The following is a 72,089-nucleotide window of genomic DNA, read 5'->3' on the forward strand; positions in this document are numbered from 1 at the left end:
CATATATAGGACTATAGACTTAAAAGAAAGACTCATTTTTACGTATATATTGTTTCACTGAATAACATATAAGATTATAGACCTAAGAAAAACTCACTTTTACATATACGTATTAAGTTGCTGACTAACATGTTCATTTTGTATACTTCGGAATTTTTCTGTCGTATCATGTGCTTCTTGTACGTTGTTATCATTATTATTCTTTTTTTTGGGGGGGGGGGGCAGGTGGTTAAGTCACTCTATCATTGAGAAATATTTCCCTACTAGAACAGGATGGTTATGAGAAGTGGGCGACTAACTTCCTGGCATCAATAAAACGCCATGACGCTAATACTACCGTCATTGCTGTCTAGATTAATTCTTGATAACAGCTCCTATTTTTACGGAAGCTTTTACTGACTTGTATGTTGGTATCGTCGTCTCTATACTTTCTTGCTTGTATTGTAATGCTGTATGCCATGTACTTGTTATGTTATAACATGCATGCGTGGAGATGCGCCATTCGATGTGTGACAGGGGGAGGGGTGGTGACAACGACTCAATAGATAAGAAGATAAGTACCTGTCTATTCTACAATCCTTCCCATATGATTTATGTCATCATCATGACCCTTGCATAATTATGTGTTAGGATGTCTAACAGTGTTTGAGCTTAGGTGTGTATGTAATGTGTGTATAAGTCGAGGGTTTTATTTAACCAAAATACGTTCATCAAAGCGCATTATGCGTGTGCTCATGCATTACAACAGCTTCTCTGCGGGGGACTAGTTGGGTGAGACGAGCGAACTCCGGGCATCCCGCCGTTCAAAAATATAAAAGCACGTTGCTACTGACCCTTTAACAAGGACCAGTGTAGCGTGAAGCACTGATTTTGTATACACCTCACATTAATAGCGCGTGTTCCCTTCTGCCTGAACGTCAAATCAAAGGCCCTCTCCCACGGTATACGACGTCTTGTAAAGACTCCGGGAAGTTGTAGAAGTCGGATGCATGCAGTGGTGAAAGCTTGTAGAATATCCAGTGACTTAATGTTCATCCTACTTACGGCAGAGGAGTCTACCAGCATGTAGTTCCCATTTTAAAGTGCTCTTCTGTATCGAATGTCGCCTGACGAGTGATGAGCGCCAAAACAGAGCAAAACGGGTATGTTAAGCTGGTAGGGAGTTTAATTTGTATCGACGCGGTGTTTGTACGTTTGGTCGACCATCTTCGAATCACGTAAAATTAACAGGCAGACTTTACGCCATTTTCTTTTTTTGTGACATGCCGCACAGGACTTGGTGATAGTGACAATTACGAGGGTTGTTTCGTCTAAGGTTCACGATGTTAGTCCCTGTTTCTTGTTTCTCTTGACAGCTAAATAGTTGTCAAAGCTGCTGCCGCCAAACTAAGTAACTTGTTCTACATTTTTTTTTTCCCGTTAAGGCGCCACGCAGATCGGTCAGCTGCATCGGATGGTCCGATGAGAGACGGCAATCAAATTCAGTCTTCTTCTTCGTCTTCTTTCTTCTTCTCCTCCCTTCGTTTATATTGGAGATTGACGAGTGTGGGTCACTATAAGATCTTCAATGAGGATTGGACACCTTCCTAAGATAATTGATATATCAAAAGAGCAGAGTTAGATTAAGGTTCAATGGGTCAATGTGGAGTTTAAAGATAAAACGAAGGGAGCATTTACTCAACCCTGGGCTAGAAGCTCAGAGATCCGCAATGACTGCTTGTTGCAGAAGATGCATGTCTAGGAAAACTCGATGATAAGAAAGGGCAGGGATGGAAGGAAATTATAAGATATCATAACATTTAAAAAAAAAAGAAGAAAATATTGGCAGTATATAGTGAGCTTAAACTCATAAAGATGTCTGGGTTGTATTTTAAGTTTGTATAATATACGAAATAATGTAAATGTGTGTATATATATATATATATATATATATATATATATATATATATATACACGTCGATACTCAGCAAAATCCAATTCTGGATATGGTGCTGAGGTGTGTGTGTTTATGTGTGTGTGTGTATTCGAAACTGGGAAAAAAAAAACAACACAGATCGGAAGCTCCTTTAGTGAAATTTGGTGAGAGTGTAAAGAAAGCCAAAATAGTAGGAAAACGAGAGTATGGTAATCTGAAAAGCGTAATTGGGTACATTTTTATGACGTCACCCTATGCGTTATTCCAAGTTACAAAAGACCTGTTCTTGCTTTAAAAGCACATTTACACTGAAATATACCCTGGCTATACAATTTCTGTTAAGAGAAAACCAATAAATTGTAGATACTGTTCACGGAATATAAGTTGTCAACTGAGCCTATTTGAAATTATACATGTCGTACTGTACATGTTGTATATAGTATAGATACTTTCAAACTTAGTGTCTCTCTCATAGTTAGTACGATTCAGGCGAGATAGCCTCTGTTCCTTCTTTTCAAATTACATAATTATCCCTTGAATCTTAATTTAACAATCATCAATACCTCTTAAATTCACCCCAATATTATTCGCGTATAAGAGTAATGCATGCAGGCAATGCAATAAAAGTTACATTCACAAACTCTTGAAATAATGCGCGCTTTTTTCTTTCTTTCTTTTTTTTTTCTTTCTTTTTTTTTCTTTCTTTCTTTTGGATAATTGTCATGGTAACGCACATACGCCCCTCAGATGATGCATGCTGTTAAAAGGTGACAATTTGACGGAACCTTGGAATAATCCGCATTATTTTTTATTTGTGTTTACAAACTCTCAGGCTGGTCTCGATGCAGATATCATGCGCATAAAAGCAGCGTCGATGAAACACTGTAAAATGCAAATAGTTCTGGTCCTGCTCCCATTTATATGCATGTGCACAAGTATCCCATTATGCGGATATGAAAGGCGTATAATGAAGGTCAACTTTTACACGGGTTGGATTTTTCCTGTAACATTTGGATAGCTTACATTGCCAATCACTATGATGTTAAATTTACATTACAGTATTTTCTGATTTCTATCGAATTAATCTCTGTGGGAAGTTACCTTTGCTTGGCTATGTGTGCTTATCTTGACAGCCGGTACAATCTACTTCAAAATGATATTGATTGTTATGTAGATTCGATCGGTGTAGTACCGTTGAGATGTAGTATAATTAGTATGTATCGTAGATTGATTGTAATCGTCGAAGTGTCCACACCTTTCTCTAAAACATTTACGCTGTCTGAGATAGCCTATAAAACATTCGTGCCCCAAATCATATTTCAGTTGACACTAGTCTTGTAGGCCTACATTTTTTTTTAAATTTTGTTTTGACAAACCAAGTTGATGTCAATAGATGCTGTTAGTCTGATAATGGCATCATTCCCACACAAATTTATGCGGATCCCACTGCGCTTCATGCCGCTCATAGAATGAAAAGGTGCGGTGGCGAGTATGTTCATTCTGTTACGCCCGACTAAAATAAGACGACTTTGTGGTTAGCCAAGACGATAGATTTTAGAGTGCTTTGGCGTTGATGTTGTTGGTTTTTTTTTGTTTTTTTTTTAGTCAAGGACATTCGCGGGATGTGTGTGTGTGTGTGTGTGTGTGTGTGTGTGTGTTTGTGTGTGACCAAGTTATGCAGTTTTATTACTTCGTATACAGTTGTATACTAATAACAGTTCGAACTACCGTCCATAGGTATCAAAGGGCATTGAATTTGCAAAATAAAGGTGTGTGCAGACCTATTGAGGACCTATCCTTGCGTGACAGTCTCCACAGATAGCTAGAGCTCTTTGTGGGCAAGCAGCTTTATCCACGATCCCCTTATGTTACGTCGAAGAAATAAGTGCGCGAGAGTCGTGCAGCCTTTATAAGGCAAAAGCAATGAGTATCTCCTTGGAAGAAAGACTGGTTTATGTATGCCTCAATGCACGCTTTGTACCTGTGATTACCTGTGTTGTTGCCCAGCGACTTCCCTAGCGATTCCCCAATCTACAATCATCTTCTTTCTCTTTTCCTGTTGTTTTCACGGCCTTCGCCACGAAGTGTTAGCAGAGACCATTATTTCGTTTTAGGTGCTGTCCGTCCGTCCGTCTGTGATCGATTTTGTGGTCTGCGTAACTTAATCACCGGTTTAGGTGTCAAAGTGAAACTTGACATTAAATCATGTTTGTATGAGTGGTTGAAGATGTGCCTATATCAACCAGTGATAATGGGCGCATGTGCGCAAGATCAAAGGTCAAAGGTCAATGTCAAATTCTTAAAATGTCCCTATATCCCCTGTATCTCTGTAATGTCTGAATGTATTTCCATGAAACTTATAGTGCATGCATGTATTACTAGATAAAAATCCTCTGGGAAAAGCTTTGGCCCATGGGGTCAAAGGTCATATGCAGAGACTCCAACCCAAAGCACCTTCTGATCTGGAGATTCTCCCGCCTGAAACCCCTAGCAAACGGGAGACTCCAACTTGATGTGTGCGAAGCGCGAAGTTCCTAGGGTTCTAGATGCTTTCTGATGCTATCTAAGGTTTATTTTTTCAACTATCGACGATAGAAATAAGTAAGAAATCCTTTCCAACGGGAGACAAAGAGCCAGGGCGGGAGAAATTGAATCTCAAGCGGGAGAACGGGAGATTTTGCAAAAATGGGTTTTCGGCGGGAGATCTCCCGTCGAAAACGGGAGAGTTGGAGTCTCTGCATATGAAAATGCTAAAATTTCATTTTCCCCTCCATATCTACTTTATGAAATGACTTAAGGTATCTTCATGAAACTTATAGTAGGTCCTACATCGTACTGCATGTATACTGCCAGACGATGGTTCTCTTTGGAAGATTTGGGTCATGGGGTCAAAAGTCAAGGATCAAATGTCAGGCTAAAATGCTGAAATTACACTATTCAATACTGGAATTACACTACATAATTTTCTCCATACCTTGGAAGTAACTCTATGCATATACGCTTAATTAAACGGGAATATAAATGTATTACGTCACAATGATTCTGTGAGGAAAGATTTTGGCTTTAAGTGAAAATGCTAACATTTTACTATTTTTCACGTATTTTCAAAATAGATCAAATCATTACCGGGAACAACGGTTTATGTAGATATTACCAGTTAGTGATTTCCAGTATTGGAAGAAAGTTGAGGGTAATGTTACACAATGGCCTGAATTCACAAAGATGGTTTCGCTCGAAAGCATGGTTTCAAACCTCAGATTTGAAACCATGGTTTGAACCTGCGATTCACAAAGGTGGTTTCGGCAGAAACCATGGTTTCTCCGCAGTCTTCTACGTCACGATTTTGAGTCAACTGTTTGGGCGGTCTCTGAAACAGTGGACTCAAATGAAACCGTGTTTTTTTTAGTCCACCGTTTATGAATCACAGACTCGAAACTACGGTTTCTAAAAACCATGGTTTCTAGAAACCGTATAAGTTTCATTTGAAACCACCTTTGTGAATTCGGGCCATAGAGGTTGCTTAAAAAAAAGAGAGATAGTACAGGTGCTAGTAGGTGTTGTTGTTGTCAAGGGGCAAGGGTCGAAAGTCGAGTGAAAGTGCTAAAATTCCCAAATACAGTACTTAATTGCTCTTTGAAACAATATTTGTCATCCAAATGACTTTATTTGGTTCAAGGAATGTATAACCACTCTGCACATTTTCGAAAGGTGCCACCAAACGTTCAGACATGTCATTTCAATTTCTTGCCAATCACATGTGAAACTGTCGTCTCACATTCCCAAGATATGGACCTATGGGGCGAATAATTCGAGATGGCGGAGGCATACCCGTCGCCATAGCGACATACCAAGTTTTGTTTTGTTTTTTATCACATTCTCAACTTTGGGGTTTCTACAAACCAGATCGTACTATAACGAATCCGCCGTAAGACTTCATAATCACGAATATTCACGTTCGTTAAAATGATGCGACACGCCTCATCCAGCCCTACAACCTACATCCTGCAAATAATAATAGCAATAAGGATAATGATAAAATAATGATAATGATGATAGTGATAATGATTGTATTATTATTACTATATATTGTCTCTATCATCACAAGATGTCTCTTGGAGATCAATATCACGTGAAGTTCCATACTGGAACCTTAGACTGCCAGTACTTTTCTGAGGATTCGGGCCGTCCCCAGCAGTGCTGCCTTTTAGAGCGTTTACAGTCGGTCGGGCACACCCACCTCGTCCAGGTACATTATAACGTCGTAGCTGTTTTGGTGTGGTTCCAAGTGCTCCGACTTCAACAGGGACTAGATACCTTCGTTCTCATATTCCACATCAGGCGGCGAAGTTCTCTGGCCGGGTCCTGGTACTTTTCTATCTTTTCCCTCTCCTTCTCGGCTACTCTTCTGTCTCCCGATACAGTAACATCGATGATTGTGCACGCTTTTCGAGCATTTATTTTTCTACAACGATGATATCCGTATTCGTAATTCGTAATTCGTAATCATTACGTGTCCGAAATAAAACCGTCGTCTGGCATGTTATTAAACTAATTTCAGGTTGTAATTTCTGATGCTATCTTAATCTGTTTTTATGCATGCGCAGCTTTAAAAAAAAATAAGAATAAAAAAAAAAATAACCTTGATATCACTTTTTCTTTTCCAGAATTAGCAGAGACTAACGGAGTCGTCACCACTGTTTGGAGGAGTGTTCGTCATCGGCAATGGCTGTCATCCAGAATATTACCATGGCAACCTTACTAACACCTCATCCTAATCAAGAGTCGGGTGGTCTTGACCGATATGAGGTAAGCCATTTCCCAAAACATGATAATGATTGTATACTCGTCAAAATCATGAGCGGAATCTTACATAATACAGTGAGGGGATATGATACTCGCACCTCATTAATATTTTGCCCAGCACTGAAGGTACAGTCATGACTATTTTTTGTTATCTATAGTTGTTGGTTTTACTCTGAGTTGATTCTTCGATTCACGTATACATTGGTGTGTTTAAACAGTGCATGAAGAAATCCAATTACTTTGTGCGATCTCTTCATCTTCATTCCCCTTCCTTTTTTTTCTGTAGATATCGACGTTATTTCCTCTCCGCTCGCTCCCCATCCTCTCTCTCCTCTCTCCCTCCCTCTCTCTTTCTCTCTCCCTCTCTCTCTCTCTCTTCACTTCAGCAATCTCACCTCTTACCATCGGTCCTGAAAGGTTCTAAGGGGAAAAGTACACGAATAAATTCGCCGCTTAAAGCGTTAGATATGTTTTAGCCATTACACTTGTGCTAGTATCCCCCCTCAGAAAAAGAAGAGAGAGAGACACAAACACAGATAGATAGATAGTTATAGATAGATAGATGAATAGAGAGGGGGAGGGAGAGAAAGTAAAATCCAGATTATATCGATGTCATGAGATGTATAGTAAACTGCATCGTCAAGGGCATCTTGTTAATGCCTTTTTTTTTTTGCTTCATTCCCTTGGTTTCAGTACGTTTAAACAGCAGCAAAACACAGCAGTTGGCTGCGCATCTCCATACTTGATTGAATGAATGATTCATTGATTGATTGATTGATTCATTCATTCATTCATTCATTCATTCATTCATTCATATTATTCTTATTTCCAACAAAGAATATCAGTATAAAGAAAAGTAAAAAAAAAAAATGTATATTTTACATACATCGGAATGATATATCATATAAACACAATAAATTGAGAAGGCTGTGGATCTATGCTATGCACTATAAGATTATAATGTTGGAAACGTTAAAAATAGAGGGGAAGCTAAAAAAAAAAAACAGAGCTTGTAATATGCATTCCCCTCAAAACCATTATCAATAAGGTACAAAAATATGTAACCAAATAAAAATTGTAGTTATACAGGGAAACGTGACGGTATAGCAATGTTCCCCGGGGACCCATGCATGCATGATGTAAAAACAGATCGATTCGAAGCCACAGTCTAAATACGTAAATGATATCGTTCCAACGACTCGTAAAGCAACAGATTAGTTAATCATATGAACTGATATTCGTCGGACTTCTATGTCTTGATTATGTGACTGTGATGTCACTTGAATATTTGGCTTAGTTCTTTATATTACTCTGTGTGTGTGTGTGTGAGGGAGGGGGGGGGGTGTCATGGTTTCAAAAGAGCATTTCCGCAATGGAAACGCACAAGATGACATTGTCATGGACGACGGGGCTCCACGGTGCAGCTGCTGATACACTGTGAATGGACTATTTTTCGTATGTCTCTTTCAAAGGTTTTCATCGATACGAACTAAATATCATTCCTCCTTTTTTTCAGAATGATTTCTCACAACAGACATTTAGTTCAGCTGAAAAGAGTCCAAAATAATATTATGATTACGTTAGAACACTGACAACACTATCCTCATCTAGAGAAAGATGAAAAGGGAATGGTGAAATGATAAAACAGGGCTTGATGAGCGTGGCGCCTAAACAGCTCTCTTTATTACTCTCTCGTTCTCCCTCTCTCAACTGTATTTTCTTCCATCATGCAGAAAATGCAAAGCAACAAGTTCTAAATGTGCTGGACGAGGGTTGTAAAACGTGTCTGCGTATTGTACATGGAGACATTTTTATTGACGTACTGACGACAATGATATGTAGCAACAAAAAAAAAAAAAAAAAAAAAAAAAAAAAAAAAAAGGCAGCCAGAGTATACGCATAAGTATGCATGTCCCTCTGTCTGCATAGCTCAACTCTAACCGCAAGAGCTAATTGAACAATAGTGTGTTATCCCTCGGTTGCATCTTCGTTCTGTTTTTTTTTTTTTTTTTATAAAAATGATTGTAGTGCATGAAATTCGTACTTCATCACTTGATCATTATGCCTCACAGAGACATAGAATAGAAGAAATTTAGGCTGGAGTCAAATATCATTATAAGAGGCCTACAACTGTTTTTATGGGAACTGAACAAGCACTTGCTCCCCAACTCAGGGCCCTGCATGGTACCAGCGTCCATTTAACGAGGTTGTTTTTCCATGCTGGGCTGTGGTTGGAAAACCAGAAGAACTTCACGGCAAAAGCAGATCTCTCTTTAAAAGTTATTTATATATTGTACATACCCACGTCAACTCTTCCAGTATTACAATACTGCCAACACTAGCGAACATAAAACACGTTTGATCATGAACCCTTTTGTACCAGAAATAGTGAACAGTATGTATAACGCTATGGAGTTTTTTTTTTTTTTTGTTTTTTTTTTTTGTTTTTTTTTTTTATTTTGGGGTTTTTTTGGGTTTTTTTTTTTTTTTTTTTAGTCAATCGGGACTCAAAGCACACAAAGGGGGTACGTAGCTCGTTTCCACCGCCCGGTAGAAAGGGTGACAGACCAACGTAGAGGCACTCACGTGTATAATGTATCACCATTTTACTATAGTCAACGCTCCTTCAGGCAATACAAATTTTGAGTGTGTAAGACCATCGATATCTCTCCATCAAATCAATATAATGTACAGCAGCATGCATGGTTGCACATCAAGTACGTTGAGGTATAATTCAGTAAATGAAATTTCGGCGCTGTTTGAAATATCATCCTCTGATGACTTCCAGGGATGTTGACTGATCATAGAGAAACTTGTCATTGGCATAGGTATTATGGGCTCACCATTATTTTCATGTCAGGTTCCATGCTCGGGGCTCCATGTCGCAACGGAGCACGTTGGTTGGTGCGATGTACACACCTGGAACCATTGATAAGCACAGTGATTCCTTTTGATTTGAATACACCTGTTGGAGGATATCGATTTTTTGTTTAATTTTAGCCACACACACCAACTTTTGTCTGATCATGGACCCTACCACAGGGTCCATGGTCTGATGCTGACTGATGAGGCCAATGGAAATTAGAAACGGAACAGGCTCGCGGCCCCATCACATTAACTCATGAGTATAGAATATCCTGGAGATGATCTATACGCGTACAATTATTATTCTATGCAATCTGTGCATAAAAGTGTAATGAACACAAATTCTACGAATAACGAAGAATGTCTATCATTTTCATTTTTGTCTATTTCTCTTTTGTTTGCTGTGGGTTGGAAGATACGAGGGATATATCCTCAACCATTCATTCCTCACTTTTTGACATTATTATAGTCACACTCCTGCAGGAGAAGAGGCATGGGATACGTGACGTCACACTGTCACGTGGTTCCATTCAAACAAACATTATACGTCAGTCATCGGTACTCCTGATTCCAGCACGGATAACATTTTTGTGCGCGTCTTTAACAGGGGTTTTTGATAGGTCAGATAGTTTGTGTCCTGTTCTTTTGCCTTTAGTCACAGAACATAATATAGGCATTACAGCATTTGACGTGGGCCTATTGTACTATAAATAATTTGATATTGTGAAGAGTGGTCGATTTAGACTGTAAGCATGATTAGTAGTGGTTTGCAGTTCATAAGAAGTGACCATACGTTTCTAGCCAGCGGTCTGTCAATGAAAGAAAAAACAAACAAACAAACAAAGAGGAAATCCTATCTACAATATTTACCTCAAATTTCAGGGTTGGGGTGTGTCCTCAAATTAAATCAATTACCCATTGTTCATCTCTTCCTACTATTCTCAAAGCAACAAGAAAACTTGATTCCGTGAATCAGTTACAGAAAAAAAAGGTTATCTGGCAAAGAACATCCTATTCATTCCATTTACCATAGGATTGGCATTCTCCCTCCCAAACTCAAGAACAGAAAGAGAAATAAGAAAATAGGAAAAGTTAGAAACATTGTCTCGTTAGGACTCAAAAAGAAAAAAAAGTTTCAACAAGAGTCGAAGCATACAGTGAGCGAACAGTTCGCAATCCAGAGATTTCCAACATAAGGGCCGCTGTGTAACGATTATTGAATGTATTTTGAACCAATAAAGTCCTAACAATAATGCTTGACAGATCCGTATTTAACTCGCATGGACCTGCCTTGCTGAGCTAAAATTTAACCGGAGAATGCCTAATTATTATCATTGGTGTATTGCGTCAACTTGATTAGCCTATATAGCATTTGTGATGACGAAATGTTTGCAAATATTAATTTGTTTTTCCACCGTCATATTACATGTGAATGATGTGTTTGCTCATTTTAAGTTTATCTTTAAAATTTCCTAAAGTTTGTGACAGCATTGTTCTTTTGGCAAAAATAAAGATGTAAGTGAAGTAACACAAAATGAGAAGTAATAATGAAACCATATTCTATTGTATTTAGATCTTTCGATGTGATGTAGGGCCTATGTCTCTTGTTCAAACTTATTTAGAGAATGAAAATCTGTATTTTGCTTCCTGTTTTACTCATGAAGCTCCCCGGGAAAAGGGAATATACACACATAATCTCACAATATCATGTACAAGTTTTCTCTGATGATTATAACTCTGTATGATTTTGCTTGCAGGACATCGTACAACCAGGTGAAGAGACGAGACTGCGAATCGTTGCTGCAGGCATCAACTACATCGCCATCGCCATCTCGATGTTCGGCATGGGATGTGTCATCTCCATCAAGGACTTCTCCCGAAAGGAGATGCACCTTCCCCAGAGTGTCATGATCGGCCTCCTCCTCCAGTACGTCATCCAACCCCTGGTCGGCTACCTGCTCGCAGCCGGGCTCGGCATGCAGATCTACGACGCTCTGGCCATGATCATCCTATCTACCTCTCCTGTCTCGCCCTTCTGCGCCGTGCTGGTCTACTACGGGGACGGGTTCGTGATAGTGGGGTGAGTTATGGGCCTGTTAAAGGGGAAATCCAGTCCAAATATAAGTTAGTCTGATAAGAAAGAGTAAAATATTATGAGATCAACAGTATGAATTTGATCGAAATCGAATGAAAAATAAGGAAGTTATGGCATTTTGAAGTTTCGTTAGTTTAGGGGGAAACAGTGCTTGAACAGTCAATGTGAATATGCAGATGCCAAAGTGAGCATGTCATTCCTTCACAACTTATCATACAGTTGCCTACATAAAATGTTGAAATTTCCAGTTTTTCATTCAAAGGCTCAAATCTTCGTATATCTAACTGATCACTATTCTGAAGTTATTCAACCGGGAATAATGTCATGTTTCAGACTTCAATGGCAAAAACATTGAATTTTTACTATTTTTTTTTTTCACGATCAATGAAAAATTGCGAGGGTGTGACGTGGTTAGCTCACTTATTTGCAAATTCATATCCACTGTACAAGAACTGTTTTGCAGAAATTAGCAAAACTTCAAAATGTCATAATTTCTTTATTTTTCATTTTCAATTTCAGTCAAATTTTTACCGTTGAAGTCGTAAGATTTTACTCTTTTTTTTTATCAGACTAACTTATATTTGGACTGGATTTCATCGATTGGTGGTGTTCTAGGGGGTGGGTGCGAGGGGTGTCGATAGTTACGCAAAGCCTAGAACTAATGATAGTTAGCTGTGGGCTAGGATAGCAGCACGATATTTACCCAATTTCTTCAGCGAATTAGCATCGGCATTAAAGCAGCATAGGTCAGATCTAACTGCTGCCCAATGTGGCAGTCAAGAAAACCGTGACCTGTACATTTCTGTGGATTTTTTTTTCTCTCTCTCTCTTCATAGCTGTAGCAACTATATAGGATACTTTTCAGAGGTGAAAGGGAGCGATAGGGGAGGAGAGCAATGGATTTCCAGGGCTTGTTGTTCACGCACAATAATTCTCATGCGTATATAACGGATTATTTGCCCTTGCGTTTTGTCAACTTTCCAAACTTCCGTTGAAAGGGGTGACTCAAACTTGGTATTGCGCTCGCATAAAGAAATAGGTATTATGCTCTAACAAAGACCTATTCATCAATGCCCATTCACACGAAAAACCTTCCCGATCCCCTTCGATTCACACGCTCATCCATAAATGGACAGCCATGCGAAGCTTATCAGACTGTCCTTCCCATGCACTAAACACAAATTTCGTGTTTTTCATCTTCTTCTTCTTCCTCATGCATGGATAGCATGGGTTTTGGAAAAACATCTTCGACACAATAGACGAGAAATAAATGAAAAGATAGTGAAGGTGAAATTTACTGAAACCTTTATAAACTGAAAGTCGGTCAAATCACAGCAGCGACTCAGCGTCCAAATTAGCCAGATTGAGTTTGGTATGACTGAACACTTTATGAGGAAAGTAAACCCGTTGTACGTTATAAATCATAATTTACGCATCAAGCGTATTGCGCGATGACTTTAAACGTAATTTTGACGACGATTGTGCATAATTTTATTTTAGCCTTTACCGAGGCACAAAAGTCACCAAATAACTACCATTTTCCTTCAATTTTTCTGAAAGAGTCAAGTTTATCACATGAAGTGTAACCGCACGACCTTCCCATTGAGGTAAATCATAAGAAAATCTAACCTTCTCGAGAGACGAAACCTCAAAATTGATACACTTAACTCGTAGAAGGGATGAGTATAGCACTATACGAATTAGTCGCGTTTCTGGTGATTGAAGAATATCCATTTCATTATCTGGGGATGGTAGCATTTGAATTTGCCATGGATTAGTAAACACTGACTTGGCAGGACTCAAACAGAAAAAAAAAGTTTCAACTTGCACTTCAAAAGAATACAATGAGCTAGCGAGTTTTTTTGTTTGTTTGTTTGTTTTACGCAATCCATAGAGTTCAGAAATTTAGGACCTGTGTATATGAATATGGTGTAGATAAAAAGATTAAAGCTTAGATTAACCTATATAACATTCGTGATTATGAAATATTAGCATATATCACTTTTTCTCAGTATATTACATGGATGATGTGGTTGCACATGTAATATTATCCAAAACTTTCCAAAATTTGAGACAGCAATAGCAATTTAAAAAATAGACGCAAGGGAGGTAACATGAAATGAAAAACTATTCTATATTGTAACTTAAACTTTCGATGTGACTGTTTTAGCCATCACAACAGCCCCGGAAAAAAAAAAAAGAATACACACACAACTTCATGATATAATCATTTGGCCGTTAAGACATCACAAAACCAATTGAAGAGACCAATTGAAGAGAGGGTTGAATAGAATTATACAAATTAGCCATGTTTCTGAGATCATAGTGAACCATTCTTATCAAAGTAGAATATATGACATTTTATTTGCCGCAGCGCCTTTAAGTTTTCTTGTGCCTGCATTAATATGAAATCCGCATCGGTTAAATAAAAAAAAAAAAGAAATTAATACAAGAAACATCTTATTTGAAGAGAAAACAGCGCTACAGAATAATATGGCTGACATATTTCATTAAGCGTGTATTGTGGCCATCTGCGATTACTGTAGATTGCCATTGTTTATATATCATTTGCAAATCATATTTGTATTATCATTATCGTCATTATCACAACAGGATCGCAATCAACGTTTATTGCCTATCAAGAGAAATTTACCTCAAGTGGATACACCTGAATTCGGTGAACGCAGAAATATTGTGAAGTATACACATAAGTGGAGTTTTGAAATAATCAGACCGTCTGTCCAAAAGTTATGATTTTTTAAAAGTTTTTTTTTTTTTTTTCGTCGTCGCTGGATAAGAAGACTATAATTCGTGACGTCACAGCATAAGTAGAACAACGATATATAAAGCATATAAAAAGATATTTCAACATAAAACAACATAATGTAAACACACTTGACGTACCTTTTACAGTAGGCAGGGGGACAAATATTACCCTTAGCATTAATGTCAGTAACAAGACGAGGTAAATTGTGTACTTTTCGTATAAAGTGAACTGTGCCTCATCAAGTCAAACAGAATGCTGCGTTTTGTGTCTCAAAACGAGAGCAATATTTTAGAATTGTTTCGTTTCTGCTGTCATTTTATGGCACTTCTTTTACAATGAGACACAGACCGCAGCAATAGTCTTATAAGACTTTCTTCCAGTAAATCTGAAAGAGGATTTTTGTGTTTTGTGTTGATGATTGTAGCACCCTTGTGTTTCCGTCAGTATTGTGATAATCTCTCATACATAATTATCATTGAAATAAATTCAAATAAAGAATTTATTCAAGTTTGACACCGAAACAGATTTCAGGACAAAAATCAATAATGACACAAAGCGAAAATGTTGATTTGCAATTGATTTCATTTGATTTGTTCATTCTCTATGATGTCACTTTATGACTCCTTATTTTCAGCAATATCATCAAACATTATATACGTAATTGTATATGGTACTACAAACCTTGAGTATTTCCTTCAATTCAATTAACTTTTATTACATGTCATTGAAAGGTTAAAGTAGGCAGTTTCTGCCAAAATGATCATTTCCGTATAAAATATTTCGTCTTCAGGTGTAATTGCAAAATCCTTTTACATATCAAACTCTGGGAATTTGAGCACATAGTTACCTACGTCCGCACCGACAAAACGAAGTCTATGATTCATATTTTTTAAAATAAACAACAACAACAACAACAACAACAAAGCGTTTGTGAAACATTAATTAAAGTGTAATTTTTTTCTGATTCCATTGTTCAATGCAGCCTTTGCCTGGCCATGTTCTCCACCGCCCTTGCGATCGGGCTCATGCCCATGTACTTCTCGCTGTACTCGAGTACGTGGTCGGAGGATTACTACATCATCGCCACACCCCATGAAATCTTAGTCTACGAGATGCTGATCTTCGTCCCCACTGCCTTTGGGGTCCTCTTCAAACGGTACGCGGGTTTGAAGAGGGCAAGGATCGTAGCAAAGGTGAGTCGCAGTCTTAAAGGGGAAATCCAGTCCAAGTTAGTCTGATAAGAAAGAGTAAAATATTACGAGTTCAGCGGTATAGATTTGATCGAAATCGGATGAAAAATAAGGAAGTCATAACATGACATTTTGACATTTCGATATTTTTTGGGGAAACAGTTCTTGAACAGTCAAAATGAATATGCAAATGGAAAAGTGAGCATGTCATTCCCCCACAACTTACCATATAGTTTGTACACAAAATTTTTAAATTTCCTGTTTTTTAAACGCATGTTATTATGCCCGAGGCTCAAATCCTCATATATCTAACTGATAACTATTCTGAAGTTATTCAACCAGGAATAACGTCATGTTTCTGACTTCAACAGAAACATCGAATTTTCATCATTTTTTTTTTTTTATTATTATTATTATTTTTTTTGGGAGGGGGGTACACGATCTCTGGAAAATTGTGAGGGTATGACATGGTTAGCTCACTCATTTGCATATTCATACCCACTGTATACTGTTTTGGGGGAATCATCAAAACTTCAAAATTTCGTAACTTCCGTATTTTTCATCCGATATCAGTCAAATTTTTACCCTTGAACTCGTAAAATTTTGCTATTTTTTTTTATCAGACTAACTTATATTTGGACTGGATTTCCTCTTTAAAGGGGATGGCTAGTAACTGATCAGTGGGAATCAGTGGGAATGCTGGGGGATGATTGTTCCAATCCTTGTGGGATTCACTTAAGAGTACATTATATATCTATTGTTAATTGTGTGAAAATTATTTGCTTCAGAATGGTCTCATATTCAAGTAATGTGCAGTTTAATGTACCGTCACTGTACAGACATGCTAACCTGGAAACATTGAACTGCACATTATTTAAATATGAGACCATTCTGAAGCAAATAATCTTCACACAACAATAAATATATAATGTACTCTTAAATGAATCCACAAGGATTGGAACAATCATCACCCAGCATTCCCACTGATTCCCACACTATACGACTTTCGGTCGCACGACTGACAGAATTTGGATCCGAAATAAATCAGAATAGTTTCAGAGAAAACACATTTGTTTATTTCAGATCCAAAGTCACTTAGTCGTGCGGCCGTAAAGTGTGCGGTGCCCATTTATTAGTCACAAAATTACGAGGACTTGATATTGCTTGATGAAGGCATAATCATGCTGAATAGAGTCTTGAGTATAGTCGTTTCATCATTGGCTATCATACTTTCGTTGATCCATTCCCGTTGACTTAATCCCTCATAATTATTGTGCTTACCCTTTCAATTCTATAAGTATGTTAGTGCTGAAGGAAAACTGTGTCACCGTTGAAGGGGACAGTGAATTTTACATGAATGCTTTTATTGTTCATATGGATCAGTATTACTTGATGTCATAATAAAAACTTCAATACTGTCAACGTTTTTCTTTGGAAGATCTGCAGCAGTTCATTCATCATCAGCGTCGTCCTCGTAGCCATCTTCAACGTCGTTGACCACCCGGACCACTATACCGGCGACTGGAGGCTGTGGTTAGGAGGCAGCCTCCTCCCGCTCATCGGCTTCCTTTGCGGATTCTTTCTTGCCTTCGTGTTGCAGCTGCCTTACGAGGCCTGCAGCGCCGTATCCCTGGCCGTCGGCACTCCCAACTGGACGATCGCCACTAGCCTCGCATGGCGCTTTTTCCTCAACGACGCGACCGCTTTGCACGAGGTACTCAAACTCGTCTCCATATTCGCCATCGCCATGCCCCTGGAGGGGTGCATCTGGTCCGTCATGTACCGCGCCATCGAGGAGTTCTTCCAGCGCATATATCCGAAGTGTTGCCACGGGGCAGAGGAAGATGAGGACGAAGTGAAGGTCGCAGGAGAAAGCAAACTGGGTGAACTGAAACTCGATGACGATCTAGACATCTCATAAATCAGGGACAGATGGTATCGTCCAACCGTTATTCAGCAATCGATATTTGGTGACCTGATATTTCGACTGAAGCAGCGGACTTATCAACCTCTCTGAACGGTGCTCGTGAATATGAATTATTATACTCTCAACTTCAGGTGTTGTTAATATGACTAGCATTTACAGCAGATGTGGTTCAAATCACACGACACAAGTCGGCAATAAATGATTAAGGGTGAAAAAAGAGACTGAGAAACCGATATAAAAAGAGCGATGTTCTTGCGCTTGCAGTAAATTGTGAAAGAATATTACTCCTGAGATTCTGTTTTTGTCAAAGACAATTGTTGCAGAGCTGCACAACAATCCTGCTGAGAATGAAGGGAAAAAGTGTGTGTAAGGGGATGCTACCCCCACCAAAAATAGCAATTAAAATGGTTTCGTGCAAAAAAAAGTTTTCCTTTCGTTGTCTTTCTCCTCTTTTATTGTTAGTCCAGTTTATTCGTTCATTTATTCGTTTTGAAGTGCTTTTTGTGTCTTTTTCGGAAAGGGAACGAAATTCCCTTCTTTAATCTATCATCTGCCACATTTACGACGAAATAAATGTTTTGTTTTCATTATACTTGGTACTGTTGGGCTATCACCTTGGCTGTATTTTGCTGTCCTTCAATAACAGATCACCGGTATATAGAAAATAATGATGGACATTTTTTTCCGTGTTCATGTGTTTGTAAAATAATTGTTTACGTGTTATTTGATCATGAGTGAGAAATAAGATTATTCTCCATGTATTTCGTGTGAAAACGTTGATATGTTTGATATGTTGAGAGGGAATATGATAATATACTACGAAGTTCTACTTCTTCATTATCAAGACAAAGACCCTTTATAACGGTTCTCTCAGGTGGACAATATTTTAAGCAAAATCGACATTTACAAAAACAACACGCTGCAATTTGGATATACATGTATCTTGCAATGTATAATTGTTGTAAATCGTGGTTTGCCTCAAGTGTCGACTGAGATAAGGAATATTTAAAACAAAATATGAAAGGTTTGCTTCTCCATGCGAATTTAAAAAAAAAATGAGGGGTAGATTTTTGGCTCAATTGCAGTGTATACGTCGCATTGATGTTTACCATCGATTTGTGATGTGGTGTGTGCATCACATGGCATTTACAATCTATCACTGTCGGGAATAATTCAGAGCTGTTAGTTTGACCTATAAGTGGGTTTATACATGTACCTGGTTGCACCAGTTAAGATGCATCCTCCTGTCTGAACTGACCATTTATTGTGATGTACGCACTCAGATTGTACGTTTGCATTAAGATGCAGTTTCATAGAAGATCCCAGGGCAATGTAATGACTTTATCCATACGTTAAAGACATGTAGGCTAACAGGTCATGGTTCCTTTCCAAGGAAAGGAGTATTGTCAACTATCTATACAATTAATGTGTACTTTTGGAATGGGTAATTTTGAATTCCGATAGAGGCTATACGCGCCGTCAAACAATGGTTACAGTCAGTAAACTCGTGGGATTTTATAGGGCATTGTGTATATGCGTATGGGAACAGGTAATACGTATAACAGAGGTGTTTAATATCATGGTTATCAGCTCTCATAAATTATAGGCACCCATTGTATACGTATAGGCCTACTCATGTGAGTGTCTATAATAGTGCGTGCGTGTCTGAATTTGTGTAGCGTCTGTACTGGTCCGTCATTTTTGTCTTGCGCTGCTCGCATTCTTAATTCTTACGTTATTTGATTGCTAGTGTGAAACTTAAAGATGACTGTACTATATAATATGCAATACCATGTAGATTATCTGTGCGGATTTGCAAGGGTTCGGTATTTTTTTGATGCAATGTCTTCCAGCTGTATAATCGTTGTTTGTTTTTCTAAAGTTTTCCATATTGAAATAGTGTAACTTGAGGCAGATGCAGTCCTGCTTATAATAATACAATTGCAACAAAAATGAGATCTAGTTCTTCCCCACATTTTCAATACCTTCAACTCCTGTGCCTCAATTATGTCAATTCACCCTTCTCTTCTTGAAAATAAAGGTATTGTATATATCATTTTTTATTATCATATGCCTTACTCTGTGGACTTGGGTCATCATTTGGAGAATAAATGTATTGTGGATATCGATATCTACGCTTGTTTGTCAGTTGTGTTCGTGAGGTATGATACTCAAACGTTAATTTCTTGTGGACGGTAGTATAGTAGAGTCACGTTCTAACAGAGAGGGTGCGATACACTTGTTTGTTTACATGTTCTTACATCCGAAAGTCGCCGTAGCATGAAAACTGTTTTTAATTAATGCTGCTGTGACAATATTCAGTGTTCATTGTGTCGCCTTGAGTCGATAGTGTTATCATTACACTGGAAATAATTCCCCTGGAAAATATTGATTCCTTCACGTTGATTCCCTTGCTTTATGTCACCTAGAGTCACACGGAATACTGTAAATTGAATCTCGACACAGGTTGTCGAACTCTCTCACTCTCTCTCTATTCTCTCTATAGTCTCTCAGTGTCTGTCCGTCTGTCTGTCTATCTGTCTGTCTGTCTGTCTGTCTGTGTGTGTCTGTCTCCCTCTCTGCCTGTCTGTCTGTCTGTCTGTCTGTCTCTTCTCTCAACATCAGTCAAATAAGTCAAACAGTCGATCAATCACTCCGTCAATCAATCTAGATGTCTCTCTCTATACATCTGTTCATCTTTCATGAGGACACGCAATTCAAGGGAATCGGACTGACTGTGTTGCGGAGATTGCATCCATTCAAAATTAGCGATGTTAGTACACTGGAGATACCCCAACCATCGTGCAATATCCCAAATTGCAAGAATGGTGCATGCATCTATAGTGATAGTTACACACATAATAATGCACCTATGCCGTATAGATGTTTCGACAAATTAGGTACCTTGCAGATAAAAGCTTTTGGAATAAAACTCCTGACGTGTGAGCAGGAAGAAGTTGAGGGATATAAAGGAATTGTATACAGTTTTTGTTGAGATGGTGGATTCAGATTTTTTTTTTTTTTTTGTGAGAAGTGAGAAACCTGTTATAAAATATTGAAGACCATACAATTAAAAAAAGGAATTCAAAGTTTATCTGATGAAAATCAGTTTTGAAATGGCTGACATAGCCTTTAAAAAAAAATAAATAAACAAAGTGGTTCAATAAAAGGCGGGACCTGCCTTTTATTAGGACCTCTTTATTTTTGGATAAACCATTTCAAAACCAATTTTTATCAGATAAACTTTGAATTCCTCTTTGAATTGTATGCTCTTTAATATTTCATTAGAGGTTTATATTTATCTCACAAGAAAAAGTAACCTGAAGCTGCTCAATCTCAACCAAAACTATGCCATATGTTATATTTATTTGAGGGAGAAAGGTTTGCGGTGACACCATGTGTATGTAGTCCTTAACCGGATCGTTGTTTGGTAGAAGAGCCTAGAAAGAGGAGAATTGAAGAGGGAAGCGACATATGGGGTTGTAAGGAGGGCAAAAAGTGAAGAGTGGGGGACAGTAATGGGCTAGAAGTTGAAGTTGCACTAGTGGAGACGGTAGAGAAAGGAACAGAGAGAATGGTAAGGAAGAATAGAGCAGAGACTCCAACTCTCCCGTTTTCGACGGGAGATCTCCCGCCGAAAACCCATTTTTGCAAAATATCCCGTTCTCCCGCTTGAGATTTAATTTCTCCCGCCCTGGCTCTGTGTCTCCCGTTGGAAAGGATTTCTTACTTATTGCTATCGTATGTTGAAAAAATAAGCCTTAGATAGCACCAGAGAGCATCTAGAACCCTAGGAACTTCGCGCTTCGCACGCATCAACTTAGAGTCTCCCGTTTGCTAGGGGTTTCGGGCGGGAGAATCTCCAGATCAGAAGGTGCTTGGGGTTGGAGTCTCTGATAGAGTGAGAATCAAGTAAGATGTTCGGACATCGTTAGAAGGAGAAAGATGAAATAGAAGGGAAGAGGAAGAGGGAGGAGTTGAATGTTGGAAAATCATGGAGATAGGAGAGAGAAGTGAAGATTCATGAAACCAAGAGAAGAACGAAGTCGGCGAACAATGTGGACTATGGAATGCGGAATCAATGGAGAAAGGACGAATAATCCTGCGAAGGAAAGGTAAGTCGAGGAGAGATGAGACTATAATAATGTTGAGAAAAGTGAGAGGGAGAGAGAGAGAGAGAGGGGGGGGGGAAGAGAAAACAAAGAAAAGAAGAAGAAAAAGACAACTGAAATTCAAGAAGCAAAGGAGAGGGAGCTTGGGTGGATCCTAGAAATAAAATGCTGCAGAGGAGAGAAAAAAAAAAATGGAGAGGAAAATTGATGACAGTTAAATCCTGAAAAGGTTCCTGTGGGAGAAATGCAAAACGAGGGATTAAAATAAGGTTAAAGTGTAGTCCTGAGGGGAGAAGGCAAGAGAAATAACCTGTGAAGAAAACAGTAAATGAATACAAGTGGTCCTGAAAAGGACCGTTGGGTTGTATGGAAGGAAGAAATAAAATAAAAAATTAATATATTATATTTATCTATCATAGATTTCTTTAATTCATTTTACATATGTGCATTTAGTAATATATGTATATATATATATATATATATATATATATATATATATATATATATATATACATATATATATGTATATATATAACATAAAGAACACTTGAAATTTCAGAAGGCAGGGGGAATTATATGATATGTAACATAAGATTATGTCGATGACGAGTCGAGGAAAATAATGTACACTTTTTTCAAAAAATAAAATTTTGTGAAATTCTTTTATATTTTCCTTATATCGTTCTACTCATGTGACACCATACACTGTAGAAGTCTTCTCAACTAGAAGTGACTGCGTAGATTTTTTTAAAATTCATAACTTTCGATGGATTATCTGATTTTTCCCAAGCTTTCATTGATTTGTTCTAAATATTGTTTTATTCACTCAATCTACATGTATATGTAGATTGTTTTTGAACTTTTTGAATGTTTTTGAACTTTTTGATTGTTTTTGAATGTTTTTGAACTTTTTGTGCGGATTTTTTGTTGTTTTCAATTCAATTTTTACATCGGGCTTCTAATACAAGAGGGACCCACACTCTACAAGCTCTGTCTTTTTAGTGGGTCCCTCCGTTTTTTCACACAATGCATATATTGAAAACCATTTCACTTTCGTTATCTTAGCACCTATTGCAATGTATCGCTACTGTTAGTTTTTTTTTCCTATTATTGTTGCCTTCTCTGTACAATTGTATGCATTGTTTTTGTCACTTAAGAAAGTGAGATTTATATTTGTATATTGTGGAAAAAACGAATAAATATGAACTTGAACTTGAAGTTGATATGAAGGTGGACTTGTCCTTTAATTTTGTTGAGTATATCACATACACTCGGATATCATTTTAGTAATGTCTTTTTACATTACTCTAACAAGAAACTGTTACGTATATTTTTCTGCAAAATGATAATGAACAAAAATAATATACCACAGTATTTCAAACCGAACATACACGTAGTATATAGGAATAATATATGACATGATGACATAATAGTTATGAAATATATGGCTGAAAAGGCATCATAAGGGAAGTTTTTTTTTTCTGTTTTATTTCCTCCGTGATCTTCGACTAGAAAAAGAAATATTTTCCGTCCTCTTTCTCATATCCTTATTATCTAATGTTCTTCAATTCGGTGAGAAGCTTACTAAGAGAAATATTTGATTTCCCTTATGGTTTCGAGACTTTAGAGGGCGTAGTATCTATGCTCCCAGCACTGTACTATCCATTCCACCTCCCTCCTAATACATTGTACTGTAGTTGTATTTATTGGTGTGCTTAGAATGGGCCAAGAAGGAAGTGTAGATTTTTCTTATTTCTAATCTGAAAAAGGGAGAGAGAGAGAGAGAGAGATTTCTATTTGTACAAACTTCCCTCAAGCTACCACTGAACAGAAATGTCCCCTTTGAACCAAAAACCGCATTACATGTATACAGACATTACATGTATTCAGTGCATTACATGTATATGTCACTTCAAGATATTTATGATCAAACCTGCTAAAATAAATAAATAAATAAATAAAAAATATGGGATATTTCATATTACAACTTGAAGAATATTCCTTGTTACACATCAAATGAGGCATCATTGGAAAGGTTTTATTTTGCTTCAATCATGGACTTACCTCGAAATGTTAAAAAATGGCACTTACCTCATTTAGTGGTCACTCTTATTATACAATGTGTGTACTGTGTAGCAGATGTAACCTTGTGTGCACGTCTACTTCAGAAAGTGATTTAGTAGAGTAGTTGACAGCAATCTAACATTGCATCCTGGTTGATGAATATGAATGTGATTACTACTGTAAACGTGGACATTTTTGTGGTGTTGAAATTTTCGCACATTTCGCGCAAACAGAAACTAGCGCGAAAATAAAAAGCACACTAATATTATTTTTTGTATACCGTATGTTCCAGTAGTTGATGTCTTGATTCCGTGGAATTAAAAACATGCAAAACTTATCTTATCCAGCCAAGTGCAAAAAACTAGTTGCGCGAAAATATCCACTTTTACAGTAACCTGTGCACTGGAGCATTTTGATACATTATGTGCCATTTTAGATTTTCATCACATACATGTACTAGTGTACAGACACACATACAAATGTACATCCCATTTTTATTGAATAGCCAGCCTTGCACCCAGAAAATTTGTCATGCATTCAGTAAATTTCCCATGCCTCAGTAATAACCAAGACACATTATTAAAAAAGTTTTTTTTTTTTTTTTTTTTTTTGCAGAAGTTTGCACATTCTACAAAACAGATGATATGTGTTATTTTGTATGTTGGTAGGAAAAATGTGTATGTATGTTGGTGAATGTGATAACTATGCAAGCTAGTCTAATACCAACAAGGTACAGCAAGTGGGTTTAATGTCAGACATGTAATTAACTTATGCACACAAATCCTCCAGACACATACCCGTGTATTATTCGTATAATGTAAATTAGTACATGGTATTATGTTTGCAGGCCCACCAATTCCACTGACTTTGTGGCATATACCAAGTTTGACTGTCACCTATATCTATCATGCCAGCGGTAGGATTTTGATCATGTTTCTGATATTAGATTCTCTTGCAATTGAAGGAGAGAAGTTTTGCAAGTGTAGAGGGTTTGATGAACAGCATGCATTGTCAATACGTGTATTAATTTCAATTCTTAAGGACAATGGCTGTGACCGTATGACTGATGCCGATAAGTAATGGCATTCATAATCTTGTACACACCCCCCCCCCCCCCCACACACACACACACACCACACCACACACAGATAGTATGAGCAGCTATTTGTATGCCCAGCTGACACTCAGTACCTCAACTCTTGCGTTGGAAAAATAGGTACTAGTTATACGGTACTGTACATGTATAGTACAATGTAGTAGTACATGTAGTAGTACTGACTAAACACGAACAGACATGCATGCATGCGCTCACATGAGTGCGTACAGACACACACAAACACACACAGACACACACACAGTCACACATCAAAGTGGGCCACATTACCAGATTTGCAGACAAAAGTTGCTGGCAAATCAGGAAAAGTGTTGCATGAAACATAAAAAAACACTTCATAACAGACATGCAATTTAAGTACCAAAGCAATATGAAAGTGGCCACAAAATGAGACCAATCAAAAGTTACAAGAACAGGTTCACTCGCTCCTGAAGATTATTCAACACCATTGTGTGTCTTTTGATTAGAGTCCTCCTCCAGGGTCAAACAACAAACAGATACAAACTATCAACATGACAAGTTCTGAAGTTATAATCACTCTTTATTTGACTTTAATGACCAGAGGCCATATCTTCTTTTGAACACTCAGACTGATAATGATGTCTGATGTTGGCAGTACTGCATACTGGACCAGTGCTGCCGTACAAGGTAATGGTTCAGAAGTGGTTGGGTATGTAGGAACAAAGGAACTGTATGAATCAAGAGGACCATTGTGTTGGGTATGTCAACCCCTCCCTGACTGAACTTGAACACAATATGCACACAGTGTAACTCTGATACTGACAAGTACAAATGAAACTACAAAAGTGCAGTCACAATATGTAACAGATTTCATTGGAGTATTGCAGCATGGGCAATTGCAAATAATAAATATCACTTGGCAGCAGCCCAGCTAAACCCTCAATTCCAAAAAGTCGGTAATCACATCCACAGCTTACCAGCTGTATATGATTTGGTCTATGAGGCAATGCCTCAAGCAACACATTTGCTGTAAAAGAAAGATTCTATAAATTGTTTTAAAGCCAATCCTATACATTTACATCAACTTCATTCTTTCAGAATAGCCATAAGAACTCTGTCTCTCTCACACAAGACCAACTAGCAAAGTGTAAGTAAATCACAGAATGGTCTCTAAATCTTTATATATTTATGAAACAAGTGGGTGTGGGAAACCTGTGTACAACAAATTTATCCACAAATCCTTGCTCACAATGCAAAGAGGATGAGGAAAGCCATCATAAGACAGAAGAGACCCATGGCTTCTGACAGGGCAAATCCCAGGATGGCATATGTGAATAGCTGTTGCTTCAGAGATGGGTTGCGGGCATATCCAATGATCAAGCTGCCGAAGACAGTTCCAATACCAGCTCCTGATCCAGCCAGTCCTACAGTGGCAGCTCCAGCGCCGATGAACTTGGCGGCAGCTTCCACATCCCGCTGAGCAACAGAGGTCTGGAAGCCACGGCTGACGATCTACAGGGCAAGAAAAAGAAAACCAAGACACAAATGCTTAGGACACCTACAGAGCCACATCCTTAGATGTTTGTTATCCACAGAAAAAAAAAAAAAAAAAATCTGTAATGATACAACACAAGAGATACTTTCATAAGCAACTTGATATGTATGCTTGCATAATGGGATTTTATGGCCAGTAACATCTTCAGTCTAACTTGCCTCAAGAAAATAATACCTAGAGCAATTTAATTGATGTGACAATTTACTTAAAGAAAAATGAAAGTCAGGTATAAGAGTGGATTGAGACTGAGTAAATTGAAAAAAAAAAAAATGCAGCAATATTAGTAGAACACAACATTGAAGTTTGAGGAAAATCATGAATATCTCAAATTTTGGTGTCATTATCTCTGGATGAGAAGACTATAGCATTTTGTGACATCATGTATGGACAACGAAAATATAAAGAGAATTTCACAAATTTCACAACCTGACGAAAAGTACATATTCCTATGAAATTATCTGAAGTATTAACAATACCATAAATGCCTTTACTTCATATTGTACTATCTTGACCGACATAAAATTGATGGAAATTTAACCGTGTGTATGATTTTTTTTTTCTTGCTACAGTCCTACAAATATACATTAGTGTTGGTTTTCAACACATGAAGCCTACAGCAAATGAGCACGAGTGGCGCACACCCATATCTCAGTCTTTCAGAGGGCTTCCCTGATTGGTTGAAGGTAGAAACTTTTGTCCTCTCTAAATTGTTTCTTACACTATCGGCCGATCACAAATGAATTGACAGAAAGGCAGTCTTTGGTTTAATCTATAAATCGAAATAGGGCCACACACTGGGTAAGCAAGGACACTCCTGCAAAAATGTTTCCGATATCTAGGGTACAGTATAGTAGCCATATGTCTGCTTTCCTCAGATCAACACCCTTCATTAAAATGAAATAGAGAGGTGCTAGTAATAATTGCTAAAAAGGGGTGAAAACTGTAAAGAAAGAAAGATGATACATAAGGTGCACATTTAAATGTATTACATGCCTACGAACTTCTCCTGAATGTTAACTTACTTGACTAACAAGTGTCTCTGAAGTCTTCACAGAAGTTGCACTGCTAAGTCCTGCCACTCCACTGTATGAAGCTAGTGTCCTTTTTGAGCTGCAAAAGACATCAGTCAGTGAAATTACGCGAATATGTGCAGGGCTCGACCTTAACTTTTTTTCTAGGAAGCCAGCCGGGCTCCTCAGGGACCTTTTTAGGGAGCCAAATTGAGTTTTAGGGAGCCACGGTTCCCTCAGTCACAATCAGCAGTAGAGGTCTATTGCGTGTATTAACCTGGTGGAGAAGATTTCATTTAGATATAACATGCATTTCTCCACAGACACAAGCCTGAGATACCTTGTTCTTAGTCTCTAACACACAGTGTGTGTGTGTGTGTGTGTGCGTCGCACGTGCGTGCGTGTGTGTGTAGGTGTTTTGTGTGGTCCCTCTCCCATTCCCTTGTGTAATTTCTTACCCTGGTCTGATCATATCGTCTTTCTTTCTCGGTTCTTCTTTTTTTTAGCTGCAAGGTGTGGGTTAGAAACAATTATGTAACGCCACATGTTGATTGATCAGCAGAGCTGCCAAGCTTTGGAAGCACAAATCCGTACTCAGCAGCTCCAAAATCCGTATTTTCCACCAGAATCTGTATTTTTTCCATCTCCCTCTTTTTGCCATTTTGAATTAAACTCGTCGACTTATAAGGCCTACAAGCTCTTTAACATAACATTACGACACATGCTGAAGTATCGAGCTGGTCACCAGCACGATAAAGAATCCAAACTACGCAATGTTCAGAGTTGATTGATTGCTTTCTCTCAATGCATGTGTACAAGACTACAAGTGCATGTATGTACCTCCAGAAACTTGCTTGGCTGGTTATGGAAGCTTCCACTATCTAGCAGGGGAGGGGGAATGCTTTCATCTTCTCAAGAAAGCTTCTGTGTCAGTGAATGCAAAACTCTGTTCGCTGTTTCCAACTATTGTTTACTATAAAACATAATCATGCGTTGTTTTCAGGCTTTTTAATTTTACTGGATTTTAAACATCAGTATTTTCCGAAAGTACCGGTATTCCAATTTCTTTTACCCTAACTGGAATCGGAAAGTCTGCTATAACGATGATCGCAAAATGCCGCGCTGTGTGTGGTTGCGCCAATGTGCAAACACGTGGTTGTACTTTCAAGTTTAAAGGAATGCGCCATGTGCTCCTGCCTAAGAGGTTACTGCAAGTTCGATGGATCGAATGCGCCATAGCTGAGAGCTCTGATGGCTTGTTTACGGTAAACATGCAGTTTACATTCGATACGAAGAAGTCATTACGTTTTTCACGAGGAAAAACATACAAAACAAACAAAAAACACCTACGAACGAATGTTGATAGCCAAAACTTTGAAAAGTAATAAGCAGTTATGATGAGCATGAACTGAAATTAATTGTCATGATTTTGCTGTCTAAGCAGGTGATGACTGCATCTCATTGGACCTACTCATAGTGAATTTGTCTTGGCATATGATACCTTTTAAGTATTTCTGTGATTACCTTTTTAATTGACTGATTAATCGATCCTTTTTTATTGTTCAGGGAACATAAGATATTCGATTAAGTACACTATATTCGACTGTTTGATGTTTCCTACTATATGGGCCAAAAGAAAGGCTATAGAATCACGACATCTTTGCAATGATTCCTTTAATTCAACTAATGAGCTGGTTCTTCGATCGATATTTCCAGGATATTTACACGCTGTTTATTCCAGTGCGCGCATTCTTTCGTCTGGCACGCACCTGGGTGTGGCACCTGCTTTTGTGGAAATTTCCACAAGGGGAGAGGGGTGGGTGTCAAGTTTCTTCGAGCCGAAGAGACTGCGCTCATGTATTTAGTATTTATAACAATCTCTTCGCTCTAATTTATTGTAATTTATGCTTTCCCCTTATTCTTTGCTGATATTGAACATTTATATTTAACTTTACGAAGGTTGGTAGATCGTGGATCTTTTTGTTGTGAGGTGTATGTAATTTCTTTTTTTTTAATCATTCTTTGGAGGGGAAAGAACTTAGAAGAGTAAGGGGAAAGAAAAATAAGAGGGAAAGTGAAATAAAACGAACGGCACGTACGCTCAGCATGCAGTAAGCCGTCTTTTTATACCAGCATAGTTTTCATCATCACCATCAGACATCAATCAGATCATTTTAGCCTTTTCCTATCAACATTAAGAAACACGCACAGTCCCTCGAGATAAAAACCGAGGAAAATAAATAACAAATACAAAGTATCAACACCTACCAACACAAATATTTAGAAAAGACAACACACGTCGCTTCGATTCGAAAAAGTATTGCAGCAAAGTGGAGAAATCGCCGTTACGGAAATAACAGTGCGAGACACTTGAAAGAATTACGTTTAAATATTTCAAAGTATAAAGGGAACGGATAAAGTGATATAAAATGGAAGAAATCGTACCAAACGAGGTGTGAGAAACGACAGAAATAGAACGATAAGTTTAGTAGTAAGTAGGATTTAATAGGCCCTAGCAAGTTTGCAGCACCGAAAGCTACGCGAAAATTAATACACATTGGAAACTCTGTATTGCGACGAGATCCTTGGACCTTGGGATCATCAATAAACGATACAAAACAAAGGAAATTAATTCATTTTGACCGGAAAATAGTTTGTTATAAGCATTCTGTTATATGAGATCTCCTTTAATAGGCCTAGAAATACATCGAGTTTCCACGATACTCGCGGGAAAGCTCGAACGCTTTTCACCTGCACATGCTGCAGTGCACATCAATAGTACAATACACGAACAGAAACTCACCTCTTCCTTGCAGAAAAATGATGCAATAACGTTACAAAAACAGACACACAACACTCTAAAAATCATTTCGCACTTGGGAGGCAAGGGAAAAGCGGAAGAAGTAGAGAAAATGAAGCAGACATTGCACAACGGAGCGTTTCTACCCCGACTAAAACCGAAATAGTGTACTGTTTATAGTGGCAGCTGGCTACAGTGTGTAGCTTAGCTATCATACTCGCGCTCCCCAGCCGGCCACACATACATGGGGATACCACGGCGATCGATGTAAACATCCAGGGTCCGTAGGCGACAGGGATTCAGGCGCGCGGAGTTCCGTTCGGTGTCCACACAGTACGCAAGCAGCGAATTGCATGTGCGCACACTATTCTATAATAGAAGATACGAACACACACACGTCGGGTACACACACACACACACACACACACATGCGGGCAACGTGGGCCGGCTGGAGAATGAAACATGTTCAGCGTGTAGTCACAGTCTATACATGTATCGCAATTTCAGGGATAATAACTTCGAGCGTCAGGGCTCGCTGCGCGCGCCTGGCCGCTCGCGCTCGTCGATAGTGTGAGTGTGTACATAAACTATGATTCTGTCTTGAAACGTGAGGCTCTACGGCAAAAAAACTTAGGGAGCCAGCCGGGCTTTTTTCATACATTTCTGGGGAGCCCGTAGCGATTCTGGGGAGCCAATGGTCCCCGGGCTCCCGCTAAGGTCGAGCCCTGATGTGATATTTCAACCGTGTAGCACGTTTCTGTCATAAAATCAATTTTTTCCTAGAAATAGAAGTAACATTTTTATTACTTTACTGAAAAATTTACTGACAGAAATTCTTTGTATACGACCTTCTAACAAATCATCTATAGTAACCCCACAATTTACATACCTCCAACGTGAAAAAAAAACCCTCTAAATAATTAAGAGTACCAAAATCAACATTGCAAATCTAGTAGTCCTGCAATCATCCTCACCAAAAGGAAATACACTTTATCCCCAAATATGAACACCTAAATGAATCTATGTATTCTACTTAAAATCCTCAAACGACAATATACGACTGCAGATCAGTTGAGTCTTGAAGTAAAACCATATCCTGTGTTTACAGGGCTGTTTTGATTTCACATATCCACAATTTCATTTCATTTTTCAATTTCCAATTTCATTAGCTTGTTCTATAACTGACAGCGTATCGTGTTATCAGGTTGAAAATTTACACAACTCAAAAGGGTAGGGACCCCCTCCCTGAAACCACATCAAGATACACAAGATTGTAAGAAACATTTAATCCATATGGTATTTCAAATAGCTACCTCAGTTATCTGATCTCTTGTTCACCTGCCCCTGCTCCTGCCCCTCCCCTCCCCCCCCCCCCCCCCCCCACCCCAAGTTTGGAGGTGGGCTGTATTGGACAGATGATTGAGAACCAGACACCACCTGTGGTCAAGAGGAAAACACTCCTAATAAGGTATTACCTGGCATCTGTGTTGTTACTTGTGGCTGCACTTAGTGGTCTGACAATTGCTCTTGAATTCCTTGCAACCTGGAGGGGAAAAAAAAAACAACAAACAAAAGCATAGAAATTCAATATATTTTGTAAGTCATCTCGGAGTAGGCAACACTAACATTACAATTCATGCAATCAAATTGATGAATCACAGCCAAAGCTTGTCAATTCATTTCATGGAACACAGAAAATCCCACATTTTCCTAGGTGCCAGCAATTTTCGCTTTACTCAAGAGATAAAACTTCTGACACTGTCGTGTTGAAATCATCTTTTAATACGTGTAAGTTAACAGTAGGCTGGTCCACAAGGGGTTTTAGCATGTCACAGCCACATGCTACAATTTTGTCTATCCATTAAATAATGCAATATTTTAATCAAGATGCTGTACACGATGACGTATTGAAAATAAGAAATTTGCCAATTGTGTCAAATGTCAGGCAAGGCAAAAGGGGGGGGGGGGGGGGTCACAGCATGGTGATATATGAAGTTCATTCCTTGACTCATTCACGAGGTGTTATAAATTTGCTTTTTGAATAAAGTACACATTTCTTCGACATGTTACTGACTTACGTTAGGGGTAATATTATTTCCCTTGACTTCTGAAAGAGGGAAGTCAAGTGTTTTTTTTTATTATGTGAGAAAAGTGAGAATATCTTGAATTTTCTCTATACTTTCTTTCTATAGTTGTACTCATATGACATCACAAGTTATGTAGTCTTCTCATCCAGCCGTGACTGAGCAGAAACTTCAAAAATTCATAACTTTTGAACGGATTGTCCGATTTTCCTAAAACTCTCATTGATGACAATGAATGTGTTCTACTAATATTGCTGCATTCACTCAACCCACATGTGTATGAAGGTGAACTTGTCCTTTAAAACCCATAGGCATTGCATCGTGTGTGTGTGTTTTGTGTTTTTTTTTTTTTTTTTGGGGGGGGGGGCACTACATGACCAAATATGGCTATGAAAGTAGAACACATCAAACATCACCTTGAAAAATCGGTACCGAAAAATCATGTTTGCACACAATACAAATTGTCGCATTTAGCACTGATTCCGTTCATTATAACATGCATTAAATGTTTTGCACATAGAACCTAGTCTTGATTCTACTCGACAGCATCAGTGCATGCACCGGCCTGACGTGTTGTCACTTTCCTGCAGGAGGGAACGCAATCTTCTCGCGATCGCTTGCCATGAGTGCGGTGGTGACCGATGTGCACTGCCTCACTCCTGCTGTATGCGATGCATGCAGGCCCTATCCTACGCCTGCTAGTGTAAGTAGGTCCTACTACATGTTACTGTTAGTTCGGAAGATGGGATGCATGTGTGGTGCCATCTTGGACAATCTCCACGTACCACAAGAATTTGCAAATACACTACACGAATATTACATTTTGAAACAAAGAATACAAAAATACTTACAAGAGCTTGTGAAGCAGACGAACAGATTCTTGCACAGCTGTACATTTTGATAGTATTTGGTCGGCAGACAGGCCAAGAACTTGTGGAAACTGGAAAAGGACGAAAAGAGGTATGCAAAACGAAATCGTTGGAAATAGCTATCATAAAATCGCTCCAATTTCATGAACTATGTGAGAGAATGTGTTCTCTGATATATGTAGGTTCTGACTATGACAAATACATGAAGAAATATAGATGCTAGCAGCAGGATTGGAAAGATTTTAGTGGATTATTCTAGGTCTCTGGAAAACTCACCTGAGGACTACCGGCGTTCCTGGATAACTACGCATGCGCATGACCTTTACCCAGCCGATATCATTATATCGATATCCGACGTAGAGGCCGAGCCTAGTTTGCGTTCAAGGAAACAAGAATTTATTTTCTAGTCTTCAAACGTGATAAACTGCGGTTATCGCAAGGTTCAGGTTTATAGGTGAATATCACTCACTTTCAACACAGAAGTAAATTTTCATCTGATCTTCATCATTTTCTTTTTAGCTTTACAGTGTAATATTCCCTTTTAGTTTTGATTGCAGCATTATAGCATTTATTTTACTGCATTTTTTATCTCATCCATTGTGCGTTGCAAGTGCGAACAATAAAATTCATTGATGTGCATATAACACGGCATGGTTTATATTATTCACTCGCCGCAGCTTTTATAAGTCAAATTCTGATTTGGCGATTTAGTAACTTTTTTTATTATTATTAGGTGAGTCATGGAAGACAATGTGCAGGCAAACGTTAGTCACAAAAAAAAAAAAACCCACCTACATAAACCCTCTTTGATAACTGCTATCACTTTAATATACTGTACAGTATATAAACTGTATAGAATTGAATAAATACCAACTGCGGTTAACTTCGCCGTTTTAATTGTTATAAAATGCATTTCAAATTGATTTATAATCTCATTTTTCTTCAAATTCCTTTCATTCACAAGTGTCAATCAGCACCGTATATAGATCGTGTGTGATGGAAATAACCTTCAGAAAACGATGGTATACCAGGCTTCCATTCAAAACGCACTAATAAGCCTATATCGTCAATGTTTCAGTGGTAGTTCAATGGATACCAATAATGATTCTCACTATTATCATCATTTCTGGAAGGGTATACAGTGGACGTCATGATAAGTCAAAGGTTTAATACGTCGAAGTTTTATTATTTGCCGATTATTTAATTTCAAACAGAGAGAATTCAGAACATTGCAGAATAAACTGATAAAAACATGCACTTACCAACAAAATATACCAGACAACGTGTTTATTACACGAGCACTTTCCCATGTATGCCAAGGATTTATTTTGTTTGTTTTGTTTTGTTTTGTTTTCATTTTCCATCTGACAAAATGGCTGGATAAGTATCAAACGAGGAAGACTTTTTTTTTAATTATCATACAAACTATAATATATACACGTCAACCAAATAGAAACTCAACCCAAGTCATACATGTTAACATTATCTCTATATACATACATTATAGTTTACCTATAATAATCAAAATGAATTCGCAAAGAACAGAACAGCACTTAACGTTCTCTTCTTAACAATTCTATGACTTATAGGAAAATTTGCGTACCTCATGAAAATGTGCAGCCAAACTCATAGTGTGCAGGCTGAAGGGACTTGGCAAGTCTGTTCTTTATGCTTCAAGAACATTGATATCAGCCTCAAATTAAACTTGAAAGTTATGAGGAAGAAAAGGAATTACATTGAATATGTCACCTCATCCACATGTTTTTTTTTAATGTTATATATTTTGCTATTGATGGCTTTTCCCTCTCAGAACAAATTTTTAAAGACTGTTGAATTCCCTATCCAGTTGAAAATCCTCTGAGTATATTGTAATTTGGTCAAGTGAGTTTCATAGACTTGAATGAATATGATGGACATCCATTCCTAGAATTAGCTTGCGTCTGTAAATCTTATGTGTGTGTGATTTTTTTTTTTTTCATTGGAAAGATTGATTTTTGTATATACTCCTGTATATAAGCCTTGATTTAACGGTTGCGATGCGGAGTTAAATAAGAAAAAAAAAGTTTGGACTAAGTTATTCAATATGTTTTTACCCGATTTCCAGATAAAAGCAGTCAATGTTAAACAGAAGAAATAATGAACAAACAAGTAAGCGTTGCAACCTTCTGCGGTATTAATGGGTGATTGCACTTTACACTGCGAAAATAGTTATTTCATTTCAACGCCTTGAAAGAGGCTATACTCAACCGAATGCTTGACATTCTACTCCAAGTATTACAAGGGCACGTACTAGAACTGTAACCAGTTTGAATGAAAGTCATTTGCAATGTGGAATTCAACGCGGAGAATGATTTGCGGACTTTTCTTTCTCTCTTGTTGTTGTTGTTGTTGTTGTTTTTAATCATATAGGTGTGAGTCTCTGCTTTCACCAAGATAAAGAATAAACACATACCATAAAAGTTGTGAGTTTGGGGTAACGATACTACAAATCTTTCGGTACTGTGGAGCTCTCCGACAGTTTAACAGTAAAAAAAAAAGTAATTAATAAATAAATAAGAATAGAATGTGGTAAGAATGATCGCTACATTACTTGAATGTAAGTGAGCCTAAAATTTGTTTTTTTTTCCTTCAGAGTATTAAGGACCACAATAAATGCAAATCTAGGCCCACATGGCACCATATCGATTTATGCACCACATACGAAACTATGAAAATTGTCTAGAGTCCCCCTTTAAAGTGTGCTCACTCAACCGCTCTCACCACACAACAACTCTCTCTTGAAAGCATGTGCACACAATAATGAACAAAGGTGCTGTTAGGGGTTAATTACAATATCTGAGAGTGTCTATTCTTTCAATGAACTAAATGGATTTTGCAGTTTTAGGGGTATTGAACATAAACCCATTTCCCCTTGGATAGGTGCTCAAACAGCTAAAAAAAAAAAACCAAAACCACTAAAAGTGTCAGGATATTTTGTCTGTGTACAGGAGGGAATCAAACGACAAGTTCAGTGCACCAGAACCATGCTTCACAGCCCCTCCCCCCCCCCAAAAAAAAAGAAATGCTCACATAACAAAATGATAATAATAATAATAATAATAATAATAATAATAATAATAATAATAATAACAATAATAATAATAATAATAATAATAATAGTAATAATAATAATAATAATAATAATAATAATAATAATAATAATAATAATAATAATAATAATAATAATAATAATAATGATAATATATCAGGTAAAAATGTGACTTGTGAAACTTACCATTTTGTCTTCTTATGTACCGTACGTGTGCTCAAGAGTATATGTGCGACTCAACAGATCATTCTCATTTGTACACGGAGTTGACGTCAATAGGCCTACTGGTAAGTTATACCCCTGTCAAATTATGTTGCTCAAAACCATTTAATATTGTTAAATAGTCACTTACTACATTGTATTTTTTTATAATAGGCGTCACCTTTGTTGATTTGTATTATATCTTTGAGATAGTTGATAAATGTAGATAGATAGAGATATAGAAATATAGAGAAAACGGAAAGAGAAAGAGAAATTGTTGGGCAGAGGCACTTCCCTGCAAGAGAAATCCCATCCTAATGATGTAGGCATAAAGATAATAAAACCCACATCAACACACAAACACATGCGCACACAGATCACACACACGAAAATTCCGCCTGCAACAAACAGCTACTATACTCGGTCTGCCATTGTGAAAAATAATAATAATCTTTTTGCAGTGGCAGATCTAGGGGAGAGCGCACCGGGCGCCCCACCCCCCCCCCCCTTATTTTTTGCTAAAACAAAAGAATTAAGATAGAGAAAATAGGGAGGGGGAGCTAGCGCCCCCATTTTGTAAAGGCGCCCCTCTTATACGGAATGCCAGGAGCGGCCCCTGTTTTTGTACCACTTTTTAGAAGCAAATGTAGAGTCCGTTCATCGCACCGATGTGTGCAAAAGCATCATCGGGTTTGTTTGGTTTTATTTTGCTTTTTTTTTGGGGGGGGGGGGGGGTCCTTGAACCAGCTGAGTTCAACCCATATACATCAGGTGAAAGTCATGAACTTCAATAAGCAATACCGCTGCGTTGTGACATGCTTGAAAATCGTATGCGCGATGAGAAAGGCATTTTTGGTGTGTGGGTATTTTGTGTGTGTCTGGGGAAGATTGCATAATACACCGTATTGCATATTGGGGACAAAATAATGACTTTTTGTTCATATATAGCCAATATTTCTCCTCGCTGATGGCAGTAATCGACGTGTACGCTAAGATCGAGTCTCGACGGAGATGATTACAACCCGTCTACGCAAGCACTTTGGAAGCGGGAATCTGAATATCAAAAGTTTGTAACTATTAGAGTTTTTTAGTTTTCGAGCGATGCTCTCTAATAATTTTCACCATACGTTCTTCTGATCTTTGTATTTTATATTCTGTTTGTTGTATGGCCAGGTCGGATAACCTCACAGGGGAAACATTGGCCTTATAGGGAACAGCGGATCGCCCCACCCCCTTTTTTAAAGGTTTATGATTTTAAGGGAAGATTTTTGATTTACTTAGTTAATTACTTTACATCACCATCATTTTGACATCTACTTGACTGGGCAACTGGGCATAATGTTTCATTGTGTTTTAATTAAGGTATATGTTTCCATCCATCGATATACAATTTTATTACAGGTTTATACCGACAGTGGCGTAACTACGGGGGGCATGGGGGGGGCACGTGCCCCCCCAATCCGCTGGTAAAAAAAAAAAAGGAAAAAAAGAAGAAAAAAAGAAAAAAAAAACCCTACCAAAATGGTAATTCAAGGGTTAGTAAACTGCTTTTGAAATCGACATGAAAGGATGATCAAGAAAAAAGATATTTTTCTAAGATTTCTTTTAACCATATAATTAAAGAGGTATTATAGTGAAACATTGTTCAAAAAGCCCGGAGACGACAAAAGATTGTGATTCAGTGTGATTCCTGGTTGGCATTTTGAATACAAGCAGGATGTGCGCAGTGTACTCAGAACATCGGAATGGCAAAAAGAGTCGCTGCAATGTTGCGCAATGTGATGTTTGATAGGTTGTACACATTTGTTATCAAAGCTTGATCATTGATTTTGCAGTGTTGCTTTACATACTAGTCTATATTAAAATGCCTTGCATTGCCAATAATAAGACTTGACCTTGGCTATTTCCTAACTTTTCCATCTATATGAAACACACACACTCACAAACACAAACAAATTAGGGGATGCTCTATATAAAGTGCAGATTTTGGACATCCTTCTCCCGCTTGGTCACTTCGACGCCCCCTCGCTGGTCATACCTCCCCCAATCATAAACATAAACCGATACCCTCGACTACCAGTGGCGGATCCAGGGGGCGCACCGGGCGCCCCCTCCCTCCAAAGCGAAAAAATATATATGTAGCTACAAACGACAGTTTTTGGACTGTAAAATGTCAAAATTTTCAAGCTCGCTCGCTTCGCTCGCTCGCATTTAATCGTTATGCAATTCTCCTGATGCTGCTGTCAGTAATTGCCAGCAGTTGCGCCCGGTGCGTCTCCTCCCCTTAATTTCCAAAGCGAAAAAAATATAGCTACAAACGGCAGTTTTGGGACTGTAAATTGTCAAAATTTTCAAGCTCGCTCGCTTCGCTCGCTCGCATTTAATCGTTATGCAATTCTCCTGATGTTGCTGTCAGTAATTGCCAGCAGTTGTGCCCGGTGCGCCCAGGCCCTATCCTTAATTTCCAAAGCGACAAAATATAGCTAAAAACGGCAGTTTTGGGATTGTAAAATGTCAAAATTTTCAAGCTCGCTCGCTTCGCTCGCTCGCATTTAATCGCTATGCAATTCTCCTGATGTTGCTGTCAGTAACTGCCAGCAGTTGCGCCCGGTGCGCCCCCTCCCCTAATTTCCAAAGCGAAAAAATATAGCTAAAAACGGCAGTTTTGGGACTATAAAATGTCAAAATTTTCAAGCTCGCTCGCATTTAATCGTTATGCAATTCTCCTGATGTTGCTGTCAGTAATTGCCAGCAATTGCGCCCGGTGCGCCCCCTCTCCTTAATTTCCAAATCGAAAAAAAAAAATAGCTACAAACGGCAGTTTTGGGACTGTAAAATGTCAAATTTTTCAAGCTCGCTCGCTTCGCTCGCTCGCATTTAATCGCTATGCAATTCTCTTGATGTTGCTCTCAGTAATTGCCAGCAGTTGCGCCCGATGCGCCCCCTCCCCTTAATTTCCAAAGCGAAAAAATATACCTAAAAACGGCAGTTTTGGGAACATAAAATGTCAAAATTTTCAAGCTCGCTCGCTTCGCTCGCTCGCATTTAACCGTCATATGCCATTCTCCTGATATTACTGCCAGTAATTGCCAGCAGTTGCACCCGGTGCGCCCCCCCCCCCCCTGAATTTCCAAAGCGAAAAAATATAGCTACAAACGGCAGTTTGGGGACTGTAAAATGTCAAAATTTTCAAGCTCGCTCGCTTCGCTCACTCGCATTTAATCGTTATGCCATTCTCGTGATGTTACTGCCAGCAACTGCCAGCAGTTGCGCCCAGTGCAACCCCCTTAATTTCCAAAGCAAATATATATATATATATATATATATATATATACATATATACATACATATATTATTATATATATAGCTACAAACGGCAGTTTGGGGACTGTAAAATGTCAAAATTTTCAAGCTCGCTCGCTCCGCTCGCTCGCATTTAATTGTTACGTTATGCAATTCTGATGTTGCTGCCATGAGGTGCCCCCCCCCCCCCCCCCAATGTCTTGACCCAATGTTGTCAAAATGCTTACTTAGTATCTCATTTATTGTGACAAGTGCCCAGAAAGGAACCGGGATATTGAAAGATTTATCTCGCGAGTATGCAGTGGAACAGCAAAAGCAGAATACTAGTAAAAACTTATAGACCTATTTGACATTTTGCGACCCGTTTGAACTATCTATCAAGTTTTTTGTTTGTTTTTTTCTTCTGTGTACGACCAAAACTAAAGATGAAAAACCTGCGGCGTGGATCCTTTATACCGATAATAATTGCAATTTCCTGGTGAAATCATACTAAACGCCAATGCTGGTACGTCGTTCTGCCTTGCCTAACTAGCTCTCGTTCGCGAGATCTTTCCGTTCAAAACGCTGATCATTCCGACCAATACCAACCACCTCCCTGATGTACCATCGTATCATAAACACTACACTGACTACTATGCATGTGTGTACATCATGCACGGAGCAGGTAGTCTCGGGCTACGAGCTGCCTGGTAGGGAAAAGGGTACTGTATACGAAGTACGTATAGGGTGGTGGTGCGTACAATAATTGCCAGCTGACTTCTCAAACACATAACAAAGTAAAGTGCAAGTGCATGTACCGAAGGAAGAATGGCTAATATATTCCGGTCAGGGTAACCAACATCTCTTCAATACTGATGCTGTCCAGGGAGAGGAAAATACCGTTGTGCCCATGAGATGTAAGGATCATGGCTGTTTTCTTCACCAATGTGTGCAAATTCAGCGATTGTGGAATGACTTTCCCGTCCCTTCGACAACTCATCGAGCACATAGAAGAAGCGCATATAGGTGAGTTGTGTGGTAGGTCGTTGCTGTCGGGGTGTGTACTGAGTGTACGTGCCCTAAAGTGTGTGGAGGTACGTCGGTACGTCTAGCTGTGCAATACGCTACGGATACGAGGGCTGTTGTAAGCCCGCCCCTGGTGGTAGCGCTAGCTCTCATTGTCCTTGCTAGCTCGCTAGAAGCAAGTGTGATTGTGCCACTAGCGGTAGCACACTGAATGGTCGGTGGGCCAGCTAGGGCGAGTCACAACAGTAGCAGCCAAAACAAAGACCGAAAAGAAGATGGTGTTGGTCGAGCTTCTTTGTCTAACGTTAGATGTTAAATGCCATCCTTTCGCCAGACTATTCTGGCGGCACAGATAAGCCTTTCGTCAATACGCTATTGTCTATTGATAATGCGGTAATTTCCAGCCTGTTGTTATTTATAGGTTATAACATGTTGCAATCAGTTGCAAAACCTCGATCAATATGGAATCACAGCCCCATCAGCAGTTCTTGGCATATCGGTTTACAGTTATATAATGAGTGAGCTAAACTTACAGTCGGCCATGACTGTTCACGATAATAGAGCCTGATATTAGATTCTTAGCAATCAGCGTGGTGATGAACAGACTAGACCCACAGGGCCACCTATTGTCAACCGAAAGATCGGTCTGTATGTGGTCGATGGGGGTATGTTCCGTGAAGACTACGTACTACAAACGTAGCTATCTATACATCTTCGGAATACAGAGACAATAGAGTGACAGAGTTGGAGGAGAGTCATTTTAAAAGTTAAACAAAAAAATGATAAAAAACTCCTTTGCTCTGGACAGAAGGATTTTTCTGTCTAACCCACCTATTACCATGATTACTTTCTGATGTGCCCTAGCTGTCAGATACAAGCCAAAAAAGAAAGAAAGAAAGGTCCCCTATTGACAATGCAGACAGCTAGGACTAGGACAGACAGAAAAATTTGTCTGTCTGAAGGAGTTTTTTCCAATTTTTTGGCTTTTATGGCCCTCAAAGCCAGATGCAGTCTCCATGGCATGGATCATACATGTATACCTGACAAGATGGATCAATGTTTCGGTCAAGGACTAGCTAGGAATGAGGGTTATAAGATGGTAGGAGCTACAGGCAGTGTACAGTTTTCTTACCCTTCAATTCTGTGCATCATCAGCTACATGTATCATGATTTGTCAGGTAAAGGTGCACAAATAGAGTAATTGATGGTTCTTTGAATCGTACACATTGCATAGCTGTCATCCTAGATGTTTTTGTTTTTATACAGGCCTGTGAGTATGATACAGTCAGTACAATATCAATGAGTAAAGCGCAAACATTTAGTCTCTGCCTGTTTTACATTCAGTTCTTCTCACAAAATGTGTATGATTGAGAGTACCACCTATTGCCACCTTGAGGATCTGTAGCTCATTTATTCCAAAAGTATGAAACAAGTTTGCCTAATTTTTGCCTCAAATATGCTGTAAATAGTGCAGTTTCGAATCTCTTGACCGTCCTGTTGGTTCTGAATCTCTGTAGTAAAATATCGCCATTTTAGTGTGTTCATTGCATTTTCTTTGCATGGCTTAAAAGGGTACCTTTATCGGCACCCCCTCCCTCTATAGGTACTGTATACGCCGTTATTTTCGTGTACAGATATTTTCACGAGATATGTTCTCGCGAATTGACGTCGACGCTTATGTTAATGTTCTATTAACAAAGCGCATGGAGACAATTTCGTGTGTTGTTAAATTCGCGATCCAACTGCAATTCGTGAAAATTAAACCCTCGCGAAAATAACAGCTTATACAAAAAAATAAATACATCAAGTGAATTTCAAAGTCATGCGTGGTGTTCGTAATTTACTAGGCCGATGTGTAATTGAACCGTTTTTAGTTTAGTTAGTTTGTTTACTTATGTTTTTCTTCTCTTCATATCTATTTTCATTATAGCTTATGGCACCTAATCCCACATGTACCTTTTCGTTCTATACATGTACGCGAACAGCCATGATATGCAGGATGCCGATAAATGGTACCCTTTAATAGCATCACTGTATGAGTCTGTATCCCTTACAGAAAAAATTGCCAATGACAGAATGTTGTCTTAGACAGCATCACAACAAAAGTGTCACTTTTCTACAGTGTACCTCAGCAGCTAACCATAAAACATCGAAAACACAACCTGGGGCGCTCTATTGTGAATCACAGAAAGAGGATGATGATGGAAAAAAGTAAATCTCTTTTCAAGACCATGGGAACAGTCAGCATATGTGCAAGTTTATTTTGAGTGTTATGAGGTATAAATTTGATTTTATATGGTATAAACACCAGCCTATTGCTGGTGAAATAAGAAGTGGATGAACATGTAGGAATTTTTAGAGGTACCTGAATTTATGTTGTTTCTCAGCAATGCAAATCAAGGCGCTCCCACAGTGCAGACAGTGTTGCCCCACCCCACGCCCTCCAACTTTTGGAATTTTCCAAGTTCAATTTTAGGAATTATTTACAGTTATTTGGAAATGATTTGCTTGGAAATTATAATCTCAACCAGGGAAAAACCATGGAACAAAAGCAGGGAATGTGCATTTTTTTTTTTTGCTTTTGTTTTGTTTTTGTTTTTTGTTTTACAGTTACATAGTTTGATAGACACATTTGAATACAGTGTACAACTACTGTCTACATCACTTGCTCAGCATTTCATGTTTCCTTTGTGAAAAGGATATATATGATATGTGTAGTTTCTTTGTGAGTTTTTCATTCTGAAATTTTTATCTTGGTGACCCTGCATTTTTACATTTGAACATCCAGAACCCTCAACCTTTGTGTGCTCCAACTCATGTCTTTCTTTTGAATTGGATGATTTTTAATATTCTAGTGGTTTCTAAGTATCTCGCAAAAAGTTAAAACCTGAATCCTCACTTCAACCAATACTACAGTGTATGCCATCTTTTTAAGAATTCACGACTTTTGAATTGATTGTCCAGTTTTCCTCAAACTGTCACTAATGTGCTCTGCTAATATTGCTGCTTTCACGCAATCGACATAAATATTTGGGTTTTTGTTTCCTGTCAACAAATACAGCTGTGCAATCTAATATAACATCATTTGAGAATTTACTCGACACTCCCTGTTCATTGTGACAATGTGTCAGATGTGCAGACATGAACCATGTGCCTGTCATATTTAGTTGCAGGAATTCAGTACATTTCTGTGAGAGCTCACAATGTTCTATGAATGAGGACTTTTATAGACCCTACCTTTATGAAAATTTGTGCAAGGGGGCAGAGTTGTAACTAAACTACATATTTTTGAATGAAAGTGTTACGAGTGGATTTCAACTAAATGGTTGGAAAATCGTATGTAAGACTACATACTGTACATACTGTTAATTAGGTAATCAGGGCTTTCTCTATAAATGAGATGCTAATTAAACTAAGTTTGATATTACAGAATTTATTGATATTCATTACTATTATATACTGTACATGAAACACAGCACCGCTTTGGAATTAGCAGTAGGGATACCATACTCGATTTCTCCCTCAGAAGTATTACATGTGTACCACAGTATGGATTTCTCCATGTGGCAATCTGGAATTTGTTGTGAGTATTTGGCTGAAGTACATATAGTAGGGTTGCTCATTTTTTTCCCCCCATTTTTGGATAGAGACTTCTTAAACCTGAAAGTTCCATACTTTTAGAAAGGAATAGTGCCAAAAGAATAAAAGCTGAACTCTTGGCATTATTTTTAACAGTGAGTGCTATGATATTTGCAAATTATGTGCGATGTGGAGTATACTGAACTGGTGTGCAAATTGCATGCAATATTTGCTTCCACCTTATCGTCCTGCACACTGCTGTAGCTAACAAATCTAATTTGTAATTCATAAGGACTAAACTGCATGGGCTACCTGCAAGGCATATGATGTATATTCATGGAAATCTTCTGTACACAAGATGCTGACAGCAAGGAATAGATTGATCTTGTTAAACCTGCCTATAATGAACTCGACCTGTGCTTTGGGAATACATGCAATGGGCCGGTGCCAGGTTATATTCAATGTAGGTCTCTGTCTCCTGCTCTGCTGCCCAGTAGATGCAGTTCACATTCCTGTACAAGGCTTGCTGGAGTTTGGACTTCCCATGATGATACCTCACACTGTAGATCCATTTACCAGCAGTCAATGGTTTGTGTGCAGTCTTTCAGCCTTCTTGGCAACCTCTGCCAAAGCAATGTGAATCTAACCATCCCATACATAACCATCCACCAAAATGTTTGTTGCATTCTGTTTTTGATACTGTTACATGGTAAATTGAGGTATCGGTTCATGCGTGATACCATGGCAACTTGACTGCTGTTGCTATGGTAATGGGGGAACAGTGAGTGATTTGTAGCATGCAAGTTGACCACTCTGTTATTAAAGGGATTGTATAGTTTTGGTTGAGACCTAATTTCAGGTTTCTAACATTTTTGGTGAGATAATGAGAAACCTTTAATGAAATATGAAAGAGAATGTAATTCTATGAGGAATTCAACGTTTATTGATGAAAAAAGAGCGATTCTAATAAAGTGTGGGACCCACACTTTATTACGATTGCTTTGTTTTACTTTGTTTTTGGATGTTTCAGTCATTCCAAACCCGATTTTCGTCAAATAAACTTTAAGTTCCTCTTAAAATGGTATGCTCTGTACTATATCATAAGTGTTTTCTTGGTATCTTGCAAAAAGTTAAAAGCCCAATTCTCATCTCTACCAATACTGTACCATCCCTTTAAATGTTAGAAGAACCACACCATTACCCAAATGTTATTTCATGTCTCCCATGGCCATCCAAGAGTGCCATTGCATACATCACACCCAGCCTTTTTTTTTTTAATTCATTAATTTTTTTGCTTTTTTAACGTTGCTATTTGCATGTTTTAACACAAAAGCTGCCACATCAGCTTGTTAATTCATGGCAGTTTTATGATGAATGGTTTGATAACTTTTGTACCGGTACATCAAATGTTCAGAGCTGCTGAAATACAATTCTATATGCCGGAGAAATTCCCACAATAAACTGTTGACGGAATTGCCCAAAGCGAATTTGTAACCACAGGCTTGCCCAATGCAATGAGTTTGCGGGTGCCTGCTTGTCTGTCTTGCCATGTAAAAGATGAATGTTAGGGTGCTCCAAAGTCCTCCCCAAATTTGTCTATGTAGTCCCAGATGCCACACTTCTTTTGTTTGGTGCAGTACATTTTTATTGCAATTCCTAGATGTATTGTTCATGTCCCATGACATAGAATAAGATCTGCTCTTTCACTTGAACCCTATTTTGGTCCAATACCATTGTTTCTTTTGGTTGCAGCAATATCAAAAGCCTCAAAACTTGCAGCTTTTATAAATGAATCCTTGAATTGGCAACAACTCTCCTTTCCCGATTAATGTTGATATGTCTGCCTCAAATCACTATGAACAAATTTTTGTAGTTTGTATTTCTGTGTTTGGGTAAATCGAATGAATGGAACCAGTTTCGAATACAAATCAGTGTTCCAATAAATTATGTCTGGAGATGTCAGTGTCATGGTGACAGGGTGATAATTTTCTGCAGCAAAATTCCCACAGAATTGTTTAGCACAGAGTTGTTTTGTTTCTTATTTCTGTGAGTTGAAAGTTAAGTGTATTTCATTTGAAACAAATGTCATGACCAATTTCATTTTAAACTCCTGCAGACTCCTGTATGGGCACTGTTTCAGGAAAGTTGGCAGCCCTGACAAGTTGTCATTCTCTGACAATTACCATAGTAACAGTCAGTGACCAGAGCTTCTCAGCCAATGAAAACCAAGGATTTTTCTGAAATTGTCTGAGAAAGACAACTGGTCAGGGCTGACAACTTTTATGAAATGGTGCCCTTTTGGAGGCAGTTCCACTGAATGGGTAATGCTCAAAGAAATTGTGGGTATTCCCCATTGATCAACATAATATTTTTGAGTGCATTCAGTCTCCATTTTTAAAATGTGCCAGGGGTCTTTATTAATGTTCTATGCTCAATAGGCTTTCTCAAAACTTTCCTCAGATTAGCAAAGTTTGCCTGAGAGGCACCATCTTTGGATACTTCAGAAAATGAGACTTTGTGCTCCCTTAACTAGACCATGCCATTCGTCCAGATCACTGTGGTTCACTCAGCCAGAGCAGTATGCTGTGTTACAGCTTGCTTAATTTCAAACTTAATGGACCTTATGACATCAAAAGGATAGATTGTCAGCCACCACACAAGAAAATGAAGAAAAGACATCAGTGGCATGCACACAACTTCAAACACATGTTTATCTAGCTGGTAGAGTTCACATTATTATACTGGCCTGATCTTCAGTAGGGCCACTCACCCATTGTCTAGGCAAAAACCCTTCATGAACCCAAGAAAATTCCTAAAATATTTACCATTAGTATTCTTTCATTGTTGTTGCATTTCATTTTGGAAATAATATCCAGGGATATCACATCTTTTGGTGTGTGTTTGCTTAGATGCAAATATTGAAAATTGAAAGATTTCCTTAGCCTGTCAGTCCCCTTAAGTTTGATATCAGGCACAGTCTGTCAAATTTTTGTTTGAACAATGGAAATATTGTTCCACTAGTTAGGGAGTTGAATAGGTCAGTTTCTTGGCATAAAGGCTTGAGACTGGTTTTCTGATCTGGCAACCAAAATATATTATCACATTGTGTGAAGCTGTTTTCCTAGCACTTCTCAACTGTAGTTCTGCAAGGCCTTTATAGCAAGATAAACAACAACCAATTTAATGCCTTGATGCACATTATAAACAAACACACACACAAACACCCACAAATATCCATGTAGCAATTAACCATGTGCACATACAGTGTATGAACTGTATGTTTGAGCTTTATATCACTTTCCAAAGGCGTATATGCTGTATTGTTGTTTCTTCAGTAATTGCAAATTTGTGTGACAATTTGCTCTGCAGACATTAATGAGCCGGTCATGCACACATTTCCCAAATTACCTTTTTTTTTTTTCTTCTTAATTGGTGAGGCACTTCACTTAAATTGTATTTCACAAACAACATTCACATACAGTAGCTTCCTCGACGTAACAATTCACGGAATTCATGTTTAAACAACTTAGAACCTGCATAGACCAGGTTACCAGACTGGCCATCAATTAACACTTTGGGAAGCATCCATTTTATTTTTTGGCATTGAATGCATTAACAAACCTTTCGTATTATTATTTTAATTGCCAAACACTTTGTTGCTGTGAGGTGAACATGCTGGCAAGCACTATGTATGATGATTATGTGAATAATCATTTCATGACAGATGCTTGAACTCCCTGAATTTGGAGACTAATATCACAAATTACCCTTTTTCCTCATGCTAAAGTGAAGTTGAATAGACCTTCTCTGTAATGTATTACAATTTATGAATAATGTCTCTTTTCCTACAGCCTGGTAACAAAGCATTCGATTTACCTGCTCCCTCAAGTTCAAGTTCAAGTTCATTTATTTTCATTTCCAACAAACACAATAATTGGAAGTACAATGAAACATTCGTATAAACAGATGTCAGAAAATCAGTACCACAATGCGATCAACAGAAATAACATTGTAAAACAGATACAGGTAAATTTCCAACAGAGATACAAAAAATAACTCGTGTCACTGTGGTAAATGCATACACAATATTGCTGGAAATGGAGGGGACTGCTAAAAAGCAGAGCTTGTAGAGTGCAGTCCCCTCGTATAAAAAAAAAACAAAAACACACACATAGTAAGAAAAACAACAAAACAACAATTTCCCTAAGCGGGAAAAAAAAAAAGAAAAATTAATTTCCATAGGCAGGAATTCACCTAGTTGTTGCTAGGTAGGGCAAGCCTCTAGTTAAGGGCAACTTTTGTGAACAAAGCATGCATAAAATTTGAATACATTACAGAACTGGTCTATTACAAACTGGCTTATCTCCAGGACTAAATGACACAGATACAGAGCTGTACTTGTCTGAACTTAACCCTTTGAGGACCACCATCTTAAACTTCTGTTGACATTGTGCATGGATGTATTAGTAATAGAATTGAAAGAGTTAATAATGCATCATATCGCTTGTGTCTTGCAGATAATGATCCACAGTTCAACGAAAAGCAGGAACTTCAGCAACCGTCAGCCCTGCCTTTAAGTTATGTGATGAAGTAAGTGTAGACAGACTGCATTCGTTGTCCAGTATATAATGCAAAATATCGAAAGATCTTGAAGAAACTGTCCCTCCATCCCATTGCTCTGTTGTAGACTCTTGCCAATAATTTAGAACACATTAACCCTTTCTGTGTTATGAACTTTCAACACAATGTACAGTGCTACTGATTTTTTGTTTATCTGTATGTTTGTTTGTTTGTTTGTTTTTGTTTTTTGCCAGTGCGTAGTTAAAGCAAGCATTACCCAAAACATTGTGCACCATATGCACATTTACACAAATAGGTGGCAACCCATTGTCTGTGTTCACCTCCATAGGGTTTCCTACAGTGTTCAATATCTTCTGTTGTTGTTGTTGGTTTTTGTTTTGGGGGGAGGGGTGTCAAACTACAGAAAAACTGCATTAATTAAAGTGTATGGATATATTTTAGATGAAAAGTATAGTGAGATAATTATAAGCTATGAGTTGTTAGTGTTGGTACCGAAATAACTTGACAATGGCATATCGCAAGCATATCAGATAACTGCAGACATACAACTGCATTTAGGACCTTGCGCAAATGACCCCAGTGGAGTTTAAGGTCAAAGGTCACTATGTCAAGGTCAAGTCTAAAGTATTGCTTACGGCCTTTAATTCGAGTACTTCAAGTGTAGAGTAGAATGTATAAACGTTGATGTTGAGTATGTCACTTCTCTTTTGTCAAAATCCAGATTTGTCACAGATGCGGCCAAGCATCAGCATGAGAAGAAAAAGGCACGTGTCCACAGCACAGCAGCATCAAGCCCAAAGACAATCGGCCAAAGTCTTGTCGGTGAGAAACATGAACAATCTGGTAGATTCTTAGTTCAAATACCGGTACTTGCTTGTGTGTGTGTGTTGTAGCTTTCATAGAATTCCAGCAGTATTGAACCGAGCGACTTGTTAAAACAGCAGTGTGTGGCGTTCAGGAATGGGGATAGATAGTTGTGTTATACTCCTTTGGGAAGATATACGTCTGTACTACCGTAGGAAGATTTACTCCATGGGTTATATTGAATATGTGGACAGTTTGTTCGATACCGGTAGGCTACAGTGAGAACAGTGAGTCAGCAAAACAAAAAAGAAAATGGTTTGATTTGAAATCATTTAGCAGTTCAAGTGACATTCCTTCACAGAAATTGACATTTCAATCATGCACAGTCCTCTTAAGATTTATCTGCATATCTTGAACTGGTCAAATGTAAATCAACTTTACAAAGTGCTGGCCCTCACCAAAATACTTACTGGCCAAAACAGGCAGACTTTGGTAGTTTATCACCAAGGCATTAGAAATGTTTTTGGAAATACTACTTAAACTTAATAGTAACGGAACAATCTTGTTTGCTTCTAGATGCTTACAAGGGGCTATAACATGGTATCTGTAAATTCAAATATCTTCGAACTATGCTAACGTGGGTGTGTATATTGTAGTGGGGGAGAAACACTGAGTTGTACAAAGTTTTGAGAATTTTGCTGTCACTATTGTGTGTGAGCAAATGTCAGCATACTGGTATACCATTTCATATAATGCAGGGCTGCACACGTACCCATTTTCTCTACTAGTCTGACCTGTCTGTTAGACCAGTATTTTGGGAGATTGAGTATGGTACAATGTGGTCACGCACAGATACAGGTGGCTGTTCATTTAAGGCATTTAATGATCATTTTCATCTGTGACTTTTTTTTCACATCTTTTTTTTTTTTCAGCAGCATGAGAGACACGTATAGCTTGTAGGTCCACGCATCTCAGATATTTTGAACAGGAAACACTGTTTCACAATGCCTTGTCTCAGAAAATTAAGAGTTTTTTTAAACAGTTTGGAGTATTGATGGCATATATTGCATTTTTCTCCCTCTCTATACCCCATGTTCCCCTCCCCTCCCCTCACCCACCCCGCCTTCTCCCCAGCAGTGAACAACAGCGACTGGGATTTTGATGGGGAGAATGGCAAGAGTGACTCGGACAGTGACAACTCATGGACCACTCAGGATGAGTTCAGCTACGAGCTCATCTTGCGCACCATGGCGACCCAAGTCGGAGACGACAAGCCCTTTCTCTGCCCCGTGCCGGGCTGCAAGAAGCGCTACAAGAACGTCAACGGGATGAAGTACCATGCTAAGAATGGGCACCGCAATGAGAAGAAGGTTGGTATAGAATCCCATTGTTGTCCCTTGGCTGTTTAATCAGGAAATCATTTTTGATGGTGTAGAAGAGGAAAGATGGCCCAGGTAGAAGCAAATTTGCTGTGTTTTGAGGTAACTTGTTTGAAGAGGAGGATTTGGAGAGAATGTGTGATGTATTTTGGTCTAGCAGACCCCCTTCAGTCCAATATGCAAATGTTTTGTCTTTGGAAGAAATTTTTACAAGACATTATATGGCTTATCTCATCATGCTGGACTTGGAATGCAATTTTGCTTTGACCAACATTTTGCATATTCTTCTCTTCATTTTTATTCAGATAAGTTTAATTACTGAAGTGTAAATGTTCCATATGTAAAGAAAAGAAAACAACCCCCCCCCCCCAAAAAAAAAAAAAAAAAAAAAACCAAACAAACAACTACCTGGTACCTGGTATGTTAGGTGAGTAAGATGTGTTTGTGTTCTGTTGTATCAACCTTGTCTATCCAGGTGAAAAAGAACTTCAAATGTCTGTGTGGGAAGAGCTACAAAACAGCCCAGGGACTTCGGCAGCACCGTCAAACACACAAACAGCCTCTGGACCTGCCCCTGACCGCAGTGACTGCACCAAACAAGCTGGTCAAGACTACCTCGATCAGCAACAGCAGCAGTGGCAGCAGTAACAGCATCAGCAAGACAGCTGCAGTTGTTTCCACCACCACAACCACTGCCACGGCCACGCCGACCATCCTCTCTCACGCCCATGCCGCAGCCGGCCCTTCCCTCCTGGCCAGTCCGCTGGGCGTGTCCCTAGCCAACGGGAGCATTGTGCTGGAGTCCATCACCCCCATCTCCACGGGAAGCATCATTGTGGAGCCCCGCGTTTCCTCCTCCTCTTCCTCCTCCGCTCTAGGGAGCGTGGCTCAGGGCCAAGCCCACCAGACAGGGCTCATTGTGACCCTCCCCTCGGGGGTGGAACCAACCAGCGTCAATCTTGCCCAGGCCACTTTGGCGGCGAACAAAGTGCGGTATAAACAGATACAGATTCAGGAAGAGTCCAAGGATTGAAGTGCAATAGATATGTGTGTAGTACTCTGTACTAGCATCACCTGAGTGCAGACAGACCGTTCTGAACTGCATGAGAAAGAACACAGATGTGAGAGGAAGATTTTGAGCCGTGCCATCATGCCCCTCTCATGTTACGAGTATGTTGGCTGTTATAGAATGGAGCGCCCCAAAGTTACCACCCGCTTAATACAAGTCCAGTGAACTAAAGCATGAGTGACTTTGGTTGTGAAATCTGGAGCTGGTACATCTGCCAACTTTCACATCTGTACATGTCTCTTTTACCTACTCAAATTATTATGATTTAGTGCCAGAATTGCTGGGAAGCAAACAAAGCTTCAAACTTCATTTTTTTCTTGCCAATTACATATGACAACTCTCACCAAGAGTAGAAGCACTACTCTAAAACTTGTCCATTTATTTGTAACAACTTTGCCACAGTGGTTATCTTGTATAATTCAACTCGGTACTTGTTTGAAGTGTGTATATTTTATGTTATTTATATATTTATTTCTCATTGATTGAACTCCAATATGTTTTGTGTTACCTTTAAGAGCATAAACATGATGATTGATTGAAGCAGGGTATGCATATAAAATAGACAAATAATGCTATAAAAGATGACTACATTTGCATAGACTTGAAGACTTCTCTTGTGTGACATATTTTGGCAACTGTTTTCTATTGCTATAAATGTGGAAGCATATAGTACAAATGATGGAAAAACTACAACTCTGTGAATCATGTTTAAACGCATAGTGTGAAATCCAAATAATTGGAATTGAGTTACTTACAATTTATGATAGCCTGTCTTAAGAGTGTTGTGGTGAGCAATCACAGGAGAGCTTGTTCATAAATTTGCTGTTTTCTTGAGGCAAAGAGTTCTCCACTTCTGAGATAATCATTGTGCAGAAAGTGTAGATAATCATGTAAATATTGCATACAGTATACAGATATATTTTAGTAAGATAACTTTGATATGCAGTTTTTGAATGTTTGATCATGTTGCTGTCGAAGAGTATGCAAATACATGTGTTGTTATTTTCTCGTTCACATACAATATTGCAGGTGCTCTTCGAAGACATCACTTAAAGCCATGCTTCTCAACCTTTTTCAGTCCTAGACCCACTTTGGTTCCTACAAATTTTGTTGAGGCTCAGTTAGATCACATATTCATTTATTTTTGTTTTATTTTTGGCCAACATCTCTATCCACCTGTGAGAGCTTCACAGTTCACTGGTTGAGAGATGCAGATTTAAAGGGATAGTGTAGCATTGGTTGAGATGGGGATTCACCTTTCAACTGCGAGATACTTCAATCACACTTTATGAAATGTTAAAGAGCATATAATTCGTAAGAGGAATTCAAAGTTTATTTCATAAAAATCGGTTGTGAAATGGCTGAGATATCCAAAAACAAAGTAAAACAAAGAGATCCTAATAAAAAGTGGGTCCCACCTTTTATTGGGATCGCTTTGTTTTTTGATATCTCAGCCATTTCAAAACCAATTTTCACCAAATAAAGGGATAGTGTAGCATTGGTTGAGATGGGGATTCACCTTTCAACTGCGAGATACTTCAATCACACTTTATGAAATGTTAAAGAGCATATAATTCGTAAGAGGAATTCAAAGTTTATTTCATGAAAATTGGTTTTGAAATGGCTGAGATATCCAAAAACAAAGTAAAACAAAGAGATCCTAATAAAAAGTGGGTCCCACCTTTTATTGGGATCGCTTTGTTTTTTGATATCTCAGCCATTTCAAAACCAATTTTCACCAAATAAACTATTAATCTCTCATAGAACTGTATGCTCTTTCCTATGTTATAAGAGGTTTCTCATAGTTAAAAAAAAAAAATAATCATCATCAAAAATCATTGGAAACTTGAAGCCCCATCTCAATCAAAACTATACCAACCCTTTAAAGCATGTGGATGAATAGGTTTATTCGTGTAGGGCATATGTCATGTTTTTCTCTCACTTCTCATTCCATACCATAGCCATTCAAGCAGCCTTTGTAATGAATATAGAAGAGAAAAGGTTTATTTTCTTCCCTGCTGTATCACCATGGAAGGAAGAGGACTGTTAAAATTCTAAACTCATTGTGAATTCAAATGATATCATATTCATCTCATGTCATTACGTAGACAATGACTAGTGGGGAGGGAGACCTTATACTCTTTCATCTGAAGGGTTTGAGATGTTGTGGAGAAAGGTTGTAAGTCCTGAGAGTAAGGCAAGGGACTTATGTTACTCTTGTACAAAACTACACAATGTGTGTGTATGTAATTACCTGTATCCTGTTCAGCACAAGGACTGAAGCATCTCCGGTAGAATTGCAGAATGATATCCACACAATGGCATCACAGCCATTGTGTGATATGCCTGTAGAAGTGATAGAAAGGTGCCAAGTGTGAACATTGTCTCTGAGTATGTTGGCATGTTGTCTTTAAGCTTGACAGAGTGCTGTTGCTCACCAGCAAGCTGTTCCGAATAGACTGGCTTGGCTTGGATGCAGTAGCTCCTCTCATTTGTCGTAGCTGCCAGAGTGTGAACAATGTGGCAACACCAAACTGAACTTGATGCAGGCATAGATTCACAGAAGTAGGGCATGTTCCCACTTGTAATTGATGCAGCCCCAACAGCATCTTTCGCTTTACATATCATCATACATGTCCTGCAAAGGTGTCAGTGTCAACGTGAATCCTTTCACAATGCGTATGCTGTGCTGCTAGGAACTGTGTTATAGTCTGGCTAGCCAGTATACAGGTTTTTCACAATAGTGCATATATTCTTACTGTCATGGACTATCATCTCACCATTGCTTCCATGCAGTTGAACTTCATGGAAGATAGGACTGTTCAAATTTCCCACAGGAATGCTGGGATCTCCCATTACTCTTGCATTTGTTCTTTATAGTGCATGTATGTTCAAAGTTTTGTTTTGCCAGGACGTTTCAACTGTTAGCAAGTTTTCTTCTAAATTCAAAAGTATGTGCTGAAAATAGAAGAAAAACACTAAAACATGATGTCCTCTGTGTTATGCAACACCACTTCCATTGAAGTCTATCCTCGATTTCTTATATAGGCAGCAATTTTGGGCAAATTGATTGAGAGATTTGTCGCAACAAGGAGAAATTCCAGAATGTATTCAATCCATGTGAACTCTCTCTCCTATCCAAATGGTAAGCTCTTACCAATTCAGCCTGCTACTGTTTCATGTCTGTGGTTTATTACAGATAGATTTAGATTTGTGCCTGGTAGATCGTTGGACTAGTTTCATAATATTTTTGAGTGGCTAGCTATTTCAGGTTGTGAAACCTAATTGGCTGCCATTCACTCACTGTTGCACTTAAGTAGATAATTTGTCTTTGTAATGCTCATAGCGTGAGTTCATTTTCACCAGCACCCATGTACCGCTCTTTTATGGATTTCAAGAAAAGCTGAACCTAGTAAGTTACTCCAGAACTGTGAGAATGGTGAAGCAATGGTCTGTATTAATTCAGTATCAGAAAGGGATATTCCTTGAAAATGCCAACATAAAGATTAAGTTGAGAAGAAAAAAAATTATTTCCTTGAAGAGAGTGGAATAGTTGTTAGTATTTACAATCTGCAGAGACACACACACACAAGTTACTATGCACAAAGAAGTATTTTTTATTTAATTTTTTATTTGCAATTCATGATGTTGCACAGAGTTGAGAGTATTATGCCTGCTTCTCAAATTGCTTTTTAGAGAGCATGTAAAGAAATCACTGCATATACACATGCAGACTTTTGTTTTTGTTTTCAGTGATCTTTTTATTAATTCCATTTCCTTCAAAAATATAACAGTTAAACAAAAATACATATCATATACATAACATTTGTCATAAATGTTCATGCAGACACGTGCATGCACATTAGTGTCCACACACACACACACACACTTTTTTTTTTAAATTGTGTACACACACACACTTTTGTACACACACACACACACACACACAGAGGCAGGCAGCATTGTTGTGCTATTAATTTCATAGTGTTTGTATTTCTGTGAGTCTTTTATTATTTGTGTCATTTTTATAGAATGCTAAAGTCACTCGATGGGAAGAAATGTAATTTTCATGTTTAGGTATTCACTTCAAATCACACTGAACCACTTCAGTTCAGTGCTTTATGTTCATGGTAGTACCGGTAAGTCAGAGAAGAATTTGCAGTGTCCACAGTTCAAGGAACTGTTCACAAGATGTGTTGCAAGTAGGTATGGTAATTTGCTGGAAAGATTTGATTTGTTGCTATTTTAAAGAAAGTGCCAGAAGTTTGGATACCTTATGCCAATAACCTCACTGATTCAGTGACTAAAAATTTGGAAAATGCTGGCTGCACAGTAACCATCGAAAGAGAGTCTTGACTTACAATTGGACCTGAAAGAAAGTGGAAGAGTTGTGAATTTAATTCACTCGAAAGGGAGTTGTTAACAGGTTTGCAAGTTCTTTTGTTTCTGTGAAATTGATATAATTTGTTAGAGTAGTACTATGTTGTTTTTTTGTTGCTACTGAGTAATCAAATGGGCTTGTGCAATGTCTCTAAATGTAATCAGATTTTATTGTCTTGTTTTGACCTTATTGTCAATGCAAAAGAAGCTGCATCTCTTGTAAGTTAATTTTACCACAATTACCACATAAATTCATGTCTATACACAATTATTTAAGATATACCAGAATCACATAGAACTAAGATGGGGTTTATGAAGTGTTTACTATGAAATGGCATGATTTCCAGTAATCATTTCATTTTTCATAGCTTATGTTCGAAAGAATAATTTTTTTTTTTTTTCAGTCTCGGGTAGCAGAAACCTCACCGTGAAATTGTAGCTGATTTCCCCTTTGAAAGCAATTATACCAGATTTGGGTTTCTGATTTATGCAATTTGGGGTAAATCAGGACACATTAAACACTTCTATATTCATGAAAGTGTTGTTCCATGTTTTTAATGCACCAGGGGTGGAGTCTTATTCCAAGACATTTTGTGACCTGAAATGAGAGCCCCTTTAGTGTTGGCAACGCTGAGTGGTGGAGACATCAATCTTTGAACTTTGGAAAAGATTTCTTTGAAAGATTACTAGCATGGAAACTGGAACATTTTATGGACAATGAAGGGGAAATAAGCAAGAGAATATGTTCATGTCTTGTTGCAGGATCAAAGCATGGAAAGAGGAGATAGAATTAAGAAATTGACCACTGTGACATTAAGTGCCACCCTCAAGCTCACTTTGGTGGCAAATGAAAAAAAAAAAACAACAACAACAAACAAACACCTAGACAGAGTTCTGCTATCATTTAGAGCGAAATGCCTCTCTGTTATCAATTTCACTTAGATTAACATATAAAAGTCTGAAGAAAAAAAAAATATTGGTAGACATTTCAGAAAGCTTAGGAATCAGCAAGAAAAGTTTGGAAGACAGTAATATCAATTATAACAGTTACATGTTCATTGAGGCAATGATGCATTCCCTTTTTCTCTCCTGTTTGTTCTTAAAAAAAAGTATATATATATATATATATATCTTAACAGTTGAGATTTTTTATGCAATAATCCAACAACTACAACCCACCTCCCACTTAATTTATTGGTGAGTTATCAGAACATTATAGTGATTTTACAGGAAGGATTTTTGTTGTTTTAATTTCATTCTACAAGAGGAAAATAAATAAAGATTTGTGTCTAGGTCTTTGAGGGACATGTGAGGTCAGATTTAATGATGTCACATGACTACCATTTGTGATTGCAACCAATACTATTGTTTTATGAAAATGTGTAAAACTTCAGTATCATCACTTCCATCTTTACAATCCGATTTCAAATTCGCTCCTACCAATCTTTTTGTTCGACTATGTTTTATTTATGAAAGTCAGCTTGAAAATAGAGTGACATTTAACTGTAAAGGAGATGTGTATACAGTGTTGATATCATAAAGGAAGGCTTTGATGATCCTTGAATTTATGCCTATCAAATTGCAGATTTGCTCTTTGTTACTTGAATCTGTTACAAATGGCAACATAATCTCCTCCCCACTTGCAATATCACATCAATAGTATTATGGCTCAGGAATGTTTGCAGGTTTATTTATTAGCACGTTGATTGATGTGTCTTGTTGAGCAAAGGTGGCGCTTTTTTTTTTAAATTCTTTCAAAGGTCACATCTTACTGTGAATTACAGGTCTGGTGCAAACTGCAGAGCGTTTGATATATTGATTATGTGGCTGAATGCTAAATGCTTGCTGTACATGAAGGAGGGGAGATATATGATTTTCCACAGAGTATTGATGGTTAGCTTTGCTCATGCCATCCATGAGTCTTGTTTATTATTCACTTCACCTTGCTTCAGTGTTTTATTTGTTTTTCTTCATATGTTTCTTTTCAAGTTGCATTGTGATTCTATGTAAGATGTTTGATTTCAAGTCATTCTCTTCATGTGTATATTATATGTTTGTTATGCATGTTCTAGCTTTCAATGTGTGGACAGGGTCCTTCAGAGAGCTGCACTGTGCTTAAAATTAAAGCGATATGAAATGATGTAGATAGGTAACATGAATCAGTAAATGAGTTTGCCAATCGAATCAAAGCGAGAGCCCATAGGTATATAGTTTCTATTTGTTTGTCAACAGAGATGGGAGTTTGTGATATACGGTTTCAGAAGACTACACTTATTTATTAATGATATCCCATGGAAAACGGACATCATATATGTCAGCAAATGGTGGCTAATACATGTGAGGCACAATTACGAGAAGTATTCAGATATTTGCAAGCATATTACTTTCCTTAGTGCTAACATGTATTAAATGAATGCAGCATAACTTCATTATAGCAGAGTGAAGTTCAAATTTACTTGTACCTTCAGTAATGAGTACTTAAATATATCTGTGCTTGATATATCAATGATGTATTTCAATCAGCCCAAGGTGTTTGATGGTTTCTGTTTCTACCACTGAAAAAACATAAATACCATTGTTGCACCATTTCAATTTTTAAATGCATAAGGAAATTATCTTTGCCATGAAGAGGCAAAGATCATATTCAATGAAAGGCTTAGTATACATGACAACTATTACGAAATTGCTTATCGACGTGGCTCATGTGTGGAATTACCTGCAATCAAATTATGTTGGTATGCTGACAAAGTTAGCATTGCATTTTTCACTTCATTCTAGTTTCAGGCATTTGAGTGGGTCATGTAAGCCTAATCTGACTTCTTTCAAAATATGGCTGCAACTTTTTTCTTTTTAAAACAAGTTATGGCATAGGTGTTGGGAGTATTTTGTTCAATCTCATAGGGATAATACCATGTCTGTCACTTAGTTGGTCAGACATTTTTCAGTTCTGTTATTCTGTACCATATCTGAGTATCTGCCTGTATAGCATTCAAGGAAGATTTTGAATAACTGCATGGAATTACATATTACTGTGTAATGGATTATCATGGAGTTGGAGCACCATAGGAATGTCTAGAAATTCGGTTAGATGGACCTTTAGTAGCCAGCCGTGAAATACCATGTATCATTTTCTCCCGTACCCCGAGGTCGGGGAAGAGAATGGTTTGGTGCAGATCAGTTGATCTATGTAGCAGTAATAAAGCTCTGAAGAGAAGGAGAAGAAGAAAGAGACACCAGTAGCTGTCTGGTGTAAACTCATGAAAATGATGACAAGCACCTCAGATCGCAGTGAATGTACTATATTGTACCACCAACGTGTAGAATTGTGCATTGTGTCAAAATGTTGTGCAATTTAGGGATCTTTGAAGGGAGTGGAGAATATAAGAGGTGTGGTATTAAAGGTATTAGCCCACATTTGGAAACCTGCAGCAATTGGTCTCATAGTTAGCATGGAGTTTGGGTATGATTGCAGTAACACCTGTGCAAAATTCCGTTCCAATTAGTCCATTACTTTCATAAAAATAAATGAAAATGCACCGTATGCATGCGTATAAAAACGCTCGCTAGCTCCGGTCCACGCACGTACTACATGCATGCGATACATGTGTAAGTTAATGTGCGTAGCTAGCCCGCGCTCGTAATTTGATTTTGGGTCGGGTTGACCCGGTTTGAAAATTGATTTTAAAACGATGATTTTCTCTCTTTTATCGAATGGTATAGACAAAGAGCAACAGGTGAGGTAAGTTACTGTTATAACTTGTACTTGAAGTCATATTGGACCTGTTTTATGCAGTTTTGATTTTCGTGGGTTTGCAAATGTGGGCTAGTTCCTTTATGGCATTGTCCTGTAAATAAGGAGAAATATTTGTGGATGCTATGTAGAGAAGTGATGAAAATAGGAGTGAGGTGTTACTCTATACGTGCGGATTTATGAAAGAAGGGAGAATTTGTGAAATTTTGTTATGATGTGGAGGTAGAGCTTGCAATAGTTCATGTGAAATGTGATGATAAAAGTTACTTACAGAAGTACAATTTGTACAAGGGAAGAAACTTTCCCGACATACAAAGTATCAACATATATTAGGATTGTGTGGGCAAATGGATGTGGCTCAGAAAATAGAGAAGAGTTTTTGAATGTGCAAGACCAAGAGCTGCTTGTACCAAGGTGTGGAATGTAATGGTAGTGTGCTGATCAGTAAAAAGGTTGTATTGGTTTATCATCATCTGCATTGTGGTTATCTATATCACTTCTCTTGAAAATACTTCAGTTTCCTCCCAATGCACTGAGTAGTCCCCTCTATGGCTCCAGTCATAAGTTGTGTGGTCTGTGATGTTCTCACTCATAGGGTATACAAATAATCAGAAAACAAAGTGTCTCTGTACCCAAGTTACCCCTGTGCTGCTGCCAAGGGGTGCACAAGAGAACCTCTATGCCATCCTTAGATCACCCGTCAGTCCCAAGAAAACAGCCCAAAGTACCTTCTGTCAATATTTTTTATGACGGAAGCACTGCCTTCAACCACATTGCTCTTATCTCTAACGGGCATTTCCCACCACACGCATCACAAGACAGTCACGTGTGCTTGATCTTGTCAAGATGAAATATTAATGTAAACATTTAGCTGCCTCATAACTCTGTGGAGGTCGTACAACTGTACTGTGAAGTGTAAGTGCTGTACAGCATGTATGTTAATGCAATACAGTATTTTTGTTAAGGTCATTGTGATGACATGAGAAGCAAAATGCCCCCATGTCGTCAGATCATGCAGAAAAATAGGCTCAAATCTTGTATGAAAGAGTTGTGTAATTATAGAAAGTGTTTTATAAAAAAGCAAGGTGAAAAATGCAACTCTAGTTGAGGTTAAGACACTTTACTGCCTTGTCCCTGTATACATACATCCAACTCATGTGCTGTGGATGCACAATACTGTTACAGATTAAAAAAAGTCTGAACAAACTCAGTTTGGGTAACTTTTTATCATTACTCTTCAATTCCCCTGAAATGTGACTTAAATCTGCAATAGCTGCCAGTCCTCTGTCCCTTGTGCCGACCTGTCTTTGATAAATTATGCCTTAGCATGGTTGTGTGAAATCAAATGTGGTTTACAATACTACAATAAATGTTACCTAAACTGGCAGTGGATGGGGATGGGAGAGTAATTTGTATCAAAAGTAAAAAAAATCACTTGGCATCTTATGAAATGTTCAGACAAGAAAATCATTTCACCTCAAGTCGAGTGTGAAATCTGTCATCAAACAAGTTGTTCTCTTCCAACAAACCCATAATCATGTTGCACTTCACTGCAGATATGGTCCTTAACTATGATTTCAATGTTTAATTTTTATTTTCCTGGCCCACACAATGAAGACGAGTGCAAAATAGGAATGTTCAACCACTTAGAACAAGCATTAGTCATGATGCTATTAGCAGTATAGAGAGGGGTCCTACAAACTGTCAACTCTTTGTAAGTCGATCTTAACGGGACTGAGCAAAACGCATTGGCTTAGGCAATATTCGACTTCTGCTTGTACAGAGGAATTAACATACTTCAGGCAACAAATGTGAATTGGGACTTTTTGTTTTCATCAACTTAGCCCAAGCATTTCACATATGGCACCATTGAATTATGCAGAGGTGACTGTAATCCCGTTTTACACTGCATAATGGCAGAGACTCCAACCCCAAGCACCTTCTGATCTGGAGATTCTCCCGCCCGAAATCCCTAGGAAACGGGAGACTCTAAGTTGATGTGTGCGAGGCGCGAAGTTCCTTGGGTTCTAGGTGTTCTCTGGTGCTATCTAAGGCTTATTTTTTCAACATACAATAGAAATAAGTAAGAAATCCTTTCCACCGGGAGACACAGAGCCAGGGCGGGAGAAATCAAATCTCAAACGGGAGAACGGGAGATTTTGCCAAAATGGGCTTTCGGCGGGAGATCTCCCGTCGAAAACGGGAGAGTTGGAGTCTCTGTAATGGCAACATGTGACGTGGTGTGAAGCGACTTGGATATTCATGGGTGTTTGTTCCCATGTGAGGTGATTTACGACATCCAGTGAAGCCTAGCGTAATGTCCAATTTGCACTCTCACAATCACATGCCATGATGACTACCTTAATGATGGTTCAATCGTTTTGTTTCTTGTGCCAACTTGTAAAGATGATCAGCATTATAAAGAGTGGAAAGAGGATTCATTGTACATTGCTTTATTAAACTTCAGTTAAGCAGAGATAATTTGTCATTGTGCCTGTTTGAAATAGCTTTAATGTATATGTACATGTTGTACCAAAGGCACATTTTGTTTGTCATTGTTTGGTGTAATACATTTCATGTGTTGTTCTGTGTCTCTTTATGCTAGGCCTTCTCATTTTGCTATTGGACAAGCTTTCAGTTTTTATACATGGTTGCAGAATGGGGAGGTGTAGAATATATTATTGCACTGGGCACAGATGAGGCAGTAGTAGCAATCTGATGTGTTTACTCTCCAGTAAATAAACTATGTTTTTCTTTCTGTAGAACAATGGCGTATTTGTGTTTCTTTGGTTGTTACACACATGTGGAAGTATTAGCTCTCAATAATTAGTGGAAACTTACTAAGCATAACCAGTGTTGATCTCGTGAATGCCTCAGTCACAGGCACACACACACACACACACAACGCTACATGGTCCATTAAAAGGACGTTCGTTATAATACTATTTATAACGGCATTTCACAAGAATTTTCTTGGATGAAAATGAAATGTGATAATACAGATAGATTCTGTTCTGGAATTTTTAGAATCGGCAGACGGCAGGTATATTCATCATGATGATTTCTTTTGTAAACAGGGGATCCTATTGAAACAAAAGAACATGTTAGTTTCTTAGATGAAAATAAAGAACTAGAAATGTCACTATGGCGACTGGTATGTCTCCACCATAATGCATGGTCCTCCGAATAGGTCTATAGCACAATGTCTTGACAATGTGTGATGACAGTTTCACGTAACTGACAAAATATTAAAATGACAGGTTTGTCACAAATGCATTGAGTGTTCACTTTCCTTGAACTAGGTTTATTTGGATGAATGGCTACATTGTCTAAGAGTGCAGGTATTTGGGGATTTAAGGATTTGTACCCAACTTTTGACCCTTTTATAAGTTTAAAGAAGAAGTGAAATTTAGCACTTTCACTTGACCTTTGACCTTTTGACCTTTGGGCAAGAAACTTCCAAGAGAATCTGTATTGAGTAATACATGCATACACTTAAGTTTCAACAAAAAATCCTGCAGGCATTGCATAGATAAGAGAGAAATACCGGTAATGACATTTTGATGAGTTGACCTTGACCTTTAACCCATAACCTTTGACCCCATAATTACCTACATGATCACTGCCAGTCAATACATGCATATGATACTAAGTTCCATATGAAGATACCTTGAAATATTTGTGAGATATGGAGAAAAAAATTACATTTTAACATTTTCACTTGACCTTTGACCCTTGGCCTTATGACCCAAAGCTCTCTCTGGGGAATCTTTATTTGGTAGTTCATGTATACACAAAGTTTCAAGAAAATACCTCCAGGCATTGCATAGATAAAGGGGAAATATTGAAATTTTGAGCATTTGACCGTGACCTTTTGACCTTTGACCTTGAGCATTTGCGCCCAAAAGTTGATAGGCACAACTTCACCCACTCATACATATACATGCCAAGTTTAATTAAGATACCTCTATCAGTTTTTTAGATATGCTGTCCACAAAATTGATTACAGACGGATGGAAGGACGGACGGACGGACAACCCGAAAACATAATGCCTCCGGCGATACTTTGTGGCGGAGGCATAAAAATGATAGACAGATATACTCTTCTGAATTTTCTACAATACTGTATAAGCTGTTATTTTCGCGAGGGTTTAATTTATGCAAATTTCACAAATCACAGTCCAGTCATATCGCGAATTTAACAAGTGAAAATTTCGCATTATGCAAAGTTAATACATGTACTGCATTTACGATACCATTGGTGTCAATTCGCGAAAACAACATCTCGCAAAAATATCTCTGACCTCCTCATTCGTGAAAATATCTGTACGAGAAAATAACAGCTTATACAGTAGCCTCTTATTGCCCCATTTTTACCCCCACATATTGTACACATCTCAAAATTAAAAGTCTTCTCAAGGCTTTAAAAAAAAAAAACTATAAAGATTACTTGAATTGGTGTTTTAAAGTTTATGAAGTCCTAAACCTTCAATCACGAGTTGAGGTTTGTGGGTAAACAGATTCAATCACACACGACAGGTCAGAACCTCAGCAGGATGTGGGTTTGTCCACCTAATGTTGATGCCCACCTAATGACGTAGTTTTCAACCTAAATGTCCACATACAGGCCACCTGTATTTGACAGAAGCAGTTGCAATATAATTAGAAACTTGTATAGTCGTAATTTCCTTCTAGCATTCATCCCTACTGGCTGATGAATTACCTGTGAGGGACCCGCTGTGATAAACAAACCAACACATGACATATCAGATCAAAACCCTACACCTGAATACACACATCTCACTCCTGCAAAATCAATTTCATGTTGGATTTGAAGAACGATTAATATAAGAATTTGAACATGACAAGCTGCAGAAACACTATTTTAGCTCTCTATCACTGCAATTGGTGAACAATGCCAGTGAGATATCAATAAAGTCGTCCTGAAATGGTTTCTGAGAAGCTATCAACATAATGTGTATTGGTTCTCCCAAAGTGCAGAAGATGAGAATCACATGCTGTATAAGCTGTTATTTTCGCAAGGGTTTAATTTTCACAAATTTCGCGAATCTCAGTTGGACAGCGAATTTAACAACACACGAAAATGTCACCATGCGCTAAGTGTGCTTATGTAGACCTCTGTGACAATTCGCGAAAACAACATCTCACGAAAATGTCTGTGACCTCCTCATTCGCGAAAATATCTGTACGTGAAAATAACAGCATATACAGTACAAGGACACCACTTTCAAAGTGAAATGATGTTGACGATCAATGTTCTGTTCATGATTTATGACTGCTTGTGAAACAAACAGGCCAGAGAGTTGTTTGTCTATTTCATAAATTATATGTCACAAACATCTGTGACAGAATTCATTACAGGCACATCCATGGTTCCTGCCAAACCAGCCTTTCTCCAGGTGTTCTGTGTTGGTCTTCATTAGTCAAAGTGACAGCTCTAGCATAAGCAGGGTACAATCAAGCAATCAGTTATGTCTCTTTGCACTCGGCCATATGGGTCACACTTTGCTAAAAACAACATGGGTTTCAACAGAAATGGGGTGACTGTGGCTGAATTAAAGGCATAATCTATCATTTGCAGATGAAACAAAAACCCAGCATTAGTGCTAATTATAATAATCCTAAAATGTGAGTTAGGGATAGAAACAACCACTGTAAAAATTTGAATCCGTATAATTGATGTTAAATATTGCCAAAGACACAACATGTAAACAATAGTAATAATAAAAATGTTTCCAGACTAAATCATCTATAGTTATGGTTTATTGAGAAAAATACTGATATCTCCTTACATTTTAGGCTTTACTGTGAAAATTTCATGTGGTAGGATGTTTTGTGATACAACAAACCTACACATATGCATCAAATGTGAAATCTTGAACATTTTTTTAAAATCACTGCTCCCAAAGGTAAACAGGACCTTTAACAAATTCAAATGGTTGACATGCTATAAACATTAATTCATGGACATAGTGTATCATATCATATCACATTTAAGTAGACTCTCATCTTGAGTGATAACATCTATTACAACAAAATATAATGGGAAGGATACCAATTCCCTTACTACTAAATGCATTGGCAGTTCAATTATTCACTTCTTGAGGCATATGTGACGAATTCATTGTGAGAGAAAAGAGGGGGAATTCTGGGAATTGCAAAAGACTGAGCTCTTCTGCTGACTGCAAGGGGGCACTGGAGAAATTGTGTCTTTGATTGGCTGAAGTGTTAAAAGTAAAACTAGTTAATTTCTTCTGTTACGATACTTCCTGCCACCTTTGCAACTGTTCAGACTACTGTCTATGACGAAAATGTACACCACATAGGGAAACGTGTGTCACTTTTCATAATTCACTTTTTAAGTTCACTTCTTTTTTTTAATCACATCATTATTTCTGGTTCTACAGATGTCGTTAACAATATGACCTGTTCCCCAGAAAGTAAGTGAGGGGGATTGAGAGTTGGTACCTGACTTCACAACAAAACTATTAATAAAGTGGTGATAGTTGTACAACTCATTGTGATCACTGAATGGTGAAGGCCCGGTGCCATATTTAGCCAAAGCCCAATGGCTGGAATTCACAACGGTAGCTTCAATCAAATCCATGGTTCAAATTTAGTCCACCAACTATAACAAATGAGAAATAGCCATGCCTTGCCCATGCGCTTGTCAGCATGCATTCATGATTGGATGTCTGCTGGTGAAGGCCTACACAATATTTTGTGTGCATTTATGCAGTCAAAACATGCATAATTCATGGACTGAATTTAAACTACTTTATGTGAATTCTGGTCAATTACTCTGCCAGTACCCCACAGGTATGACACTCTTTAAATTTCCATCTACATCAGAAGTACCTGATTACTTCACAATGAGGCCTTCATGACTCATCAGAACTCACAAATGACTGTTAGTGTATATTACTGGAGATACATAAACTTTTCAGAGAACATGGACAGAAATGTCTCTATTTATCTTTCAGCAATGAAGACCTTCCAATAATGCCACTAAATCTGGGTGTGTTCACACAGTAGTTACAAAGCATAGATACCTGAACAAGAGCAGGTATCAACAGCAGATATCAAATCCATTTTGCCACGTTTGCCACGATACAGTACACCCTGAATATCATGTGATGGTTTCATATCTATGAACTGTGTGAAAGCATTAAAGATTCTCAACACATACACACATATGCTCGACATGTAAAACATAAAGGGCATGTGAACGTGGCACATAAAGAGTTAAGCAGAGAGTACTGTACATTACAGACAAATCACTATGTAATGATCCATACACTTGATGCTTTTGTTGTGAAGGAAAAACAAGTTTACGGGTTTCTACCTCACCAGTCATGCGTATTCACTTGGGCAGTGTCGATGACACTGCATAAAGTATAAGAAGCACTCACAAGCCATACATGTACAAACCCCTAAAACAAACTGTCCATCATAAACCGTGGTCCCACTTAAAAATCATTATATGGCTTCACGAGGCCAGCCCAGCCCATCCCTGTCTACATGTAACATGTATTCTGCACAATTAAGGGTTTGATTTCTCTACAAATAGTGTGTCCTTGGAGTATGAGACAAGAATACAGATCAGTCAACATAGAATTACTAATCAGTATCTATGTACAGTATTTAGAGATGATCACTTCCAATTATTTTCGGAAATATATTTTACGGCTTTGTGAAAGACTCCCCATGTCAAGTGAAGCCAGTGGAAGCCAGTGGAATAAAACTAAATTTACTACTCTGATAAACATTTGTCTTGAAATATAAGTAACACATTTGCTGGACAGATGATTTCCAATTTCTTGTTGACTAACTAAACATAAAAATGTTTTCACATATGTGTATATTCCAACAGTTTTGCCAAAAAATGTGGTCTCCATAATCATGCCACAATGATGAATTTATATCTAATTGCACTCTGAAAAATATATTTAATCTAATATCCAAATACATGCCTATATGGTTGAGAAAACAATAATTTCTGCATGCTTCAGATCATACAGCATAAAGATAGACCCTCAAGTTCTAAACCGGTTTTCTTGGACACAGAATCATTTCAACAATCAGCATATGCATATACTGAGTACATAATCCTTGCAAAGCCCTTTGAGGGTAGACAAGAAATACAGTGTACACTGAGGGGTTGAAAATGGTGTAGGACGCCATCTTGGCTGGCAATATACCCTTTGACAAGGAGATGACATGTTCAGTCTTGAAAGACGGCTGCATGCTAGTACGTGAACAACGTCAATATGGAACATTCAAGTCATACTTAGTCCTTTGTTGTGGCAATTCAACAAACAGCACCTATCAGAATCTCAATCATTTTGCAGATTGTAGAAATATAACCTTTGACAAAAATGCTATCAATCCATGAGGATACCTACAATGAACATGTAATTTCTCTTCCTCAACGAGAAATCACATTTCAGGAATGACATAGGAGGCTACGGTACTGATGATGGAATTTGTTTACACCACCTACCAGTAAGTAAGTGCATGGTACCCTCCTCTATGGAATGGAGATTGGTAAAACACTCATGTTCATACCCACATGTAAATTAAATGAAGAGTTAATTACATATTAGAAACTTTGAGATGTGATAGAAAAGAATTCCTGATCTAAATGAACTCTTGTCTTTCATTCAAATATAACACAGTCTTTAGAGTTTTGTTGTAGCTGTTGCTATTTTTGGATACTGATATAGGATAACACCTGAAATAATTGAACAAACACTTCCTGGTCCAATGACCTTTTCAGTTTCCAACATACACACCAACCATCAGTTCCAGACATGGAATGTAAAGTATAACCCATGTGTAACATTTTTACCACTATCTTTTACGACCATGCACTGCAGTGAGGTTCTGCCACAAAAGTCAACATGCGGACTTGGGAATGTGGGTTACAGACAAGTGGACTACACAGAGAAGGATTGATGACAAACTTTTTCCCCAAAACAAGAAGAACAAAATCATGTGCATTTAAATTGTCAACATTCAGGGAGATACTTTCATGTTACATGTTCCTCAGTGGACAAAAGAGTTTCCCAAATTGTGGAGATTTCTAAAGGGACGGCATAGTTTTAGTTTTTGTTGAGATGGGACTTCAGCTTTAAAACTTTCCTCTGTGAGATAGTAAGAAACCTCTTATGAAATATGAAAAAGCACATAATTCTGAGAGGAATTCAAAGTTTATTTGAAGAAAATTGGATTTGAAATGCCGAGGTATCCACAAACAAATTGATACTTATAAGAGGTGAGACCCACCTTTCATTAGGATCGCTTTGTTTTACTTTGTTTTTGGAAATCTCAGCCACTTGAAAATGGATTTTCCTCAAATAAACTAAGAATTACTATTTAAGTTGTATGCTCTGTAACATTTCATAAAGTGCTTTCTACGTATCTTACAAAAAGTTAAAAGCTGAATCCTCATCTCAACCAATACTAAGCCATCCCTTTAAATTCTACCATATGTATATGAGGAGATATTCATGCTTTCAGGAAGCCTCCTGCACAATCAGGGAGGCGTGGCAGCTCTGTATGTGATGCAGGCAAGGTACTTGGAAGAAGCTAAAGTGGGAAGCAACCAGAGGGTGTCATATTGTATTGATGGCTCCCATGAGATTGACAGGTCTGTTCTTGTAGCGCTTGGAGATATCTTCCTCAATCTACAAAGAAAGTAAGAGGAGAAGATGGAGCAAATGTTCAGGAACGGGCAAAAAAGTTCACGACAAAGTCAACATAGTTCCAGCTATTGAAGCAAGAAATACAGGCCTGTCAACTTTTCACGCAAAAACATATTATGAATGATATATTTTTCCGAGGATATGTACCATGTGTGTCACTATTCTCACGTATAAAGGCACCACCAGATTGGAAGCTATCTGAGAAGGAAACAAGACTGCATCATTGGGCAGATTCCATAAATTTTGCTACATGACAATGTTTTGTGTAACAGTTTCAAATAGGTTCTATAGGGTTCACTGTACATTGTATCCAAGTAATTCACAAACCATACAAGTTATGTGTAGTAGCCTCCTTTTGTATGTTTGTCTGTCTAATGCCAACAGTACTTCTTCTTTAAAGCAATAACTTCAAATTAATATAGCATCTAAGATTTGCCACATGGTGGAAAAGACTACCGCTAATTTAGGAGTGACAAAAGATGAAAACACCCTACGATTACTTCTTTTTGTTTCACAATCTGAAGAGGTATCAGATGCCAATGAATCAAACCAAAGAATTTTAAGCTATTCAAAAAACAAAAAAAAAAAAAAACAAACATTGAGTACTGCAAATCTTTTATCTCATTCCATTAGAGTGTAACTAAAAACAAAAATGTATCATTTTGTAGATGTCCTTGTTGAATCTTCATCACAGAGCCTACTCCTGTTTGACAGAATATGCCTAGCAAACAAAGACTGCTTCTTATACAACTGGAGAACACTGTTGAGTGACAAAATGCATTATGCAATAAAGAGAAGAAGTGAATGCCAGTCATCATTCGGCTTGGTTTGGTTGGTTTTGGTTGGTGAGACAAGAACAGTAGACGTGCCATTGTCGGCTCAAGGAGGATTCAAAGGTTAGAGATGCTCACCTGTCTCTGTAGCTCCTTAGTCCTCCTCACCAGGGCATCAATCTTGGGCTCCAGCTTCCTCTGGTCCTCAAGGGTGTCCAGCCTCTTCTGCCTCACTGCCTCCCTTGATGCCAGCATCTTCTCCTCCAGCAGCAACTTCTGCTTCAGCGAGTCTGTCAATCTATCTACATACCTGATGGCAAGTTAAAGAAAGAGGATTAATTTTATAAGAGAAATCAAGGGATCACAAACAATGTGCACTCTACCTGCGAGTTGTGTGCCCTTTTCGCATAGAGAACCTTCATTTTCACATCTGAGTCGATTCTTTTTGCTTATGAAACCATTCAGTGAATGCATGTCTTGGCATGCTCTCCATAACTGCCATAAATTCTGGAGAATTCAGGGATGTGACACTTTCAAACTTTTTGCTGTTTGTGTCAACCTCTGCAACCAGTTATCAAATTTTTTGTATTCCATACGAGAAAATACAATTTATACTTAATGATTTATACTCATTAATTGTGATAATCTTGTAACATATTACAACAATGTATATCACAAAATCAAAATGTAGTTTCGTATTTCGTAAATGTATTTTCTTCTAAAGAATTTCTTTATAGAAAAGTTGCAGAAACCAATAAATGAAATGATTTGAATTGAAATGAAATGAAATGAAGTGGATTGACATGAAATGACATGACATGACATGAAATGAAATATGCCCTCTCACTTTGGGGATCCCTTGAGCAGGAAGAGGTGTTGCATCTTGGTGTCAGTCAGCCTGCCATGGATTGTGTCCACAAGCTCAAGCATGGCACAGATGTGGGTCAGTGTCTTGGACTGGATGGCCTGGGGTGCCGTCTGGAACTGGTTGTCGGACAGGACGTCGGTATCACCCTCCATTTCTGTCTTACGTTGGGTGAGGAAGGCCTGGATCTAGGAGATTTTCACAATTTGGGGCCAAAAACACATGACAGTCACCATCAATGGCAAAGGTCTTGTGGTTTTGTCTTACTGCATAAACTCTTCACTTGTGATTAATACTGCCCACGGGGTTAACCCTCTCCAAACGGTATGAACATCTTATGGCAAATCACCTACAGGCAACAAGATCACTTGTGACCCAAGGGCAGCCAGTACTGGGTAGCATGCATAGCATACCAGGTAGTTCTCCATATGAGCTAGTAGCAGATACAGTAT

The 72,089-nt window shown here is 38.2% G+C and overlaps 4 protein-coding genes across 4 annotated transcripts in view; 2 read left to right on the plus strand and 2 right to left on the minus strand.

The window, feature by feature from the left end:
• Positions 1 to 6,637: 6,637 nt before the first annotated feature.
• On the plus strand, positions 6,638 to 17,556 carry LOC140237976 (ileal sodium/bile acid cotransporter-like). The gene is made up of 4 exons (XM_072317905.1): positions 6,638 to 6,721; positions 11,341 to 11,663; positions 15,428 to 15,638; positions 17,074 to 17,556. The coding sequence occupies exons 1-4, from the start codon at positions 6,638 to 6,640 to the stop codon at positions 17,554 to 17,556; spliced, it is 1,101 nt and encodes a 366-aa protein (XP_072174006.1).
• Positions 17,557 to 25,372: 7,816 nt separating this feature from the next.
• On the minus strand, positions 25,373 to 33,474 carry LOC140237486 (ATP synthase F(0) complex subunit C2, mitochondrial-like). Its single transcript, XM_072317412.1, has 5 exons — positions 33,408 to 33,474; positions 33,114 to 33,202; positions 31,654 to 31,721; positions 27,391 to 27,478; positions 25,373 to 26,325 (listed from the first exon to the last, which is right to left on the minus strand). The coding sequence occupies exons 2-5, from the start codon at positions 33,156 to 33,158 to the stop codon at positions 26,059 to 26,061; spliced, it is 468 nt and encodes a 155-aa protein (XP_072173513.1). The 5' UTR covers positions 33,159 to 33,202; positions 33,408 to 33,474; the 3' UTR covers positions 25,373 to 26,058.
• A 7,154-nt stretch (positions 33,475 to 40,628) lies between these two features.
• Positions 40,629 to 52,131, plus strand: LOC140238004 (uncharacterized). The gene is made up of 5 exons (XM_072317933.1): positions 40,629 to 40,728; positions 48,825 to 48,897; positions 49,610 to 49,710; positions 50,830 to 51,062; positions 51,547 to 52,131. Exons 1-5 carry the CDS (start codon positions 40,629 to 40,631, stop codon positions 52,102 to 52,104), a joined length of 1,065 nt encoding a protein of 354 aa, XP_072174034.1. The 3' UTR covers positions 52,105 to 52,131.
• Positions 52,132 to 69,732: 17,601 nt separating this feature from the next.
• The window catches only part of LOC140237666 (CDK5 regulatory subunit-associated protein 3-like), a 12,755-nt gene continuing 10,398 nt past the window's right edge, over positions 69,733 to 72,089 (minus strand). The window contains exons 11-13 of the mRNA XM_072317591.1: positions 71,620 to 71,825; positions 70,911 to 71,082; positions 69,733 to 69,981 (exon numbers count right to left, since the gene is read on the minus strand). Of these exons, the coding sequence (XP_072173692.1) occupies positions 69,910 to 69,981; positions 70,911 to 71,082; positions 71,620 to 71,825 (450 nt within the window). The 3' untranslated portion in view covers positions 69,733 to 69,909. The remainder of the gene's footprint in view (positions 69,982 to 70,910; positions 71,083 to 71,619; positions 71,826 to 72,089) is intronic.

Source organism: Diadema setosum, chromosome 14 (assembly GCF_964275005.1).
Source record: "Diadema setosum chromosome 14, eeDiaSeto1, whole genome shotgun sequence".
Lineage (NCBI taxonomy): Eukaryota > Metazoa > Echinodermata > Echinoidea > Diadematoida > Diadematidae > Diadema > Diadema setosum.

Bases quoted from the DNA above. Each gene is read 5' to 3' on its own strand.
- LOC140237486 (XM_072317412.1), bottom strand. From the start codon at position 33,158: ATGTACAGCTGTGCAAGAATCTGTTCGTCTGCTTCACAAGCTCTT. The intron at 27,479-31,653 runs GTAATACCTTAT...TGTCTTTTGCAG, and splicing joins AGTAACAACACAGATGCCAG to CTCAAAAAGGACACTAGCTT. The intron at 26,326-27,390 runs GTAAGTTAACAT...CTTGCCCTGTAG, and splicing joins CAGAGACACTTGTTAGTCAA to ATCGTCAGCCGTGGCTTCCA.
- LOC140237976 (XM_072317905.1), top strand. From the start codon at position 6,638: ATGGCTGTCATCCAGAATATTACCATGGCAACCTTACTAACACCTCAT. The intron at 11,664-15,427 runs GTGAGTTATGGG...TGTTCAATGCAG, and splicing joins GACGGGTTCGTGATAGTGGG to CCTTTGCCTGGCCATGTTCT. The intron at 15,639-17,073 runs GTGAGTCGCAGT...TTTCTTTGGAAG, and splicing joins GGGCAAGGATCGTAGCAAAG to ATCTGCAGCAGTTCATTCAT.
- LOC140238004 (XM_072317933.1), top strand. From the start codon at position 40,629: ATGGCTGTTTTCTTCACCAATGTGTGCAAATTCAGCGATTGTGGAATG. The intron at 48,898-49,609 runs GTAAGTGTAGAC...GTCAAAATCCAG, and splicing joins CCTTTAAGTTATGTGATGAA to ATTTGTCACAGATGCGGCCA. The intron at 49,711-50,829 runs GTGAGAAACATG...TCTCCCCAGCAG, and splicing joins AATCGGCCAAAGTCTTGTCG to TGAACAACAGCGACTGGGAT.